The following is a 72,089-nucleotide window of genomic DNA, read 5'->3' as shown; positions in this document are numbered from 1 at the left end:
GTTCTGGGTTGAAGTACAATTCCCAATTTAGCAATTTCATAATTTAGTGGTTTCTGCTATATCAGAGCTATTTGAAATCTATCCCTAAAAGGGTATATAATATTGAAGGTGCACATAGGGTCATTCAGAATAACTTCACACACACGCTTCTGTGCATTTCCAAGTCTAATTCTGTCACTAAATCCATACCGGTGACCCAGCGCCTAAATACTAGGCCTCAAATTTAAATCCCTCTAAATCTCTCGTTACCGCTGTCCTGTTGTAGCTGGGAAAGTTATTTAGTGCCCGTCAAAGCACATTTTTTGTTCTGGGTTGAAGTACAATTCCCAATTTAGCAATTTCATAATTTAGTGGTTCCTGCTATATCAGAGCTATTTGAAATCTATCCCAAAAAGGGTATATAATATTCAAGGTGCACATTGGGTCATTCAGAATAACTTCACACACACGCTTCTGTGCATTTCCAAGTCTAATTCTGTCACTAAATCCATACCGGTCACCCAGCGCCTAAATACTAGGCCTCAAATTTATATCCCGCTGAATTTGAATACAATACATTGGGCCAAATAATATATTTGTTGTTGTGGTGAACCATAACAATGAGAAAAACATCTAGTAAGGGACGCGGACGTGGACATGGTCGTGGTGGTGTTAGTGGACCCTCTGGTGCTGGGAGAGGACGTGGCCGTTCTGCCACATCCACACGTCCTAGTGTACCAACTACCTCAGGTCCCAGTAGCCGCCAGAATTTACAGCGATATATGGTGGGGCCCAATGCCGTTCTAAGGATGGTAAGGCCTGAGCAGGTACAGGCATTAGTCAATTGGGTGGCCGACAGTGGATCCAGCACGTTCACATTATCTCCCACCCAGTCTTCTGCAGAAAGCGCACAGATGGCGCCTGAAAACCAACCCCATCAGTCTGTCACATCACCCCCATGCATACCAGGGAAACTGTCTCAGCCTCAAGTTATGCAGCAGTCTCTTATGCTGTTTGAAGACTCCGCTGGCAGGGTTTCCCAAGGGCATCCACCTAGCCCTTCCCCAGCGGTGAAAGACATAGAATGCACTGACGCACAACCACTTATGTTTCCTGATGATGAGGACATGGGAATACCACCTCAGCATGTCTCTGATGATGACGAAACACAGGTGCCAACTGCTGCGTCTTTCTGCAGTGTGCAGACTGAACAGGAGGTCAGGGATCAAGACTGGGTGGAAGACGATGCAGGGGACGATGAGGTCCTAGACCCCACATGGAATGAAGGTCGTGCCACTGACTTTCACAGTTCGGAGGAAGAGGCAGTGGTGAGACCGAGCCAACAGCGTAGCAAAAGAGGGAGCAGTGGGCAAAAGCAGAACACCCGCCGCCAAGAGACTCCGCCTGCTACTGACCGCCGCCATCTGGGACTCTGGGACCGAGCACCCCAAAGGCAGCTTCAAGGAGTTCCCTGGCATGGCACTTCTTCAAACAATGTGCTGACGACAAGACCCGAGTGGTTTGCACGCTGTGCCATCAGAGCCTGAAGCGAGGCATTAACGTTCTGAACCTGAGCACAACCTGCATGACCAGGCACCTGCATGCAAAGCATGAACTGCAGTGGAGTAAACACCTTAAAACCAAGGAAGTCACTCAGGCTCCCCCTGCTACCTCTTCTGCTGCTGCCGCCTCGGCCTATTCTGCTGCTGCCGCCTCGGCCTCTTCCTCCGCCTCTGGAGGAACGTTGGCACCTGCCGCCCAGCAAACAGGGGATGTACCACCAACACCACCACCACCACCTCCGTCACCAAGCGTCTCAACCATGTCACACGCCAGCGTTCAGCTCTCCATCTCACAAACATTTGATAGAAAGCGTAAATTCCCACCTAGCCACCCTCGATCCCTGGCCCTGAATGCCAGCATTTCTAAACTACTGGCCTATGAAATGCTGTCATTTAGGCTGGTGGACACAGACAGCTTCAAACAGCTCATGTCGCTTGCTGTCCCACAGTATGTTGTTCCCAGCCGGCACTACTTCTCCAAGAGAGCCGTGCCTTCCCTGCACAACCAAGTATCCGATAAAATCAAGTGTGCACTGCGCAACGCCATCTGTAGCAAGGTCCACCTAACCACAGATACGTGGACCAGTAAGCACGGCCAGGGACGCTATATCTCCCTAACTGCACACTGGGTAAATGTAGTGGCAGCTGGGCCCCAGGCGGAGAGCTGTTTGGCGCACGTCCTGCCGCCGCCAAGGATCGCAGGGCAACATTCTTTGCCTCCTGTTGCCACCTCCTCCTTCTCGGCTTCCTCCTCCTCTTCTTCCACCTGCTCATCCAGTCAGCCACACACCTTCACCACCAACTTCAGCACAGCCCGGGGTAAACGTCAGCAGGCCATTCTGAAACTCATATGTTTGGGGGACAGGCCCCACACCGCACAGGAGTTGTGGCGGGGTATTGAACAACAGACCGACGAGTGGTTGCTGCCGGTGAGCCTCAAGCCCGGCCTGGTGGTGTGTGATAATGGGCGAAATCTCGTTGCAGCTCTGGGACTAGCCAATTTGACGCACATCCCTTGCTTGGCGCATGTGCTGAATTTGGTGGTGCAGAAGTTCATTCACAACTACCCCGACATGTCAGAGCTGCTGCATAAAGTGCGGGCCGTCTGTTCGCGCTTCCGGCGTTCACATCCTGCCGCTGCTCGCCTGTCTGCGCTACAGCGTAACTTCGGCCTTCCCGCTCACCGCCTCATATGCGACGTGCCCACCAGGTGGAACTCCACCTTGCACATGCTGGACAGACTGTGCGAGCAGCAGCAGGCCATAGTGGAGTTTCAGCTGCAGCACGCACGGGTCAGTCGCACTACAGAACAGCACCACTTCACCACCAATGACTGGGCCTCCATGCGAGACCTGTGTGCCCTGTTGCGCTGTTTCGAGTACTCCACCAACATGGCCAGTGGCGATGACACCGTTATCAGCATTACAATACCACTTCTATGTCTCCTTGAGAAAACACTTAGGGCGATGATGGAACAGGAGGTGGCCCAGGAGGAGGAGGAGGAGGATGAGGAAGAGGGGTCATTTTTAGCACTTTCAGGCCAGTCTCTTCGAAGTGACTCAGAGGGAGGTTTTTTGCAACAGCAGAGGCCAGGTACAAATGTGGCCAGCCAGGGCCCACTACTGGAGGACGAGGAGGACGAGGATGAGGAGGAGGTGGAGGAGGATGAGGATGAAGCATGGTCACAGCGGGGTGGCACCCAACGCAGCTCGGGTCCATCACTGGTGCGTGGCTGGGGGGAAAGGCAGGACGATGACGATACGCCTCCCACAGAGGACAGCTTGTCCTTACCCCTGGGCAGCCTGGCACACATGAGCGACTACATGCTGCAGTGCCTGCGCAACGACAGCAGAGTTGCCCACATTTTAACCTGTGCGGACTACTGGGTTGCCACCCTGCTGGATCCACGCTACAAAGACAATGTGCCCACCTTACTTCCTGCACTGGAGCGTGATAGGAAGATGCGCGAGTACAAGCGCACGTTGGTAGACGCGCTACTGAGAGCATTCCCAAATGTCACAGGGGAACAAGTGGAAGCCCAAGGCCAAGGCAGAGGAGGAGCAAGAGGTCGCCAAGGCAGCTGTGTCACGGCCAGCTCCTCTGAGGGCAGGGTTAGCATGGCAGAGATGTGGAAAACTTTTGTCAACACGCCACAGCTAACTGCACCACCACCTGATACGCAACGTGTTAGCAGGAGGCAACATTTCACTAACATGGTGGAACAGTACGTGTGCACACCCCTCCACGTACTGACTGATGGTTCGGCCCCATTCAACTTCTGGGTCTCTAAATTGTCCACGTGGCCAGAGCTAGCCTTTTATGCCTTGGAGGTGCTGGCCTGCCCGGCAGCCAGCGTTTTGTCTGAACGTGTATTCAGCACGGCAGGGGGCGTCATTACAGACAAACGCAGCCGCCTGTCTACAGCCAATGTGGACAAGCTGACGTTCATAAAAATGAACCAGGCATGGATCCCACAGGACCTGTCCGTCCCTTGTCCAGATTAGACATTAACTACCTCCCCATAACCATATATTATTGGACTCCAGGGCACTTCCTCATTCAATCCTATTTTTATTTTCATTTTACCATTATATTGCGATGCTACCCAAAGTTGAATGAACCTCTCCTCTGCCTGTGTGCTAGGCCTAAATATATGCCAATGGACTGTTGCAGTGGTGGCTGACATGAAGCCTGATTCTCTGCTATGACATGCAGACTAATTCTCTGCTGACATGAAGCCAGATTGTCTGTTACGGGACCTCTCTCCTCTGCCTGGGTGCTGGGCCTAAATTTATGACAATGGACTGTTGCAGTGGTGGCTGACGTGAAGCCTGATTCTCTGCTATGACATGCAGACTGATTCTCTGCTGACATGAAGCCAGATTCTCTGTTACGGGACCTCTCTCCTCTGCCTGTGTGTGTGCTGGGCCTAAATATATGCCAATGGACTGTTGCAGTGGTGGCTGACGTGAAGCCTCATTCTCTGCTATGACATGCAGACTAATTCTCTGCTGACATGAAGACAGATTCTCTGTTACGGGACCTCTCTCCTCTGCCTGGGTGCTGGGGCCTAAATATCTGAGAATGGACTGTTCCAGTGGTGGGTGACGGGAAGCCAGATTCTCTGCTATGGAACCTCTCTCCAATTGATTTTGGTTAATTTTTATTTATTTAATTTTTATTTTAATTCATTTCCCTATCCACATTTGTTTGCAGGGGATTTACCTACATGTTGCTGCCTTTTGCAGCCCTCTAGCTCTTTCCTGGGCTGTTTTACAGCCTTTTTAGTGCCGAAAAGTTCGGGTCCCCATTGACTTCAATGGGGTTCGGGACGAAGTTCGGATCGGGTTCGGATCCCGAACCCGAACATTTCCGGGATGTTCGGCCGAACTTCTCGAACCCGAACATCCAGGTGTTCGCTCAACTCTAGTGATGACGTGTCCACAAGAGCAGTTGGATCAGCCAAACAGGTGTGGCAGCAGGCAGGTAGATGCCTGTGCATAGCGAACAGATGTCATTCTGTGTTGAGATGCTGATGAGGGTGGATGGGTTTATGCAGTGTCTGACAGAAAATCATGTTGCACAGTATACAGAGGCACAAACAAGCATCTATTCTACTGTAACAGGGACAGTGTAGGGAAAGAGTAGAAGGAAATAATTGTGTAGAATACTAGGGACTTTGATCAGGGAAAGCTTTGAGTGAGTGAGGGGCTGGGGCACAGTGCTGAATAATTCAACTGCTGCAAAACCTCATTCTAGCAGTTTTGTGTTACCACCTACCACCATCAGCCACCTACAATACAACATTTTCTTTATTTGAACAGAGACAGGGCTGTTTTGTTTTTTTCAAAACCTTTCTACTTAGGGTTATTGCCAGCACAGCACCCCAATGGCATTACTCTGGAATATGGAAGAGTTAAAAAATGAAAGACTCAAGCCTCAACCTCCCAGAACCAGAATGTGGGTAGTAGCAGCAGCTGCTGCAGCCATCCAGGCAGTAGTAGTAATAGCAGTTATTCCTGGCTTCTGAAAGGCACAATATTATTATTGAGGACAAAGGAGGAGATTGTGGAATGGATGCCTTACTCCTCCTCTCAGTCACAGCATGATGAAGTGGAGGTCAACTCTGAGTCTCACAATGTACCTTGGAGCCCGGGTGCACAACATTCATCTTGCTCTTCCTCCTTGCAGTCCCAGAGAAGCTTTTCAGCTGCATCCTCTCTGTCATCGCTGCCCCCTCCTAGTGGGGCGCCTTCTTTTTATCTAAGAGGCAGCAAAACAGCAGCACAATGTTGATGACTTGTGTGAAAGCAGTCAGCATTTGGACTGCCATGAGGAGGAGGTTCAGGGGAGATGGGAACCCCATGCATAGCTGTGTTAATGGTAGTGTTGATGCCACTTGTAATAGAGAGTAGGTAATTGGGAGGAGGGCCAAGGAGCTTACAATGACATATCACAGTCTGAGAAAATTGGTTGGGGGGGGGGGGGGGGATTGAGGACTCTGATGATGATGATTGTGTGTTGAACAGGACCTGGCAGCCACATTTGAGGAGGAGTGGGTGGCAGCAGCAGCAGCAGCAATAAAGAGCAGAGTCTATGTTCAGCCAGAACCTTCCAAAGATCTGCCAGGGTCAAATATTCTTTTAGGAACTGGGGATGCTGCTAATAGTGTGGGTGCAGCAGCCCCAAAACGTGAAAGTATCTCCCATTTGGCAGTTTTTCCTTCATGCTGTCAAAAGACAACAGAATTGCCCTGTTCAAGATCTGCAAGGGTAAAATAAGTCATGGTCAGTAAAACACAAACATAGGCACCACAGCACCATATAAAGCAGCATCACCTGATCCGGTAGGAAAACAGGTGTCTATCAGCTAGCGCAACAAGAAGTTTCTCCTCCCGGTCTCCCTTGTGGCAGCCAGGCCACAACCACAGGTAGGATGGTGTCTTTGTCATCATTACTTACTGCTTCTCGCACTCAGACTCCTACTCCTTCTCGCAGCCATCAATAATGGATTGCATGACCAGGAAACAATTCTACATGCTCAGCAATCAGCTGGTTGACAAACTTAATTCCCACCTGGCCAAGATGCTGGCAGTGCAGTCACTGCTGTACCACTTAGTATAGTCTGCTGCCTTTAGGGAGCTGATGGTGTGTGCTCAGCCTCCCTGGAAGATACCTAGCCAACATTATTTCATCCTAAAAGCCATGCCTTGTACTCTCATATGGCGGAGAACATGGGCCATTTCTCGCAATTATCACTGTGCGACAAATTGCATACTATGGTGGACACCTGGAGTAGCTGTGAAGGGCAGGGACAGTACATGTCTTTCATGGCCCACTGGGTCAATGTTTTTTGTCGCACACCGAAGCAGCACCCCAGCCACAAGGTCAAATTTTTAGACTGCTCTACACTTGTGTTGGCATAGCCCCATGTCAGGCATTTATCAGCCTCCTCCACCCCCTCCTTCAGGAACCTCCTCCATTTTCCAATAGCAGCAGGGCACAGAATCACTCCCACTCCCCCTCCTTCATATCACGAGTCAAGCTTTGCCATGTGGTGTTAGAGCTGATCAGCCTGGGTGAGAGTAGGCATTCAGCCAATCACTTGCTAAAGTACATAAAGTAGCAAACATCCTGTTGGCTCTCTCTCCACCAACTCCAACTGGGCAAGGTGATCAGGGACAATGGCAGCAACATCATGGCCACTCTGAACCTGGGGGAAATAACACATTCTACCTGCATGGAGCACGTGATAAACCTAGTAGTGCAATGCTTATTAAAAAGTACACTGGCTTGTGAAAGGAACTGGCAATGTCCAGTAGACTGACCTCAAAACATCTTCCTGGACAGATACTGAATGGTCTGCCATTGCACCATTTAATCTGCGTTCCAACTCGCTGGAAATTCAATTTGCACATGTTAGAGCATGGCTGCATCACAGCCATGCAGACTAATTTGATGCAGTGTGCAGCACATGGTCTGAGCACCTACATGCCTTCCCCCCCTCCCCCCCCCCCCTTTAAGCTTTGCAACAATGCTAGCAGCACTCATATATTTATTTTGAAAAGACAACCTCTGGACATGACGCTGAGTACATACAATCAACTTCTTTGGTCGACCATGGCTTGGCTCGTTTTTAGTGGAAACTTGGTCTTGGCCACCATACTGCAACTCATTTTAAGGGTCTTGGCAATCTTCTTATAGCCCAGGACATCTTTATGTAGAGCAACAATTCTTTTTTTCAGATCGTCAGAGGGTGCCATGTTGAACATTCAGTGACGAGTATGAGAGAGTGTGAGTGCGATAGCACCAAATTTAACAAACCTGCTCCCCATTCACACCTGAGACCTTGTAACACTAATGAGTCACATGACACTAGGAAGGGAAATGGCTAATTGGGCTCAATGTTGACATTTTCACTTAGGGGTGTACTCACTTTTATGTGTATAAAGATAATTACGGTACCAGCGCTGGGATGGAAAGAGGTGGAACGCCCAAAAAAAAAATATATATATAAAATAGCTAATACCTGTCCCGGTGGATGGCTGCTTGAAGCTGCTGTGGTGCAGAGAGATTCTTCAAACCATCGATGATGCAGGCAGTGCTTTTTGCTCGATTTAGAAAAAGCGCGGCCCGCTCCGGCTGGTAGCTGGCGTCAAACAAAGGAGCGTGTTGGTGAGGGATTCCGGAGCGTGGAGTGTGATGTCACACCTGTCTTGCGGAAACTTCAAAGGATCAAAAAACCAAATCCTACGCGTTTTAAAGCCTACTGGCTTCTTCGTCAGGGATGGTTTCTGTGATCTGTCTCGTGAAGTAAATAGGTATCCGGTTCCCATGGTTACTGCTATAATCTCTGTTCGTGATGTACCCTGCCTGCATTCCTAGATGAGTTGATGGTATAATGCGATAGTTCATACGTTTAACAGAGAGGTTTACAGTCTTATTGGCCGTCAGGTGTATGATTTTAGAAAGCAAATAATTCCAATTCTTGATTTAAGCCCCTTTGGGGCTAAGCTGTTTAATCTAAAAATCCATTTGCTTTCGCACCGTGACATCTGTTGGATGAAATCTCCGCCTCTTGCAATTTAACTTTTTCGATACCCCCAAATATAGAGCCAGAGAAGATGCCCTCATGGTATTGGGCATAGTGGCGGGACAGAGGGTGACCATCATATTTTTTATTTATATTATTTAGATGTTCCCTAATTCTGGTTTTTAGTTCCCGTTTTGTTCTACCTACGTATATTTTATTACAGGGGCATCTAATAAAATATATTACTTCTCTAGTACTGCATGAAATATAATGGTTGATTTTATACGTATGGTGAGTATCTCCTATCTCTACAATAGGGTATTTGATTAGACCATATTTGATGTTTTTACAATTCTTACATAGTTTACATGGAAAAAAACTTTTTGTCCTATATGAGTAGATATATTATTTTTTATATTTCGGATTGATTTACAAGAGGGTGCTACCATGGTGGCTAGGTTGGATGCCTTCCTAAATTCAAATGTGGAATATGTTGGAATTTTATCGCCTATCATTTTATCTTGACGCATTTCCCAATGTTTCTTGACAATCCATTTCAGGATGGGTGCCCCTTCATTATATGTGGTAATAATTGGGATTTTAATGAACATAGTGGTTGGGATTTTTTCATCATTGATTTGTTTATTCTGCAATACATCCTGCAGAAGTATATTGCGGTCAACTTCTCTGACCTGTCTCACAATAGGTTCTAGGTCTTTTATCTTGTATCCTTTTTCCATGAATTTATTGCTTTTTCGAAGTCGAGCAAGAAGCACTGCAACCTGCCCTGCATCATCGATGGGTTGAAGAATCTCTCTGCACCACAGCAGCTTCGAGCAGCCATCCACCGGGACAGGTATTAGCTATTTTATATTTTTTTTTTTTTGGCGTTCCACCTCTTTCCATCCCAGCGCTGGTACCGTAATTATCTTTATACACATATGCATGTTTATTTGGATCGAGGCAGCCGTTATCCTTCAGGTATCTAGCAGCGGCTCTGTGCACTAATTGTTCACAGAGACAGGAAAGTGACTTTTTGATAGCACAAGTATAACCACTTTATTTATTGTGTACTCACTTTTGTTGCCAGTGGTTTAGACACTAATGGCTATGTGCTGAGTTATTTTGAGGGCACACCAAATTTACATTTACATTTATACAAGCTGTACATTGAATACATTATATCAAATTGTCATATCTTAAGTGTTAGATATAATAAAATATTTACAAAAATGTGAGGGGTGTACTCACTTTTGTGAGATACGTAAGTCAGTGCTACTGACATTATTTGCTATTGCTGTCATTGCGTTCAAGAGCCTGAAAGGGGGGATGCAACAATTAATTTAAAAAATTAACAAAAAGAGATAACATATCCTGGGAGACTAGAGGGAGTTATATACCAATTATCAGGGCAATTTGAGCAATTTTGTTTCCGTTAGAATCAATTTGAGTCCGAACCAAATATTTTGAAAAATGTAGTAAGTCTAAAACAAATTGAATCTCAAAAGGAGAGGCGGCTCTTCCATTAGGCCACTTAGGCCGCCGCCTAAGGCCTCACGCCGGTGGGGGCCTCGCTCTGGCTCCCACCCGACACCGACGCAAGTACAATTATTGGCTTCCGCGGCCGGCAGGTGGCCTAAGCAGACTAATAAGAGCTGCTGCGGGGCCCGCGGCCGCTCTGAGACCCTCCCTGCCTCTTTAAGAGAACAGTGGCTGCTGGGACTCGGCGCACAGGCACGCCTTCTGAACGTTGCCAGCAGCACCCCCCCCCCCCCCCCCCTGAGTGCTGCGCAGCCACACAGGGGAGAAAAAGAAGGAGCCAGGGCCCTCACCTCAGTCTGTGTCTGGCTGTCGCCCACAGACAGACAGTGGTGCCTGAAGCCCAAGGTGTGTGTGTGTCTCACTGCTGCTTCCCTGCCCAGTGCCCACTCCTGGTCGGGCCACAGCAGCAGCCAGCAGTCAAAAACGGCACGGCAGGCAGGCAGCCTGTTGCCTGCTGGCTGCTGTGCCCCCCACCCATTGGCTTCCAGCTGATGTGCCCCACCCCCTGCCCGTTGCCTACTGGTTGGCTACTGTGAACCTTAGGGCCTGCAGCTGCCGGCGACAGGCTGTTAGCAATGAGTCATGACTCAGTCATGATGATAATAACTTACTGGTGCCAGTCTCTGTGCCATCATGGAGGGGGTCGGGGGAGAAATGTACCATGGTGGGTTGTGGGGGGGGGGGGGGGAATGTGCTGCTGCCAGGCCCATGGAGGGGAAGAAATGTGCCATGGAGGGGGGTAAGATGTGCTGCTGCGCTGCCAGGCCCATGGAGGGGGAGAATGTGCCATTAGGGGGGAAAGATGTGCTGCTGCCAGGCCCATGGAGGGCGGAGAAATGTGCCATTGGGGGGGGTGCTGCCATGGAGGGTGGGGGAGAAATGTGACACGAAAGGGGGGATGTAAAAAGGAGGGGGTGATGTGACATGGAGGGGGAGAAATGTGACTTGATTAGAGGGGGAGTAATGTGACATTAAGGCCGGGGGGCATCATTGGGGGCACTTCTTGCTGGCACATTATTGGTGGGCACTATAGGGGCATCTACTGAGGCCACAAAGAAGGGGTATGTTATATGGAGGGCTCTGTACAGTGGCATTTTATACTGGGACACATTATGGTGGGTATTATGGGGAAGGGGGGAGAGGAGTACTAAGGGGTCTTCTCTGGGGGGCACTAAGAAGGGGTATTTTATGCTTGCAAATTATAGAGGACACTGAGGGCATCTACTGGGGCACTATATAGGGGCATTTTATACTGCTACATTAAGGGGGCACTAGGAGGAAGGCGGGAGAGGCGCACTATGGGGCATTTACTGGGGGCATTATATAGGGGTATTTTATACTGGCACATTATGAGGGACACTATGGGAACATTAGCTCAACTGGGGGCATTACAAGGGGGTATTTTCTGCACTGTCTATTATAAGGAGAATTATTGCTACTGGGAGGGGGGCATTATGGGGGGCTTTATTACTCCCCCATGGTATGACCCTCTAGTAGCAGCACCAGCCTCTCTCTGCTCTGCTATTCCTCTGCCCTTCTCCAAATCCTTATTACGAAATCTTTCTCATTAGGATAAAGCACAACATCAGCTCCACCGAGCCCCCCAGCCAAAGTGTTGAAGTGGTGTCGGAGATCCCCAAGGGCCAAGCCAAGCAATTGTAAGTTTTCATGTGAAATATGTTTGTTATACACATATAGCATACACTGTGCCACACAATATACAGTATACCTCTACACTGTGTAGTCTGTTCTATAAGCACCATTGTTTTCTGTCCGCCACCAGAAAACAATCTGGAAGTGTCACTCCATGTGGCATCATGTATGTGGGCAGACAGTGTTGTAGCATGCATGTGGGCAGTAATTTTTTGAAATTATGACAAGGGCCCTTTTTTTTTTTACTTAAGCCCCTGCCCTTCATATTGTCTGTGCACGTCCCTGCCCTGTACTATGTGCTGTAAGCACGCAGCTGCTTAAAGGGGTTGTCCAGGTTCAGAGCTGAACCCGGACCTATCCCCATTTTTCACCCAGGCAGCCCCGCTGACTTGAGCATCGGAGCAGTTCATGCTCTGATGCTCTCCTTTGCCCTGCACTAAATCACGCAGGGCAAAGGCATTTTCATTTTTAGGAGTTCCAGTGACGTACCAGGTTCTCCATGGGGCTGCCAGGAAGCCCGGTGACGTTACCGGCACTAATGGGCGGGCTTTAGCACTGCCCTAGCGACTAAAACGGCTAGGGCAGCGCTAAAGCCCGCCCATCAGAGCCAGTGATGTCACCAAACACAGTGTGTTATGATAAACAAAAGAGCCCGTGCCTTGCGCGATCTAGTGCAGGGCAAGGGAGCGCATCGGAGCATGAAATGCTCCAATGCTCTTGTCAGGGGGCTGCCTGGGTGAAAATAAGGGTATGTCTTGTTTCAGCTCTGAACCCGGACAACCCCTTTAACCCTGACTGTGACATCACTGTGTATACCCTGTACTGTGATGTCACTCACTGTGCATGTTAACCCTGTACTGTTAGTCACAGTACAGGGTTAATATGCACAGTGATGTCACATACAGTACAGCCAGGGTTAATCTTTATTATCGCTTGCATATCTTGTGTTCGTGGGGGCCTCATGTTCGAGTTTCGCCTAAGGCCTCCCAAAGTCTAGAGCCGCCTCTGCTCAAAGTGTTCACTCATCGCTAATACATATCTTATGTATGATGTTAAGGTGAATAACTCCATCAACAGGACGGTATGTTTTTTTGAAGGCAATATTTTACTTCTAATGTTTTTTGTAAATGAATTATTTTATGAAACCTTAGAACTTCGTTTGTTCATTTCTCGTGGCTTAAACTGTTTCCTGTTGCAATACTATGAGCATTACAGAAAATTAACTCCTCTATGCAAAATGGAACTAAATGCAGAAACCTTCAGTTACGTCTTCCTTTCTTAGGACCCCGCCTCTAGAGCAAGTGTGGCTGAGAACTTTTCAGTTGCAAAAAACTGATTTAATTTCCTGTGCTTCTTATTTATTTTGCTCTTACTTGGTGACAAGATGACAAGGCTGTCTGAGCCACAACGGAGTTGCACAGAGGGTAAGCAATGGCCGATGTAGAATTTTATCTCCACTTTGCATTTCTATCTAGTTTGTTTAATCTCTGACTTCCTCATTTGATATGCCATCAACCACAAGAATTGTATTTTTTAAAGTAACAATGCATTTTGCAAACTTGATCACTCTGTTAATTATTAATAGTGCAGTCATTTTGTGTAGTGTTGTAGCAGTCTGTAGGATAGCGGTATATTAGTAAAGTCACATTGTCATTATGTACATAACTATGAATATACTGTTCTTCTTTAGGACTGTGCTACTATATTGCTGCTTTGTTAGCATTTTCAGCCTTGACTAAACCTATTGTAGCACTTCTCTACATGAGGATGTATAGTCTATATATATATACATGCTTTATTATACTTGCTGTTGTTTATTTCGAGATATATATTCTGCGTGTCACATTTTCTTGAGTGAGGAAATGGGTGAAGAAAAATCATCTTGTAGATCCCTAAAATGGTCACCTAGCGGTGGCAATACCAAGCCTACTTTTATCAAGGGTTTCCAGAATTTCAGGGTTAGTAACCGCGCATCATGAAAATATTGTAAAACAGTTCTCATAGGCACAGTTGCTGCCCTTTGTACCATAACACAAACCAACTAGTCCAAGCCTGACTTTAGAAATTTTTGGATCATATGCGCAACTTGGTACATATGAGAAGCCACAAATTAGAAATGTTTGCTTTTTCACTCTTTCTGTAGATTTCTCTGTAGTTTATGCCCAGTATTAATTTTTCATTTGACAATGAGGAGAAATGATGCCACACTCAATACACCTGATGTCGTTTTTCTTCGGTTTGCTATTCTTACCTCAACTTTTTTTTACGGTTAAGGGGATGTTAAATATAACGTGTGTCACTTGTAAAACCTGTGTGGGAAATTACTACATGCAGTTCTTCCCTTACGCTTTTTTGTTTACCACATTAAAAAACCCACCCTAATTCTATGTGATCATCACAAACTATCCTCATTTATACTTCAAATGCCTGAACTAATTCCGCTATTGAGATCTGTAATAGGATCACAATAGCGGAAGAAAACGCTTCAGTTTTGTCCCCATTCATTGTCAAACGGGACAAAACTGAACTGAACGAAACCGAATGCACCAAAATGCATTCCGTTCCATTTGGTAGCGCTCCCATCTAGGACAGAACAAGGCTACTTTCACATTAGAGTTTTTTGCGGATCCGTCATGGATATGCAAAAACGCTTCTATTACAATAATACAACCGCATGCATCTGTCATGAACGGATCCGGTTGTATTATGTCTTCTATAGCCATGACGGATCCGTCTTGAACACTATTGAAAGTCAATGGGGGACGTTTTCTAGTGTGCCAGATTGTGTCAGAGAAAACGGATCTGTCCCCATTGACCTACATTGTGTGTCAGGACGGATCCGACTTGCTCTGCACCACATCGCGAACAGAAAAACACTACTTGCAGCATTCTTCTGTCCACGATGGGGATGCAACCAAACTGAACGGAATGCATTTTGGTGCATTACGTTTCATTCAGTTCAGTTTTGTCCCTATTGACAATGAATAGGGACAAAACTGAAACATTTTCTTCCACTATTGAGATCCTGTGAGAGATCTCAATAGCGGAATTGAAAACGCTAATGTGAAAGTGGCCTAACCTTGCAAGCAGTGTTTTTCTGTCCGCGATGTGGTGCGGAGCAAGACATATCCGTCCTGACACACAATGTAAGTCAATGGGGAGAGATCAGTTTTCTCTAACACAATAGAAAATGGATCTGTCCCCCATTGACTTTCAATGGAGTTCAAGACGGATCCGTCATGGCTATAGAATACATAATACAACCTGATCCGTTTATGATGGATGCATGCGGTTGTATTATGGTAACGGAAGCATTTTTGCAGATCCATGACGAAAGTAACCTAACATATATATGCATGAATTCCAGCAAATTATTCGTATTTGTCAACAGTTTCAGCATACCTCCCAGTCACCCCGGATCTGGTGGAACAGTTCTGGATTTTGGCCACTGTCCAGGGAGAGCTGGGACATATACCTCTTTCAACTGTATCTATGTCCTGAGGACACAGATACAGTTGAATACAATGATGAAGCAGAGAGCTGTCAGTCACCTGCTTCTTCATTCATTGTTCTTTGTGCTCCTCAGTAGCAGGGGCCACGAAGTAACACCTGTAAAGGGGCACAAATGAGGCAGCTTTATATTGTGTGGGGGCACAAAGGAGTAATAACTACTGTGTGGGACAACAAAGGGGACTAGACTGGTATGTATAGATAGTTATTGGGTGAATTTAGGGACATTGTTTTGGGCTTAGCAAAAGTTAGAAAGTATGGTTTTGACCATGCAAAACTGCTGACAGTGCTAGGTATAGTTTGGGGAGAACTGAACAAACATAATTTTTGTTGAGCTTTTATTATCAGGAGAAGACTGAAAATCTATTTTCTTCTGCCAGACACAGCTCCTGCAAGAGACCTGGAGGGGATGTTTCACTGTGAGGTGCTCTCTGCATTTAGCTGCTTCACAGCCCCATCCCTCTGATTTGAATGACATCTGTAGCATCCAACCAGAAGCCCACTTCAGCAAATGAGAGGGTCTGTGAAGCAACCCAATGCAGAGAGCTCTTCACAGTGAAGCTCCAGCACCTGGGCACCTGCAGAAGAAAAAAAATATGAAGTAGAATCTTCATATTTACACTACTCCTCATGATAAAAGCTCTGCTAAACATATGTTTCTACTGCTCTCCCCAGCCCCTACCTAGTGCTATCAGCAGTGTTAACATTGCCAAAACTGCTAATCAACTACCGTTAAAAAGTATGGGGGTAATTTACAAAAATATATACAGCACTTTTTGGAATATATCTGTTGTGCCTCAATCTCCGACTTTTCCCCGCCAGGTCTAAAAAAGGCAGCAGGGAAGGGGGCGTTCCACCAGGCCTGTCTCGTTTATCATTTTCTACAGCTGTTTTAGGCGTAGAAGATGGTCTACATTTATGCCAGCAAGGGAGCTAGCGTAGATTTATACAGGTGGTGGATACGTTATGTAGAGGCCGGTGCACAGATATGACCAAATGTGTGCAGGTCCTAAAGTCAGAGGGAAGAGCTGTCTTTACTGGGATCTGTATTTGTTTATGATGTCAGGCCCGGTGTCTATGCTAGTTTAGGAGGCTGATCTGGGGTCTGAATTTATTTTGGGAGTCTTGTCTGGGGACTGTAATAGTTTAGAGAGTGTGGAGTATATATTTACTTATGGTTCTGCATCAGGGTATATGTAAAAGTAGGGTCACATAATACTGGGTGGTATCTCCCCTTGCTGCAGTATAGTTTGCCACTCTGGTATGGTAACGGTCATACAGATGCTGAATATCCTCTTGTGGTATGTCATTCCAAGCTCTTTTAACTCATAGTTCAGCCAAGGTGGTTGTTGGCTGAACTATCCTTGGGAGATCTATTAACTTTTCTAGTCCTAGAAATTCTTGATGGGGTAGAGATCTGGCAATCGAGCTGGTCAGGTGAGCTGTTGGATACTCTGAAGAGCATGTTGTGGAAAGCGGGCAGTTTGTGGGCAGCATACCTTGTTGGATACCATATTAACTTTTGTTCAATAAGGCAGTAGGACTGTTTCCACGATGACCTGCTTCAGAACAAGTCTAGTGCTGGAGTCCTTTCAATATAGAGCACAAGTTAAGGATTCTTCATGAGTTCTTCTCTCTCCACGCAGTCCTCTCATCTCCCTAAAAGAGAGCTGTCAGTCATTTGTGACTTTTTTAAACCAGAATTCTGGACTACACAATGCAATAAATTCCCCTTTATAATTTTAAGCTATTGAAAATGGACATGCCTTGATATTTCTTTCTGCATTATTATAATTTATTTTTTTCTGTGAACCAATGTTAGACTTTCACATCTCAGTTAGGTAAATCCAGTAGTTTTTCCTGGCAAAGTAGAAGAGCACTGAAGCTACCGTATCTGGCATAGCTGGACACTGCCACGCACTTTGGGGTCCCCTTTAACTTTAATGGGATCCAACAGGGATCTGGTGGGTTTCCGGCATAAATGCTGTGTTTCTGCTGGAAAAATACCTAATGGAGATGTGAATTAAGCCTTAAAAGGGTTGCTCATTATCCGTTATTATCAGCAGCCTCCATTCACTTACATTGGGGATGGACAGAGGAACTAGCTCATGCACAATTGGTTTCCAGTGTAAGTGAATGGAGGCCACTAATTGGCAGGGCCCTCCATTACGGACCATCTTTGGAGTGCAGCATAAATTAGGCACATTAACCATCGGACATCAGTTCCAATGGTTCAACAATGCCTGTTGCTGGTTGCATGCATTTGCTGTTCCCATCACATGTGCAGCTTGTAATAGATAATGACCAACCCCTTTAAAGGGGTTTTCTGGGTGTCTAATATTGATGACCTATCCTCAGGATAGGCTATCAATATCTGATTAGTCGGGGTTGGACTCTCTGAAACCTCCACTGATCAGCTGTTCTTTCTAGACCTGTGATGTCACTTTCATCGGTTACATGGCCTAGGCACAGCCTGAATTAGCCTGAGCTGCAATACCAAGCATAGCCAATATAATAATGGGTGACGCTGTGCTTCTTATGCTGTGAGGAGGCTGAACTAAGCGGCCTCTTCAAACAGCTGTTCGTCAGGTGTTGGACTCACACAGATCACATATTCATGACCTAGACTGAGGATAGGTCATCATTATTAAACACCTAAAAAACCTCTTTAAGGCCTCCTTTACACATTTGTTAATAGCTTGGAATAGAAAGATTATAACTAGGGATGAGCGAACCTGAAATTTAGTTCGGGTGGTGTAGTAATTCTGTTATAATGGAATATAATGAAATTCGGAGACGGAATGCAAAAATTAAGAGGCATTCAGTTTTTAATCCGTCATAACAGAAGTCTATGGCCAAGCATAATGGATCCGTCTGGTTTCCGTTATACAGGACTTTGTTTTCAGTCCTGCATTCCATCTACAAATTCTGTTATATTCCATAATCCTGTAAAGTTCGGGTTTGCTCATCCCTAATTATAACACAAAGCCAACATGTATCAAAATGTAATTTCTTTATTATATCACAAAAGGAAAAAACAAAAATAATACAAACCGGATTCCAAAAAAGTTAGGACACTATACAAATCGTGAATAAATACTGAATGCAATGATGTGGAGGTGCCAACTTCTAATATTTTATTCAGAATAGAACATAAATCACGGAACAAAAGTTTAAACTGAGAAAATGTACCATTTTAAGGGAAAAATATGTTGAATCAGGATTTCATGGTGTCAACAAATCCCAAAAAAGTTGGGACAAAGCCATTTTCACCACTGTGTGGCATCTCCCCTTCTTCTTACAACACTCAACAGACGTCTGGAGACCGAGGAGACCAGTTTCTCAAGTTTAGAAATTGGAATGCTCTCCCATTCTTGTCTAATACAGGCCTCTAACTGTTCAATCGTCTTGGGCCTTCTTTGTTGCACCTTCCTCTTTATGATGCGCCAAATGTTCTCTATAGGTGAAAGATCTGGACTGCAGACTGGCCATTTCAGTACCCGGATCCTTCTCCTACGCAGCCATGATGTTGTGATTGATGCAGAATGTGGTCTGGCATTATCTTGTTGAAAAATGCAGGGTCTTCCCTGGATGACGTCTGGATGGGAGCATATTTTGTTCGAGAACCTGAATATATTTTTCTGCATTGACGGTGCCTTTCTAGACATGCAAGCTGCCCATGCCACACGCACTCATGCAACCCCATACCATCAGAGATGCAGGCTTCTGAACTGAGCATTGATAACAACTTGGGTTGTCCTTGTCCTCTTTGGTTCGGATGACATGGCGTCCCAGATTTCCAAAAAGAACTTTGAATCGTGACTCGTCTGACCACAGAACAGTCTTTCATTTTGCCACACTCCGTTTTAATTGATCCCTGGCCCAGTGAAAACGCCTGAGCTTGTGGATCTTGCTTAGAAATGGCTTCTTCTTTGCACTGTAGAGTTTCAGCTGGCAACGGCGGATGGCACGGTGGATTGTGTTCACTGACAATCGTTTCTGGAAGTATTCCTGAGCCCATTCTGTGATTTCCTTTACAGTAGCATTCCTGTTTGTGGTGCAGTGTCGTTTAAGGGCCCAGAGACCACGGGCATCCAGTATGGTTTTACGGCCTTGACCCTTACGCACAGAGATTGTTCCAGATTCTCTGAATCTTCGGATGATGTTATGCACAGTTGATGATGATAGATGCAAAGTCGTTGCAATCTTTCGTTGGGTAACACCTTTCTGATATTGCTCCACTATCTTTCTGTGCAACATTGTGGGAATTGGTGATCCTTTACCCATCTTGGCTTCTGAGAGACACTGCCACTCTGAGAAGCTCTTTTTATACCCAATCATGTTGCCAATTGACCTAATTAGTGTTAATTGGTCTTCCAGCTCTTCGTTATGCTCAAATTTGCTTTTTCCAGCTACTTGTTGGTACTTGTCCCAACTTTTTGGGGATTTGTTGACACCGTGAAATTTTGAATCAACGTATTTTTCCTTTAAAATGATACATTTACTCGGATTAAACGTTTGATCTGTCATCTACGTTCTATTACAAATAAAATATTGACATTTGCCATCTCCACATCATTGCATTCAGTTTTTATTCACGATTTGTATAGTGTCCCAACTTTTTGGGAATCCGGTTTGTATATGGATGAAAGCAGATCCAGCCCTATGATCAGTATGGAAGGAAATTCACCCCTCATCAGTATTAGCATGCATTTGCTTATGTGTAGCAAGTGAATAACAATAATATGCAAGCGACAATAGTGGAACAAAGCAGAAGGTATAACGACCAAGAATGGTGCGCAGCAGTCCCAATCTATGTTTCCCTATTGCTTCGTCTCAGGTAGGCCCCCCTCTCCCCCAAGAAAGCAATAGGAAAATGTATCTTGAGGCTATTGGGTGCCATCATTGGTTGGTATACCTTTTTCTTGTTGCATTTTTATAACCATTGGCATTGTCTTATGACCTTTCCGTTCAGCGTTATTAGTTTATTTGAAACACGAGGCAGTATTGCTGTGTATAAGAAGCCCATTCACTATACTGTAGGTTGACTGTAGATTTTTGCTGTATGTTTTTTTGAAAAGACGCAAATGCCTTATACATACTGTAACTGTGTTCACACGTGGCATTTGGTTTGGTAGATTAGAAAGTTATGATTTCCAATTCTTACATTTTAGTAGTGTACCACTACTACAGAGATTTTTCACTAATTAAATTATTCACGTATGTAGTTTTTACAGTTTGTACCGCTTGTATGAGATATTCTTCTAAAGGGGTGGAGGTGGGTACATTAGCATCCATTAGAATAGCAGCTCTGCAATCATAAGATTAGGACTGCAAATTCCCTATGTTTTATGCAAATGAGATGCTCATTTTTGGCTAAGGGTACTTTCACACTTGCGGCAGAGGATTCCGGCAGGCAGTACCGTCGCTGGAACTGCCTGCCGGATCCGTCAAAACGTATGCCAACTGATGGCATTTGTAAGACTGATCAGGATCCTGATCAATCTTACAAATGCATTGAAATGCCGGATCCGTCTTTCCAGTGTCATCCGGATAAACGGATCCGGTATTTATTTTTTTCACATTTTTTTCAGTCTGCGCATGTGCAGGCAGGAAGGACATATCCGGCATTTCCTATAGAAAAAAATGCCGGATCCGGCATTCAGGCAAGTGTTCAGTTTTTTGGCCGGAGATAAAACAGTAGCATGCTGTGGTATTATCTCCGTCCTGAACAGTCAAAAAGACTGAACGGAAGACATCCTGATGCATCCTGAACGGATTGCTCTCCATTCAGAATGCATGGGAAAAAAACTGATCAGTTCTTTTCCGGTATAGAGCCCCTAGGATGGAACTCTATGCCGGAAAAGAAAAACGCTAGTGTGAAAGTACCCAAAGAAGATCTCATTTTACCAATCTTGCGACCTTTTCAGACCCATTATGGCTTTGTTTTGTGGCACCTACCATTCCCATTTTGCATTAGTTGTGCTTCCTTTTTAAAACCTGCCTTGCTGAAGCTTGGCTTTTGCAGACCTTAGTAAAAAAACAAACTATGGACATCTTTTACATGGAAAACATAGGGGGACATTTATTAAGACCGGCGATTGATACACTAGTCTTAATCCATGTGCTCTGGCGCTTGCTGCCGCCGGCCGTGTGACGTGGTTTAATCTATGCCAGCTCTCTTGCTGCCGTAGTTTAAGGCCATTTTCCACACCATAAACTGGCGTGGAAATTGATGAATGATATGAACTGGCTGGCCTGCCCTCTTCTCCGCCCACAGATTTTGCCGCAAAACATCTTTGTGACAAAATAATACGCCAAAAAGTGGTGTATAACAAATAATAAATGACCACCATAATGTTTATATGTTACTGGTTATCTAGAATTATCCACGCCCCTGATATGTAGTTTACAAGTTGCTTCTATTTTGAGACTTTTCTCATGGGAGTGTGTCCCTCTTACTAATACATGCTGGATGTGGATCATAAAAGGAAAGAAAGTATAAAGAACAGATACAACTTCAACTGTTTTTTTAATTCACTCATTCACTCCCAGTTTTGGCTTCAAAAACTCGTGGAAATCAATAGGGGTGTTCTACATTCATTTTAGGTGCGAAATCTGCATCTAAATCAACGCCGAAAATCCTCTATATGAACACAACCTTACACATTGGATTAAAATTCAACATGGTCACATGCTGCTTTGAACACCTCCCCGATGAGGCCAGTCATTGACTGCAGTAGTGCACTTGACCCCACCAGTTCAGGAAGTTTACATGCTGGCAGTGTCAGATTGGGGTGCCATGGGCCCAGCAGTAAAATTCTATCTGGGGGCCCTATGCACAGTTATATGTATATATTACCGTCCAGACTACCCAGTTTTTTATATGAACATTGGCAATATACTGTATAGCATCTTAGCCAACCTATCTATATGTCAGTCTACTGTGCCAGATGTGCAGGATGTGGGGGATTAGGAGCCCACCTTGCTCAGGGGCCCACCGGGGATCGGAAGAGCAAGTAAGACAGCCGGGACCTATGGAGATGGAACTGAGTGAAAGGGAGCAGGTACTGTAAGCATAGTTCCCTAAACAGTTCCTGATGGGTGGAGGTGGGATTTAAAAAAAATATATTGTGGATAACCCCAGAGTCACAGTTGCTCATAACCGATTTACTGATCAGAAATGATATATGTTTTATGCCATCCTTCATGTTTTGTAACCAAGGCACAAGACATCCTGTTTGCAAAATGACTGTCACACGTGCAGCTGCCTCAAGTTCCTATTTACTCTTGATGTCTGGGTATGTCATATGCTCTTGCCTTTCAATCTTCAGATTTCAGTTACTCAAGTGTGAACAGTAATCAGACTCTAATTTTATTGTGCAGGTGTTTATAACAAAAATACATTCCGCTGATCAGCAAACAATCCACTACAAGAGGAGAAGCAAAAAAAACAATGCTAAAGTAAAGGTAAATGCTTAAATATAAAATGTGAGTTATTAAACAATAACTTTTTATCTTTTACTTATACTGTATGTGCACATATACAATGAGTTTAGTGTTTCTTAATTAAGGGGGTTGTCCTATCTCGCCAGGTGGCTTGGCTTATGCGTAGGACCGACCTACTTTGTGCCTTTTTTATTTTTTAATCAACAAGAGCTCTAACATTGTTTGGACAAAGCTATAACAGGGCCTGTTTTTGTGTGGCACATTGTATTTTCGCACAATTGTAAGGTAGATATAATTTATTGAGTGATGTTTATTATTTTGTACAGAGGGAATAATATATAATAGTATATGGCATTCCAAGCATTATTGCCTGTCAAGGGATGCCACTTGCAGATGCTATGGCAGGCTAGGGCATCTCCATCTGCCATTGGGCTGACAGATGGAGTCCCCCTCCCACTGTCAGACTTCTTGGATGCCATAGTAAGTATTAAGTAGAGATATATGCATCTCAGCATTAAATATCCCATACTAACATTGAATTATCTAGTGGCATCTTGCTAGTCCTGTGATTACAGCAGCCTCTCCAGTGATATTTGTGTTGTTTGTGAGTGATATGTCCTCAGGAGTATACTAACACTAGGATGGAGGAATAGCAAGGCTAATATGAAATTGGTTTGTAGACAGAGTGACAATGACTGAGCTGCAGCTCCACTGTAGCTGTAATATGGCAAAAAAATGACAACCATTGTTGGTGAATTAGAAAGAAGGACAAGTCTGCATTATGGTCTATAGAACAGCCAAGCTTTAAGGGCACTGGCTTCACAAAGGCTCTGTATATGAGAATATAAGAGCATTATGAAGTTTTTATTTTTGGAAAGATGTCCACTCTTAAAGATAATGACCATCCTATTCTGTTTGATTAGTAAAATTGTGCTGCCTTTTTTCAGATCACAGGATTGCTCACTCTCATCTACTGTACATTTCTGAATGGAAAATCTGTCAAGTTTTGCAGTAATGCGATAAGAGAGATATGTATCCTGGCATACTTATATAAAGAAAAAAATAATAATATTCCTTTATGCAGGACCATGAACATTGTTGTTTTGTGGTCCGAAAATTGAGGATCTGCAAAACACGGATACCGTCCGTGAATGTTCCGCATTTTGTAGAACGGAATGGCCTCCCCATAATAGAACAGTCCTATCCTTGTCTGTAATGCGGACATACAAATATTGAATGTACACTGAGTCATTTCTGTTTTTTCTTGCGGCACCAGTGAAGTAAATGGTAGCACATACAAGCCGGAAAAAAATACAGAATGGACACAAACAAAAAATTAATGTGCAAGAGCCCTAAAATTGCCAGCAGAACTGAGCCATATGGAGTCTAGACAGGTAAATAAGTGGAGTCGACAAAAGATAAGATGGAATGGTTCCCAGCATAGCCGATGACTCTTCATCTTCACAATTGGGAGGTGGTGGTACTGGGGGATCACAGTAGTTAGGTGCCCCCCCTGATCAGACACATAATGTATTCAACAGAAATGCCATCAATGTCAATTAACATGAGTTAGTTGATAATATATGCAGCAAGCCCCTGAAGATCCGGTGCACAGGATGAGACTGTTAGTGGATCTGATGAGGTAAAATGTCATGGTGTACTCCCTCAGGCTGTTGCCCCCTGGGGATCAGTGCAGTGGAAAGGTGATTTAACGAACTAGGCCAGAAATAAAAGTATAAGGTCTCTCTTTACTTAGTGTGGAATATAACTTGTGGCATATCCAGCATTATTAATTACAAAGTGACGTCTCTGGCACCAGATGAGGAGGTATGGAGGATGGTTGTGTGGCAATTAAATGGCACTTGCAGGATCTTGTAGATTTACGTGTCCACTGTGTGATACAGGCTTGAAGTTAGTATTGCCTGGTGGTTATTATAGGTTATTATATGATGACTATGGCAATCTTCCTGGAGTAAGGTTCTCACAGGAGAATAGTATCAGGCTTTTGGAGTAGGAGCTCAAGCTTCTGCTTTCTTCTTCCAAACTCTCTATTCTTGAACTCACCCTCCTGGCAGGAAAAAGGACCAGCCCACTCCTTCCAATAGGGGAGGAACAGGGTGGTTAGCCCTGTTCCTGCCAACCATACCTCTTCTGCTGTAATACAGGGCCTAACCAGGGGCGTAGCTATAGGGGAAGCAGGGGAAGCAGCTGCTTTGGGGCCCTGACCCGGCAGGGGCCCATCCAGGAGGAGGAGGACTAAAAGATTTTGTCAGATCCCCCTCAACAGTATTACACAAATAAATTATATAGAGTGATAGTATAAACAGTGTAGAAAACGGATGGAACAGCTGCCAGGCCTGGTCTGAGAGAGCGATCTTTACTAGCCACAGGAATGGGGCAGCATGAAAGGAAAGGGTCGCTAAAAAATTACTGGGGCATTGGGGCCCCATTCAAAAATTTGCTGTGGGGCCCAGTCATTTCTAGCTACGCTACTGGGCCTAACCATAACATAACAACAATACACAACAAAATTACATATAGGTCTGGGGTACTGCATATAATGGATAAACAGCAAACAAAATACTCCAGTTCCAGAATTGTGTGGTACAAGACCAAGGCAAAAGCAGAAACAACAGAAGTCCCAGCCATTAAAGGAGAACAAAATTCTTTAGTCTTTATTGGATATTTACAAAATCTTCATGGTACAGATGGCCCGCCCTTAAAACCACATTTACACGTTTCAGATGTTTGGCACGTCCTAATTCATAATGCATATAATAGATACTTCTAAATATGTTTCACTTTAAAAATGTAAAGTTAAGTCTTTCCAGTTCTTTACTAGAGCAAGGGGTATACATTTTCCACATTTGCAGTGATCATATTTTTCTCAAGCAGAAGCAAGTTCATTTCTACCACAAAACCAGAAGTAGCTGACTGGATGTTGGCAGATGCTGTTATGCACTGAAACTAGCGTAGAGCATTGTTTGGATGATTTTGTGAAAAGTCCCTATATGCTGCTGATTTTATAAATTCATTTTTAACACATTTTATGCAGTGTTTCCCATACGGGGAAAAAGGGGGGGAAAAGGGGAAAAATACAGGAAAAAATAACCAATGCAAATCTTCAAGTGTGGTCTCTCGCAATATAATATATATATGGTGAGTCCATATGGACTTGCCAAGGAGAGCTAAAATGGTGACCCATGGAAACTATTTTTTACTGGTAAGGCAATAACTGTTAAATGGATGCTTCTTATAGTCCCAAAAATATGGTATATGATAATAACCATTTGGATACAACAGCATAAGCCAGTACTATTTCAGACCAGATAAAAAAGCTGTGTATCAGAAAAACAAATTTCTGACCTCTTTAGGTCCGATTTTAGATTGAACAGAATTAAATTATAGGTACATTTCTTTCCTGCCATATTCATCTAATAACCCCTTGACCATCCCTAAGCAATATATTTCAAATACATGATAAAAGTTGTTTAGCAGTAAATTACCCTAGACCTCCAGGGATATTAGATATTAACCCATAACCACCCTAGATCTGTAATCATAAGGGATATCAGTACCCCAAATTAATAGGGGTATGCCCATCTTGGACATTGTAAGCATATCTCTAGGATATGTCCCCAATGTCTGATAGGTGTGGGTCCCACCTTTGGCTTGGCTATTTCCATAAGCCCAATAGTAGTGAATGAAGCGGTGGCAGCACATGCGCGGTGCGCTTCCCTTTAATTTCAATGGGACTTCTGGAAATAGCTGAGCATGCTGTTCGGCTATTTTAGTTGATCTCATAGAAGTGAATGGAGGGCGGCCACACATGAGCGGTGCGAGCTCCGTTTTAAGTATAGGTGCGGGTCCCAGAGGTGGGACCTGCACCTATCAGACATAGGGGGCATATCCTAGCGATATGCCTCCAATGCCCAAGACAGGATAGGAATATCCTGAGATGAGTGGCATGGAATGACAAGCTCTGAATTTATTTTTTGCTTTACTCTCTAGGGTGTTGCGAGTAAAGCAAAAGTTTTTGTTCTCAAACCTGGTCATTTTGCACCATTAATCTTGGGATATCTCAAGCCAAGTGGAAATGTAAGTAAGGAGATGTGATGAAAAAAGAGGATAAAGGAGACATATGTTCTCAATATTAACACTAGTAATCGTACAGAAAAACTACCTCCTTAACCATCATACTGTATATTAAATGTCCAATGCGCTGTATGTGTAGAGTTGTCAAAATGGGTATAATAAGGGCATTTGTTTTTGTCTTTGTTACATAGTGGGAAAACCAGATAACAATTCCAATGTTTGCCCCTGAATGATCTAATACTTTTGCAGAGGTTACAAAATACAATTTTGTAAGTGAGTTGGTAACTGCACCTACTGCAAAAAAGGTCTGGACCTCCAAGCCATTAACCGCTTACCTGCCATCCATTGATTATATATGTTTGGACGGTCTGCACTTATTTCTGCATGGATATTTCTAAATGTCCTTGCAGAAACCACTGGTTTTGACCCTTTCTACCTTCTCCATCACTGTATACACATCACTCAATGAGCGTTGTATATCCAGATCAGGAAGCGGCAATATTCCTGCTTCGGTCCTAGTGACCGGTTAACTGTATGAGCTGCTGGGCCTTTCTGCAGTGAGGCTAACCTCTCTAGGGGCTGTAATACCCTGTAACTGGTAGAAATGTGTCAGACAGAGTTAAAGGGGAAAAAAAAGTGTAAAACAAAAAAAATAAAAAAAATAAAGACAAAATACAAAAATGTAAAAAAAATAAAAATAAAGCTCCACCATGGAGCACAAAGCAGCTTATTGCCCTGCTCCCAACAACTATAACTCATACAAAGACCGTTATGGAAAGGGACATAATTTAAAAATATTTTAGTTGCATGTTATACAAAAAAAGGGAAAAACAGACAATTTATAAATTATAAATCACATACTATAAAAATAAAATAAAAAACACTAAAAGTAAAAATGACATAAAAATTAAGCCCTATATCTCACTGTAAAAGACACAAACATTCTTTACATAGCTAAACGGAAAAAAAAGTTATGGCTTTCAAAGATGCATGTAATGAAAAAAAAAGTTAAATGTGCCTGGTCATTGTTTTTTTCCTAATCACCAGCCTGTGTAAGAGTGCCTTTAAATTTCAGGTAATTAAAACCTGCTCTAAATAGTTGGGGCACATTTATTAAGACTGGTGTTGTAGACGCCGGTCTTAATAAGCCCTTGCCCTGGAGACGGATCGACAAAGTAATGTAGAGGCACCGGCTTCTACATAACTTCGTCATATCCACCTCCGATTCTAAATGTAAGTCCATTTTAGACCACCTGCTGGCCCATCCCCTTCCCCACCCACTCCATGCCCCCTTTTATAGACCTGGCGTGAGCGGGGAAGAAGTTGCAGATTCTGCCGCAACATGACGTGTAACAGAATCTGCGCCAGATAAATGCCATAAAGTTGCATATATCTGTTCATAAATAACCCCCAATATGGTTATAATTTTATCTTTGTGAAAACCTTACAGTAGTTAATCTGTGGCAACCTTCTGATGTAATGCCAGGGTTCCTGTATTGGATTCCTTCGGTTAAAGAAACTTCAAGGCAGGGGGGTAATATCTGTTAACCAAGTAAACATTTTAGTAACTACACAGTACTGAAAATTATGTTTAGGCTTTGTATACACAGACATCATGGACTATGATTGTAATATAGGCCATGACACTGTGCTGTCTCCATTGCATTGTGGATCAGAATGGTGACCCATGGAACTCTCCAGCATTTAATAGAGTTTATCTGGGTTTTGTCATTTTGTTGACACATTTTCAACTTCAAGCTGCACTATTTTTACAGATAAAAGGGATAGAAAGCCCAAAAGAACACCCAACAGAAGATTTTAGCAATGCTGTGAACAGGAACAGACAGTTATCCATGATACATTTTAATAATTAGATTTAGAATTGCATTGGATTAATTACAATTTAAAATGCTTCATTAAATGCAACTGTGCAGTGCATAATGCCGATTTTTGCCACATGGCATGGGATTGTGACTATCAAATCTGTCAGGGTGGAACTGCTAGATACTTTAGATGATGTATTGATGCAACCTGTTGCTTGCACTCCAGAGGTACATGTTTTAGGTCTCTTTGACAAGTCGATATGGACTCACCATATACATATTTCATTGACAGAGCTATTAAATGGATAAGAGATAGTTCTCCTTCACTTACTTAACAGAAAAAGATGTGAAAAAGAAAAAGTGCATGGGGTCATTCCATTTGAGAACATTGCATCTAGAAACAGGGGATGTCCCAAGAAATTCCAGAAAATTTGTGATGCCTATAGTGTGTCAATGTTGACATTAGAGACTCTAACCTAGCTGCTTGGTTAGGAGTACCCTGATTTGAAGAATGTCTTTGACTAAAACACATATGTGCAAAAGTGAACTCATATAAAGCAAATTAATTACCAAAAAGGTTACAAATGCTGGGGAAGAGTTATTTTTGGAGCTACAATTTGTCCCCAAAGGAGGCATTCTTGAGTTCTGAACCCAATCTTACCTAAAGAGGCCATTGTCCCTAACAATTCCATAATGTTGGTCCCTAGGCAGGGTTTACTGTGGGTTATTCCCACCTACCTTGGCCATTAAAGGCCAAGATGGGACAACCCTTTTAAAACTTGTGTGATACTGAAAATGGTTATTTGTTGCAATAGTTTTTTATAGTGACATTCTTGTGACCAGAGCCTCATGAAAGGCTATCCTGAAGCTTTGAGATTGGATTACATGGTTTCTGAGAGATTATGAATTTTCTGTTCCTACTCACAAAAACTTTAATCTATCTCTGTACCCTGTATCTGGCTTGCACAACCCCTTAAAACATAAAAGGTCCCAAAATTAGGTGATGCTAATGGATTCAAACCAGGTCCCCCAGAGGGAGAACTGTGCACTTTGACTTATTCAATAAAGGAGCAAACTGCTCCTACTACTGCCATATGCTCTAATAGGAATACCTGCAATATATTGACACAAGTACATTAAAGGGGTTTTCCCATCTTAGACAATGAGGGAATATCGTTAGTATATGCCACCATTGTCTTATAGGTGCAGGTCCCACCTTCAGTGACTGCATCTCCACCAAGAACAGAGCCTGAAAGTGTTGGAGGGCACACTGCGCATGTGCAGCCACCCTCCATGCATTTATATGAGCTCACTGAAAATAGCTGAGCGCTAGCTTGGCTATTTCTGTCAGGCCCTTAGAAGTAACTGGGCGTGGTGGCCACGCATGCATGGTGCACTCCTATTCACTTCTATGGGGAGAGCTCTTGGTGGTGGCCGGACCTGGGGAAATCCACGGTCCTCCAGCCACCACTTTCCCCGATGGGGCCTGCACCTATCAGACAATGGGGACATATCCTAGTGCTATGCCCCATTGCCTCAGTTGGGAATACTCTTTAACTACTGAAATACTATATTTGCAGATCTCACTGATTTAATTGGTATACTTCATGATTCAAATATGTAAGGAGCAGCACATCTTTCCTACAAGCTCTGCTGTTGGAGGAAACAAGAATCGGGCATGTAAATTTGAACTTTCCCTGAGACATAACTGCTGTCCCAAAGTGGACTATCCTCCCCTTTAATACTTTAGAATAAGACAAGCAGTGCATAATCTTGGATTAAAAAAAATGTTTTACATTTTTTTATGAAGCCCATAACTTTATAATATTATTTCTAAAGAGATTCATAACGGCTTCAGACTGACCGAGATAAAAACAAACAAACTGCATGCAAGATATCACTGATGTTAAATCACTACAAACAGGCACGTGAATATTATCCATATCTTTAAACACTGACACCCTTATGTAACTTATCTTGATCGACCAGAACATTAAAACCATTAATATTGTTTAAGTCCCCTATCATGCTAACAATACAGCTGTGACCTGTAGAGGTATGGACTCCACAAGACCTCTGAAAGTGTCCTGTGGTATCTGGTACTAACACATTAGCAGCAAATCCCTTTATTTAGATAAATTGTGAGGTGGAACCTCCATGGATTTTCTAATACATCCCACAGATGCTTCATTGGACTGAGATCTAGGCAATTGTTCAAACCATGTTCCTCAAACCATTCCTGAACAATTTTGCAGTGTGGCAAAGAACATTATCCTGCTGAAGGAGGGAATATTGTTGTAATGAAGTGATGTAGTTGGTCTACAAAAATGTTTAGTTAGTAGTGATGAGCAGCAGGGGCAATATTCAAATTTTTGATATTTCGCTAATATTTGGGCAAATATTCGCCATATATTCGCGAATTCGAGAATTCGTTATCTCCAGTCATTATTTTCTTGATTGCGGAAATCGGCAATTGAAAAATTTGTGGTAAAAATTTGCATTACATAAATTCGCAATCAACACTTCTCCTAAAGTCAAATATATTGCAGCCTTCTTATTGGCTCACAAGCTAGAAGCAGGGAGGGATCATGTGTACTGATAAAAAAAAAAAATCTTGAATATTCAAAATTACGAATATATATCACTATATTCTAAATATTCGCAAATTCTCGAAGTGCCGATATTCACCATAACAATTTGCAATTCGAATATTTGTGAAGAACTTGTCTACCTACCCAAGTAACTTCCATATGAGTGCTAGGATCCAACTGCCTGTACCAGGAGAGAGAGAATTCAGGAGGGTGAGAGAATCTTGTCCTGGTTGCCTGCAAAAGTGTGTGATATACAGGTTCCCATACAGTATGTAAATGTGTACACCAGGAGTGAGGGTATACTGATATAGTGCCACTTATTTGGCACAATTATGAGACATTAGGGCTGGCACACTTATGGCACCAGCACATATGTTACTCATTCTGTCATGGACATAGTTTAAAGGGACACTGACAGCCCCAATAAGCATAATTATATATATATATATATATATATACATGCACAGGTCTTCTAATGTGTATTAAAAACATATAAGTATAACCCCTGTCCACCTTATAAATACAGCAAACTCATGTTTTATAACCTGATGCAATCGCTCTTTTTTCTGCCCAAGGGGCGGCGTTTCAGCTTCACTTGTGCCCAACCGCCATTTTGAAGGGCCGCCCAGCTCATCAATATTCACTTCGCTGGGCGGCTTCTGCTGTCCCCGACACTCCGAGATCCCGCAACGTCGCGGACAGCAGAAGCCGCCCAGTGAAGTGAATATTGATGAGCTGGGCGGCGCTTCAAAACAGCGGTTGGTGCACGGCTGGCTGGGCGCAAGAGAAGCTGAAACGCCTCCCCTTGGGCAGAAAAAAGAGCGATTACATCAGGTTATAAAACATGAGTTTGCTGTATTTATAAGGTGAACAGGGGTTATACTTATATGTTTTTAATACACATTAGAAGACCTGTGCATGTATATATATATATATATATATATATAGATAGATAATTATGCTTATTGGGCTTGTCAGTGTCCCTTTAAGTTATGTTTTCTGAATAGTTTTTCCTATAACCTGGATTGTTACAACAAGAGATTAGTGGTCACTGAGCCTATAACGTTAAAGGAGCTTCAGAGGGCAAAACAGATGGAAACCATCTAACTCCATTTCCTTATTAAAGTGAGAAATGACTCATTTCTAAACTAATTGGATTCAGTACAAATTTCACAAAAATTCTTGCACAAAACAAATCCAAACTTTATTGATTTATTTCGGATAATTCAAATAAAAATGGCACCCAGTTCCATTTTACTGTGAATATTAATGGGGAAAACCATGAAGGAGCAAGGAGGTAGAGGATCACATGACACTTGGAGAAGCGGGGGGAGGGCTTGTACTGATTGGCTAATCCAGGCTGTCAGCCTCTGAGCCAATCAGGGGCAGAACTGAAAAAGGTCCTTTGCAGAGAACGTCATAGAATAGTATTCTGTGTTCAGCTTCTGACCTAGAAGGGTGTAATTTGGCAGTGTCTGACAAAAAAAAACAATAACAGACACAAGCCACAAATCAGTGCATAAAGATTATTGCATTGGGTAGATTTTAGGGAATTGATCATGGACAGCTTTGAGGGAGTGAGCGGCTGTCAGCCAGTTGTGTGCTGGCAGCTAGTTCTGCATTACAAACCCCCCTAAGAAACCAATTTCTTCTGTATCAGACAGCTTCAAAAAAAAAAAAAGAACTGCCAGTGTTCCTAGGCTTTATCGCCATCAGCATCCCCAAACTATTCTGCTGTAAACACTGAACCACTGAACATTTTTTTAAATGACATTTTATTTTATGCTTATTACTGCAGGATAATGATTCGTTTTTCCAAAACTAATACTGAAATTATGCCATTTTTATACCTGTGGCATGTTATTAAAACTACTAAATCACAGAAATGCAGTACAGCTCACCCGTTTCAGTGAAGACGCCCAGAAAATGACAAAATTCAGAGAACACGGCCTTGTAAAAAAGAATAGAAGATTCTGCCGCTCTTCTAAAATGAGTCCATCTTTATTGAGGCATAAAAATCCAATACAATCGGAACAAGACAAATGTGAACATAAAACACACAATTTATGACACATTTTGACCTGAACAACAGGTCTTAGTCGTAGTATTGGTGCTTTGTCCTATAGTGTGCAAGCACGGCGGCCACCACTGCTGGACTGCAGGGTGGTCTTAACCCTTGGACAGGGCCGGCCTTAGGTGTTCAGGCGCCCTGTGCGAGATAACCTTGTGGCGCCCCCCCCCCCCCCAAAAAAAAAAAAACACTGCTTGTTGCTGGCATCATGGCATAGGCTGGCTGACTATCCAACCAAGTAGTTACCAGCCCTCACACCCCAAAGGCCGGTGTAATGTTATACTTCCCTAGTTCGTGAGATTTCCCTACCCTCGTCACTTCCGGTCGCACCGGACATGACGTGAGGAGGTGTGCCGCGCAGGCGCACAACGACAGGTTAGGGAAATTTCACAGCAGAGTGCGCATGCGCCAGGAGCCTCGCCGGCGGTTAGGGTAGGGAAAAACTATGGGCCAATGCGCAGGCGCAGTGATCGGATGGATGTTCTCAGCTGAACACCGGCCGACACTGCGCATGCATCGGGAGCCTCACCAGCGGTTAGGGAAGGGAAAAATTACGTACGGGCCAGTGCTTTTTCCCTACCCTAACCGCTGGTGAGGCTCCCAGCGCATGCGCAGTGTCGGCCGGTGTCCAGCTGAGAAAATTCGTTTCCAATGTAGTATTAATAACTAAACAATTAAATAATAAACATATTGCATTGTCTACTTACCGCCAGGACAATTAGATGATCTGGACTCTGGCTGCAGTCTGGCTCTGGGGACTCCATTGTCACTCTCTTCTACCTCCCCCCTCCCTCTCTTGTCACTCTTTCCCCCCCCCCTTCCCTTGTCACTCTCATTATCCCCGCCCTCCCTTGTCACGCTCATTATTTCCCCCCCCCATCACTCTCATTATTTCCCCCCCCCATCACTCTCATTATTTCCCCCCCATCACTCTCATTATTCCCCCCATCACTCTCATTATTTCCCCCCCATCACTCTCATTATTTCCCCCCCATCACTCTCATTATTCCCCCCCCATCACTCTCATTATTCCCCCCCCATCACTCTCATTATTCCCCCCCCATCACTCTCATTATTTCCCCCCCCCCATCACTCTCATTATTTCCCCCCCCCATCACTCTCATTATTTCCCCCCCCATCACTCTCATTATTCCCCCCCCATCACTCTCATTATTCCCCCCCCCATCACTCTCATTATTCCCCCCCCATCATCACTCTCATTATTCCCCCCCCATCATCACTCTCATTATTCCCCCCCATCATCACTCTCATTATTCCCCCCCCATCACTCTCATTATTCCCCCCCCATCACTCTCATTATTCCCCCCCCCATCACTCTCATTATTCCCCCCCCCCATCACTCTCATTATTTCCCCCCCCCATGTCACTCTCTTTCTTTCCTCCCCCCTCCCCACTCTTTCTTTCCTCCCCCCTTGTCACTCTCTTTCTTTCCCCCCTCCCCCCTTGTCACTCTCTTTCTACTCCCACCTCCACCTCTAGTGTAGCGTGGCCGAGCTCTGTTAGGTCCGCGGTACAGGAGCATTTGTTTCCTGTACCCGGCCGGACTGACAGGAAGTGCACACTAAGTGAGCACTTCCTGTCAGTCCGGCCGGGTACAGGAAACAAAAGCTCCTGTACCGCGGACCTAACAGAGCTCGGCCACGCTACATTAACAGGCGCAGGATTCTTTAGACTAGAGCGGCAAGCGCTCAGCCTCAGCCACTCAGGCGGCGCAGAATGAGGGGCGCCGCCAGCCGCCCCCAACTTATATAAGCAACTTTTTTTTTTTTAAACCGCAACGGGCGCCGGGCGCCCCCTGCTGAATATAGGAGGAGGGGGGGGGGAGAAAACATAAGTGCCGCCTCGCCTGCCCATATTACATTGCGGGCTGTCGGCCGCCCGGCGCCCCTGTTGCTATGGCGCCCTGTGCGGCCGCACAGCCCGCACACCCCAAAGGCCGGCCCTGGGCCCTTGGATACGAACAGTGTATAATGTGATTGAAAAATCAATCAAGCCAGCAAAGCAGGGAATATGGACACAATACATTAGAAAGTGCCTTGTATTAACATTGTCTACATAATAAATGCCACTTGCTGAAGTGAGACAACCCCCTTAAGAGCCTTTTCATTCCATTTGCAGGTGCACATACAGTGGATGCTTGCATTGCTGCATTTCTGTATTTCAACCTATGACTCACATGACAATCACAAGGGTGTTAAAAAGGAACATTTTTTTAATATTTTTAGAGGACAAACATGTGTCTATTAATCATCAGAGTTTTATGTAGACTGTTTTCTCTTGTCTACTATTTTTACCTTGGATAATTTACTATATTAGCATTGTCAATGAATTTAATTGTGTAAACGCCAATAATGCCACTCGCCAGTCAGTCACCCACCCCCAAATCCAAACAACCGAGACCAGTAACAGCTCTAACTTGACTCAAGGTCGCATATTCAGTATATCATCCTGGACCAGATAGACACCAGATCTTAAAGCTCTTTGCCAATCAGACAAAACTGTAGATTCCACTTGTGATAATCAGACCTCAGTTGAGACAAAACTTATGACACGCATACCTCAGATGAGACGGATTATGTGCAAAAAAGATCTCCGATAAGTGAAATTTGTGCTTTAAAAAAATAGCTGATGAAGTGATGTGGTGCAGAAGCTGACCAACAAAGCACAGTTAGAGGGGTTTTCTGAGATTAGAATATTGATGAGCTCTCCTTAGGACAGGCCATCTGTAGAGATGAGCGAAGCTTTGAGAAATTTGATGCAGCAGCTTTGTCGAATTTTGACAAGAAATTCGATTAGTTACGAATTACTTCATCACAAAAAGCTTTCCATTGTATGGAACAGGCGCCTCCGCCCGTCAACTCCTCAGATGCTGCATTCAACGCTCATAGCGACATCTGTGACTCACTGAAACCTGCCAAAGGACCTGTGGTGATCATGTTGATGTCACCACGTGATCACACAGGGCACATGTGTTGACATCATCGGTGATCATGTGATGAGGTCATCACGCTTGCCGCAGGTCCTTTGGTGAGTTTTCTTCATTAAGGCGGGAGCGGAAGGCCTCTCCACAATCAAGTGGATGAGGTAAGTATAATTTTTTTTTTAACTTTCAGCCACCATTTTAGGAAAAAACTGATTTGTTAATCAAATTTTTCCTGAAATTTGGATTGAAGTCCACTTCGGATACTTCGATTCGCTCAACACTAGTCATCAGTATCAGATCGGTGGAGGATCAACTTCCAGCACCTTTCAGAACAGCTGTTTGAAGTGTCTGCAGCGCTTCAGTGAGTGCTGCAGCCTCTTCCTAGGCTGGTGACGTTTTGGTAATGGTCATGGACTATGCCTCAGTCACATGGGGGGGGTTTGGCATTTGATACTGGCACATTGGGGGTTTGGCACTATAATACTGGCACATGGGGGGTGGGAAGGAGAGAGGCACTTGATACTGGCACTTTTGGGGGGGAGATGGCACTATGATACTGGCACATGGGGGGAGGCACTTGATACTGGCACTTTATTTTGGGGGGAAGATGGCACTATGATACTGGGACATGGGGGGTTTGGCACTATGATACTGGCACATGGGGGGTGGGAAGAAGAGAGGCACTTTATACTGGCACTTTTTTGGGGGGAGATGGCACTATGATACTGGCACATGGGGGGAGGAGAGAGGCACTTAATACTGGCACATTGGGGGCAGATGGCACTATGATACTGGCACATGGGGGGGAGAGAGGCACTTGATACTGGTACTTTTTTGGGGGGGAGGTGGCACTATGATACTCGGACATGGGGAGGGAGAAAGGCACTTGATTCTGGCAGATGGGGGGTTTGGCACTATGATACTGGCACATGGGGGGTGGGGAGGAGAGAGGCACTTGATACTGGCACATTGGGGGATGGCACTATGATACTGGGACATGTGGTGGGAAGGAGAGAGGCACTTGATACTGGCACATTGGGGGGGAGATGGCACTATGATACTGGGACATGTGGGGGGGAGGAGAGAGGCACTTGATACTGGCACATGATGGGGGGCATCTATGGGGACACTTACTGGCACATTATTGGGGGGGCATTATGGGGGACACTAGGCCGGCAGCCTATCAGAGGCCGGACACTGAGGGCATCTACTGGGGTACTATATATGGGGCATTTTATACTGGTACATTATGGGGGGCACTAGCACGAAGAGGGGAGAGGAGCACTATGGGGGAATTTACTGGGGGCACTATATAGGGGTATTTTATACTGGGACATTATGGGGGCACTATAGGAACATTAGCTCAACTGGGGGCATTACAAAGGGGTATGTTTTGCACATTATAAGGAGAATTATTACTACTGGGGGGGGGGGGCATTATGGTGGGCTTTATTACTCCCCCATGGTATGACCCCCTAGTAGCAGCACCAGCCTCTCCCTGCTCTGCTATTCCTCTGCCCCTCCAAATCCTTATTATGAAATCTTTCTCATTAGGATAAAACACAACAGCAACTCCGCCGAGCCCCCGGCCAAGTGTTGAAGTGGTGTCCGAGATCCCCATGGGCCAAGCCAAGTAATTGTAAGTTTTCATATGAAATTTGTTTGTTATACACATACAGCCTACACTGTGCCACACAATATACAGTATACCGCTACACTGTGTAGTCTGTTCAATAAGTACCATTGTTTGTGGCGGCAGACAGAAAATAATCTGGAAGTGCCCCTCCCGAGACCAGGTTCTGACTGCTGGGGGGGTCTGCTGAGCTAACGGATGCCCCCTATGGCAGTAGCACCACCATAGCCCCCATATATGGCAAAAAAATTATTGCTTCGGGGGGGGGGGGGGTGGTGGGTGTGACACCATTTTCTACCGCACCGGGTGACACCAGCCCTAGCAACGCCACTGTTTCTACTCTTTATAATAGATGATAATATGCACAGTTGGCTGAGTTTATGCGTATATATCAGCATCAATTGTGGATATTTGTGATATATGTAGAGAACCTCTCTGTATGTGAAACAGGTCCTATATATGTATATATATGTTACAAGCTTCGAGATATGCACTTGCACTTTTTCTAGCTACTTGTGAACCTTAGCTGAGGTATAGCTGAGTGTTGACCTCATTGCCCCTTCTTTGTATGTAATCATGTTATGTCCCCTCAGGTGTAGTCCACCTTTTTATCTGATGTGATATATCACCCAATTAATTATGGATTTTTTATGTATTGTTTAATAAAGTATATGTAAATTTTTTCTACTATACCCATCTAGTCTCAGTTTATCCTTTGTTCGTGTATGCCCCTTCACAGTAGTTATGCCCAGTTGTGCCCCCTCATAGAATTATGCCCAGCTGTGCCCCCTCACAGAATTATGCCCAGCATTGTGTCCCTTTCACAGGCTATGCCCAGCATTGCTCCCACTTTACAGGCTATGCCCAGCTGGGCTCTCTTACAGAATTATGCCCAGCTGTGTCCCCTTACAGTAATATGCCCAGCTGTGTCCCCTCACTGTAATATCCCCAGCTGTGCCCCCTCATAGTAATATGCCCAGTTTTGCTCCTCACTGTAATATGCCCAGTAAAGTACCCTCTTCGCAGGCAGTAAAAAAAAAAAATTACAAACTCCACATACTCACTTCTTCCCCCAGCAGCTCCAACACCAACAGCAAGGCACATGGAACTCCCAGCGGCCCTACCCTCTGCCCCGCCCCCTGCCCAGATCTGCAGTGTGGAGCGCAGACAGGGGGATTAATCATGAAGCAGGGAGCTTCATCATTACAAGCAGCTGTCTCTGCTTCCTATGGAATCAGGGACTGTCCAGCCGGATCCGGGACAGTTGGGAGATATGCTTTAACCACCCAACCTTTTTGTTGCAGCTCAGCTCCTGCACTGGGAAAAGTACTTAAAGGGATTCTGTCACCTCCCCTCAGCCAAAAAATGATTTAAAAGCAGCCATGCAGCACAGCTTACCTGGATTAAGCTGTGCTCTTTTATCTTGAAATCCGTCCAGCAGTTACTGCAAAAAACGACTTTGATCGATATGTAAATGTGTCCTGAAGGTGCCCAGAGGGGCGTTTTTTTCTTCTTAGTGAGCCCAGTACCGCCCCTCTTTCAGTGCCCAGCCCGCCTTCCTTGTACTTTCTAACCGCCGCCCCCAGCCTGCCACAGCCTCTCCTCCCTCTCCTCCCCCTCCCTCACGCCGAACGAAGTCTCGCACAGGCGCAGTACCCACTGAGGGCTGCGCCTGTGCGATCATCAGGAGACTGAGGGCGGCAGCTTCATCTTCGTCACTGGGCAGAGCGAGCATCGGACGTCACTGGGCTCGGCGCAAGCTGTGCTGCATGGCTGCTTTTAAATCGTTTTTTGGCTGAGGGGAGGTGACAGAATCCCTTTAACTGTTCTGCCCCAGCTGTGCTCAGGCAGAAAGTGGAGGGCGGAGGGCTGCATTAGATGCTGCTATCTAGAAGCATGCAACTGGACTTGTTTGCAAGCTGACATCCAGCTGACATGACAGCATTAGTCCTTGCAACAGAGGAGAAATCACTATTAGAAATTTAGTTGAGAATTATCATGGGTAAAACCTGCGTTTTTCAACTGTATTCACTGTATTCCGATTTTTGTCAGTGATATTTTCCCCTGTACTGAAGATAATGCTGTCATTCTGATATCGTCTGAAAGCTTGGAATGTCTGTTTTCAAACAATACAAAGCTGTCAGTTTTCTAGGAGGAGGGTGAGCATTTGCAGAGCCGATAGTCTGCAGGAGGAAAGAAAAAATAATAAAAAATATATAGAAATGTGACAGACCCACATAATAAAGTTATGTTATTTTTACCCAAAAGTGAACACCGTAAATAAATTCCACTAAATAATGTAAAAATTGCTGTTTTTAATATTTCCCCCTAAAAATTAAATAATAAAAGTTATTTTAACACTATATATACACCAAAAGGGTTCCTAAAAAAACTATGACTAATCCCGCAAAATAAAATAAAAATTACAAGAAAATGAAAAAGTTATGCTAGGACACAAAGGGGGAAAATATTATTGGTCCTTAAGGCTAAAATTATTGATGTCACTAAGGGGTTAAAAATGCAATAGTGTCCTCTGAGTTGTGTGCCAACCAGATTTATTGCATACACACATTAAAAATCTACAATAAAAAAGTGCCACTTTTGGGAGGGTTCCAATTTTAACGTAACTGTTAGGAGGTTAAATACTCATAAAAGATGGAATTTTTGGGTGAAACACTGGGTATTAGTTTTTTTCCTTACAGTACATTAAAGGGGTTATCCGAGTTATTTTTTTGTTCATTCTATGTTCCTAACTAAGCAAATGTAACAGCTTTCCAATTCACTCACTTTATTTCCAGTGACTGGTTTCTCAGATTTCAGAGGGTCACATGACCTGTGATGTCAGCTTCTCTCCCTGCTCTGATAAAGGTCGTTTACAAGCCTGTAAAAGAGACGTCACTGTGCTGGCCACGCCCCCCCCCTTCACTGCCGTCTACTCCCTGCTAGGATTCTTAACCCCTTCAGCTGCACAGCTCTGCAGGCAGTGATCGAGGAGACAATGCTGGGCACTGGAGCTGATATACTAGAGAGAGCATTACACAAGAAGGTAGGGGGAAGATCTTGTGTGTATTAGCAGTGTCATTATACAGCTGGGACCTGTAGTTCTACACATACAACATGCTGCAGAGTCTCCCAGCAGGCAGACATGTCACTCAGGGCAGCTCTTGTATTCACTCCCTTAGCAGTGTCATTATACAGCTGGGACTTGTAGTCCTACACATACAACATGCTGCAGAGTCTCCCAGCAGGCAGACATGTCACTCAGGGCAGCTCTTGTGTCCACTCCATTAGCAGAGCAGGGGGAGGGGCAGAGATTGTTTTTATTGCATGTAAACAAAGGGCCAGAAAAGAACCAGGGAAATAAGGAAAAAACAAATATATATATATTTTTTATTTTAATTTTTTTGCATAAAACTTGCTTAACTCAGTTATATATCAGATTTTCTGTGCTATATTATTTTTTTTCATAACTCGGACAACCCCTTTAAGTCATAGTGCACAAAAAAGTGAGACCATTGAGCTTTCTTTAGAGCTTTTATATCAGTAATAGTGAGTTTTAGCTGGTGGCCTTTACAAAGTCTGTAGCTCTATAGGGTTTAGTTCTAGAGGTGGCAGTCACATGGTAACATGTATAGTAGTGCACCAAATTGGTTAGAAGCCTATTGGTCATGCTTATACTATCAGATCAGGTCGGCTGCCCCAAAGTGGTTTTCTCACTTCAGCAAATAGCACTTATCATATAGACAAAGTTCATACAAGGCACTTACTAATGTATTGTAATTTTCCAAATTGCCTCCTTTGCTGGCTTGATCCGTTTTACCATCACATTATACACTGCTTGTTTCCATGGTTACAACTGGCGTTGAGTGAATTGAAGTTCACAAAGTGGACTTGAATCCAAATTTCCGAAAAAATATGATTAGTCATGAAGCCAAATTTCTTTGTGCTTTGTGGTAACAAATCAATTTTCCTAAACTAGTAGTAAAAAAAAATCACACCACACACTCATCGATTTACTCACGAAGTGGCCATCGCGGCCATCTTAAGTGGAGAAAACACGCCAAATGTCGTCTGCCCTGACATATTATGTCACCATGTCAGGGCCAGTGAGATTTGGCACGTTTTCTTCAATCAAGATGGCCGCAACGTCCTCTCTGCAATCAAATATATGATATGAAAGGCCTGAATGTGACTCTCAGATGCCAAGTTAAACTCTGCCTCTTGGGGGGTTTCAATGACGGGGGGTGGCACCATTGCCGTTCCCGATTAATGCGCCCACTACGTACAATGGAATGCGATTCGTGACAAAGTACTTCGTCACAAATAGCATTTCTCATTGAAGTTCTGCAAAGCAGCCAAATCGAATTTTTGAAAACTTCGCTCATCGCTATTTACGACCTACCTGTAATCCAGCTGCGGTACTCGTGCTTGCACACTATAGGGAAAACATGTGATTTCACTTTGAGGAATATTGAGCTGCAGCACTCTTAGTCACTTTCTAGAATATTCTTTGTAGAGTCATATTTTCAGTATATTAATTTAATATTCAATAATTCTATTAAAGGAAACAAACACTGGGCTTGTTCTTTATTAGCAACCTTGTTAGGTTTAGATCACAAGACTTCGGCTGCTCTCGTAAGAGGAAGAATCTGTTCAGTTTAAAATGAAATTATATGACGTTCAACTCTCTGTTTTCCTTTTATCTTGCTGTCATGTAATAAAGCTGCTTCGTACAGTAAATACAACCATGACAATAAGTAGATTACTTCTTGAAGAACATGTTTATTACAGAGATGACACCATTAATTAGTTCAAAATTAAAAGTTCTGCTGGTTGTCTATTTGAGATACTAAGGCCTCTTTCACACTTGCGTTGTCTGGATCTGGCGTGTACTCCACTTGCCGGAATTACACGCCGGATCCGGAAAAACGCAAGTATACTGAAAGCATTTGAAGATGGATCCATCTTCATAATGCTTTCAGTGTTACTATGGCAGCCAGGACGCTATAAAAAAGTCCTGGTTGCCATAGTAGGAGCGGGGAGCGGGGGAGCGGTATACTTACACTCAGAATGATGTCAGAGCGCCCCATGCGCATGGATGACGTGCCATGTGATCACGTGATCCATGCGCTTGGGGCGCCCTGACGTTACTCTGGAGCGCCCCGGGAGCCGCACGGACGTTAAGTATGCTGCTCCCCCGCTCCCCACTACACTTTACCATGGCTGCCAGGACTTTAGCGTCCCGGCAGCCATGGTAACCATTCATAAAATGCGCCGAGACGACGTTTAGCTTAAGGCCGGATCCAGATTAATGCCTTTCAATGGGCATTAATTCCGGATCCGGCCTTGCGGCAAGTCTTCAGGATTTTTGGCTGGCGGTATTTTCTCCTGCCAAAAAAAGTTCCGTTCCGGAACTGAAGACATCCTGATGCATCCTGAACGGATTTCACTCCATTCAGAATGCATTAGGATAAAACTGTTCAGGATTCTTCCGGCATAGAGCCCCGACGACGGAACTCTATGCCGGAAGAAAAGAACGCAAGTGTGAAAGAGCCCTAAGGGATGCACCCCATCAATTTACGCAATGCAGCAGTGCTATGTAACTTGCAGCCAACGTGTCTCAGCTGACTATACAAGTTAGTACCAAAAAATAGTGATTTAACTATAATGCTTTATTTATAACGCTCCCAATCACTTTATGCACATCCTTCAATATCTACAGCATGTATTTTTATCATATTCCATCATTCTGCATGTTTACTACTGTGCTGTCAGATTATTATAGGAGTCTATAAAGTTCCTGAATATTTAGAGACAGGGGAACCACAGATGAGGAACAAGCCAAACTGTCAAGTACTAATAATGCTATAAATCATAGTGATATATCCAGGTAATACATGACAGTGGTAGCTGCACCCCTGTAGTCTCTGCACTGATGTAATATCATTTTGACACATTTTTAAGGATTAAATGGTCACTGTAGTTTACAGAAACTTTGCATAAATCAGTAGTATACACAAAAATAAGAGACTTTGTAATATACATTATTAGAGAAAAATGCCTCTTTGTTCACAAATCAACATATCTTTTCTCCTGCCCCTGATTATTCACTCTCAGTTTACTGATGAAAATCATTTTTGAGAGAGGCAGAGATTAGAAGGACTTTGAACTGTACTGAAAGATCAGGTTACAGCTGCAGTACAACATGAGTCTGGGGGGGAAAGGAGCAGCTGCAGAGAGAGAGAGAGAGATGCTGCTAGTTCAGGAGGCAGTCTATTCATATTCAGTACCCTGGGCTTTCTGCACTGAACTCTTCCTGGCCCCTTCCCCCCTCTGAATGACAGAGGTAGTAGTCTCCTAATTGCAGTTGTAATTCTGCAGAGATAAAAACATTGTTATTTCAGTCATAACCTGTATGACTATCTCTTTAGATATTTATGCACTGCTCCTTCCATTCACTTATATTGTGCTTATTGTGCTGTGAACAGTTCTGCTGCTGCTTTAGTGTGTGTGTGAGAGAGAGGAAAAGGTGTGTGTGTGTGTGTTGGGGGGGGGGGGGGCATATTCTCCTCTTCACTCTTTGTGCAGTGCATGGTAGACATTGTAGCAGTTGGTCTTAGCTAGTGTTGATCGAGCACCAAAGTGCTCAGGTCGAACATCTCAGGAGCAAAATGGAAGTCAATGGGAGAACCCGAACATTAAACCAGGCACCCCCTGCTCTGAAGAGGCGATAAGATATTCTTCAGATACATAAATGCATAAATGAAAAAAGGAAACTAAAACAAGGAATTACCAAATTAAAAACAAAAGAAGGAAGGTATATGGAAGAAGATAAAGAACTAGCTGACTGCCTCAATGAATACTTCTGTTCAGTTTTTACAAAGGAAAAGGACCTCAGTTAGGAAGGAAGACTAATGCATCTTTTGATGCATGTGTCTTTACAGAGGAAGAGGTTCTAAGTCAGCTGTCTAAAATTAATACAAATAAGTCACAGGGGCCTGATGGGATACACCCAAAGCTATTAAAAGAGCTTAGCGGTGAACTAGCAAAACCATTAACAGATTTATTTAACCAATCACTGGTAACAGGAGTCGTTCCAGAAGATTGGAAATTAGCAAATGTTGTAATTCACAAGAAAAGTAGTAGGGAGGAATCGGGCAACTATAGGCCAGTAAGCCTGACATCAATAGAGGGGAAATTAAAAGGGTATTATCATCTTAATGATCACTGTTAAATCTGTTAATGATTTAACAGTGATCATTTTTATAAATATATTTCATTAACAAATCCCCACCCCTTAGAAAAAAAATAAACCTATACTTACCTGACTGTTGTCTTCCGTCTCCCCTGGTTACGGCCACCGCTCTTCTCAGGAATCGTGGTGGCCGCGCGTGCGCAGATGACTTATTTTCTTTGGCCGGCCGCGCGCTGTACTGAACACGCACGCCGAGTCCGCGCATGCACTCTGGTAGGCAGACAATGTCATAGAGCAGTAGGAAATGCTAGCAGAATGCTTGGGTGTATAGGGAGAGGCATTACCAGTAGAAAGAGGGAGGTGCTCATGCTGCTCTACAGAGCACTAGTGAGACCTCATTTCGAGTATTGTGCTCATTACTGGAGACCATATCTCCAGAAGGATATTGATACTTTGGAGAGAGTTCAGAGAAGAGCTACTAAACTAGTACATGGATTGCAGGATAAAACCAGGAAAAGATTAAAGGACCTTAACATGTATAGCTTGGAAGAAAGACAAGACAGAGGGGATATGATAGAAACTTTTAAATACATAAAGGGAATCAACAAGGTAAAAGAGGAGAGAATATTTGAAACAAGAAAAACTGCTACAAGAGGACATAGTTTTAAATTAGAGGGGCAAAGGTTTAAAAGCAATATCAGGAAGTATTACTTTACTGAGAGAATAGTAGATGCACGGAATAGCCTTCATGCAGGAGTGGTAGCTGCAAATACAGTGAAGGAGTTTAAGCATGCATGGGATAGGCATAAGGCCATCCTTCATATAAGATAGGGCCAAGGGATATTCATAGTATTCAGTATATTGGGCAGACTAGATGGGCCAAATGGTTCTTATCTGCCGACACATTCTATGTTTCTATGTTTCTATGTCTGGTTCATAGGAAAAGGTCAGAAATTTATGAAAACACCACCGAAATGGTACTTGTATATAAAGTGCAAGTGCTGCCAAAAATTTCAAGGAAGAGGCACTCCGATACAATCTGTATATAACATAATGGAGGGCCTCATTCACATTGTGGTACAGTTGTTCAGTTTGTGGAACTCCTACACTCATAAAGCCTATGCAGTAAGTGAAAGGGCTTCCAAATATTAGAAGGAACTGGAACTCCAATACACCCTTTATTACACATAAAGGAGGGCATCATACAACCTTAAAAAATTATGATTGATGGCCTGCTGGTGAACCTCAAAAACATTAGGAGTGAGGGCCTGCTGCTGAGCTGACCATCTAAAACATTAGGGGCAAGTGCCTGCTGCTGATCTGACCATTGAAAAATTTATAGGCGAGGGCCTGCTGGTGAGTTGACCCTGTAAAACATTACGGTTGAGGGCCTGCTGGTGAGCTGACCCTCTAAAACAATACATACAAGGGCCTGCAGGTGAGCTGACCCTCTAAAACATTATATGCGAGGGCCTGCAGGTGAGCTGACCCTCTAAAATATTGTAGTTGAGGGCCTGCTGGTGATCTGACCCTCTAAAACATTATATGCAAGGGCCTGCCGGTGAGCTGACCCTCTAAAAGATTTTAGGTGAAAGCCTGCTGGTAAACTGACCCTCTAAAATATTAAATGTGAGGACCTGCAGGTGAGCTGACACTCTAAAACATTATATGCGAGGGCTTGCTGGTGAGCTGACCCTCTAAAAGATTGTAGGTGAGGACCTGCTGGTGAGATGAGCCTCTAAAACATTATATGCGAGGGCATGCAGGTGAACTGATCCTCTAAAATATTGTAGGTGAGGACCTGCTGGTGACCTGACCCTCTAAAACATTATATGTAAGGGCCTGCAGGTGAGCTGACCCTCTAAAAGATTGTAGGTAAAGGCCTGCTGGTGAACTGACCCTCTAAAACATTACATGTGAGGGCCTGCAGGTGAGCTGGCAATTGTAAGCGCTGCTGCAGTGTTGACAAACCGGCGGAAGCTGTCGATGACTTTCGGAAATGAGCATACTTTCTGCACACCTTCGCAAGTAGCTCAGCCAAATTGGGGTAGGTTTCGAGAAACTGCTGAACCACTAAGTTGAAGAAGTGGGCTAGGCATGGGATGTGTGTCAGCTTCCCGAGGTCCAAAGCTGCCACCAAGTTACAGCCATTATCAGACACAACCATGCTTGGTTCTAGGTTGAGTGGCTGGTCTCTTATCCCCTGCCACAGCTCTGTGGTGGTGTACTGTTTGTCACCTAAGCAGATCAGCTTCAGCACGGCATGTTGATGATTCCCCACTGCAGTGCTACACTGCTTCCAGCTACTGACTGATGGCTGACTGGTGCTGCAAGAGGATAATTCTGAGGTGGAAGTGGAGGAGGCGGAGGAGTAGAAATGGGGGTTGGACCACTAACGTGGCGCAAACCCTGAAGAAATAAGGGCCCGCAATCCTTGGTGTCAGTAGCACCTGTGCCATCCCAGGGTACGACTCGCTCCACAATGTTCACCCAGTCTGCCGTCAGGGAAATGTAGCCTCCCTGTCCGAAAGCACTTGTCCATGTGTCAGTGGTTAATTGGACCTTCCCAGTAACTACATTGGTCAGGACATGGATGATGTTACGAGACACATGCTGGTGTAAGGCGGCACGGCACACCGTGGAAAATAGTGGTGGCTAGGGACTGCATAATAAGGGACGGCTGCCGTCATCAGGCTGCGGAAAGCCTCAGTGTCCACAAGGCTAAATGACAACATTTCCAGGGCCAGTAATTTGGAAAGTTGCTCATTTAGTGCTATGGCCTGTGGGTGGATGGCTGGGTATTTGTGCTTGTGTTCAAATGCCTGGGGTAAGGACATTTGTACGCTGCGCTGGGACACAAAGTGAATGTGGTCGCTGATGGTGCTTGCAAAGGTCAGCTGCAGGGCGGGAGGCATCCGGGCCTGCGCCTTCGACAGAGGATTAGCCAGCACATAACACAGGGGAAGATAAGGCAGTGGTGTGACCCGCAGACACAGATTGTGGACCCAGGCATTCGGCCCACCTATTATGGTGCCTTTATGCCATGCGGCGGATCACGCTGGTGGTGGTAAGGTTGCTAGTGTTCATGCCCCTGCTCATTTTTTTATGGCACAGGTTGCAAATTACAATTCTTTTGTCATCCACACTTTCCTCAAAAAAGCGCCAGACTGCAGAACACCTACCCCTTGGCAAGGGAGATTTCTGCAAGAGTGTGCTCCAAGGAACAGTTGTGGGCCTGTTTGCTGTGGCCCACCTTCTCCCTTTTGCCACCCCACTGCCTCTTCCAGCCTTTTGCTGTGGATCCCTCCCCCTCTGCTGTCCTCGCTCGGCATGCCACCTTCCCAGGTTGGGTCAGTGACTTCATCGTCCATTACCTCCTCTTCCACTTCCTCACTCTGCTCATCCTCCTGACTTGTTCACATAACAACAACCTCAGTTACTGACAACTGTGTCTCATCATCAACATATACCTCTTGAAACACTAATTGCCGTTCCCTACCATCATCTTCTTGTGACTGTGGATGCTCAAGAGAGACTCTTGTCTACTGACACTGGAGTTGGCGGAAGACAGGGTGATGCTTAACCGACTAGAAGCATTATCTGCTGCAATCCAATTGACCACCTGGTCGCACTGGTCTGCCTTCTGGAGCATTGTGCTGCGCCGCCCTGCAAACTGGAACATGAAGCTAGGTATCATGGATGATTGTTTTTCTTGTGCTCTGGCAGCAGGCACAGTTTCAACGTGCCCAGGGCCACAGCTTCTGAGTGCACCATCAGTATCATGGTCACTTCCCTGTCCCTTACTGCTTGCCTTCTTCATATTAAATGTTATATAAGCTTGAAAATATGTCACACGTACAGTAGCATAGGATTTGTAAGGGTATGCGCAAAAAATTAAAAAGGTATTTGGGATGTCTAAACGTCACACAGGAGATATACCGCAAATAATGTCGCTGATGTCAGCAGCGGCTAATATAAATTTACAGGGAATGTCACAGGTATTTGGGATGTGGAAACATTACACAGGAGATGTACCCCAGGTAATGTCACTGTCTGCAGCGGACACCGTCTATGGAAAAAGTACACTGGATGTCACTAATATTTTTTGGATGTGCACACGTTACACAGGAGCAATACCTCAGATAATGTCGTTGATGTCAGCAGCGGCTAATATAAAATTACAGGGAATGTCTTAGGTATTTTGGATGTGGAAACGTTACACAGGAGAAATTCCACAGATAATGTCGCTAATTTCAACAGCAGCTAATATAAAATTACAGGGAATGTCACAGGTATTTGGAATGTGGAAACGTTACACAGGAGATGTACCCCAAGTAATGTCACTGTCCACAGCAGACACCGTCTACGGAAAAAGTACATTGGATGTCACAGATATTTTTTGGATGTGAAAACGTTGCACAGGAGATGTAGCGCAGCTAATGTCACTGTCCGCAGCGGACACCGTCTAAGAAACAAGTACACTGGATGTCGCAGATATTTTTGGGATGTGCACACGTTACAAAGGAGATGTAGCGCAGCTAATGACACTGTCCGCAGTGGACACCGTCTACGAAAAAAGTACATTGGATGTCACTGATATTTTTGGGATGCGCACACGTTACACAGGAGATGTAACACAGATAGTGTCGCTGTCTGCAGCGGCCTAACTACTGAATGCTATTTAGCGCAGGATGCGCTAAAAATAGAGATTGCTGTCACACACAAAAGTCCTTAAAAGGACTTTTGGGTCTGTAAAGTTTTAGCAATTTAGAGCAGGTTGCGCTAAAAATATATATTGCTGCTGCCACACACAACAATAGTCCTTAAAAGAACTTTTGGGTCTCTGACAAGTTTTTCAACTTCCCCCAAAAAATAATTCTCTCCCTACACTATTTATCCCTTACTCAGCACAGCTTTCCCTGACTAACACTGAGCCAAACACGTGGCATCGGGTTCTATATATGACACATTCCGGCCTGCCAATCACTGTAATGCCAGTAACCAACATGGCTACGGCATTACAGTGAGGGCAGCACTCACCTGCATTTATATTGGCTGCGTAGCAGGCAAAAAATATGCGGGGAGGAGAATTGCGCTCTAGCCTATGTGCTGAGCATCGAGATGCTCGAGACAAACTGGTTTTCGGCCGAGCATGCTCGATCAACACTAGTCTTAGCCCCTTCTGGAGTTCAAACTGACAATGACAAATGGAGCCAGCAAAGGGAAAATGGCTATAAATGCAAGATATAAAATAGTCAGATATGGTGATGTTCCTCTTGCACACTGGTGGCAGTTTATTTCTACAAGTCTGCTTTAAATGCAATCAGAAATACTATGGGTTCTCAAATGTATATCTTTCTAAATGTATTTTACAAAAGCAACTTTGCAGGAGAAAGGTATAGTCTTAGTTATAGTGGTGGCTACTTTATGGCCACAGTTCTGCCATCTGTCTATAGATTCAACAGATTATGCTGTCACGCAATGTTAGTAATATGATAATATGCACTTTTACCAAAATAACCGAATGCTGTGGAAAATCACAGGCCTTAGCTACATAATGCGAATGGAGTATTTTAAAGTCTGTTCGCCACAATGTAACATCTGTCTCCTGCCTAAAATGCTTTAAATGGCAAATCACAAATAGATAAGTGAGAGCAAATATACCTTTAAAAGAGCAAACAAACCAATATGGGGCCAAGTGATGATGACTTATGGGTTTTTCAACCACAGCTACATATGACATCATTTACTGATGTGGACATTGTTTACTTTAATCATGGGATAAGGCCTTTAACCACTTAAAGGGCATTTGTCAGCAGATTTGTACTTATGAAACTGGCTGACCTGTTGTATGTGCGCTTGGCAGCTGTGACATCTGTGTTGGTCCCATGTTCTTATGTGCCTACATTGCTGAGAAAAAATTAGTTTTAATATATGCAAATGAGCCTCTAGGTGCAATAGGGGCCCTGCTGTAACTTGTAGATAGCTTCCCCCAATCTCTGCACAGCTTGCTGTCCAGGCCCCAGAAGCACAGCACTCCTGAGGAAAGCCACCTCATATGCTTTAGCCGCAATTAACAATGGCATCTGAGGGGTTAAATATGTTTTTGTTTGTGATATTTCTATTTTTCTATGCTTTTGTTAATATTTTTGAACAATTGTATCACCTTCCATATTATTAGCTAGGCTATCATTTTATATTGTATTGATATATGTGTTGGCAACTCAATAAATATTTGTCATATACTTTTTAAATCTTTGATATTATTACTCACAGAGCCAGTCCCACTCGTTGATTTGTATCCTTTTTTTACAGCTGACTTAGCACTGGTAATAATAGTCTTTTTCATTAACAGTCAGCCGACCAGATATTTCATTTCTAAAATGTTAAAAGACCCTACCACCGACATATATACGGTAGTCATATGGCAGTAGAGAAGTGGCTATGTACTTCTTGGCATTCTTTTTGTAAACAAAGTGAATCATGAAGTGCCACACAACCCCCCCTTGTCTGAACACTTGCACTTAAATTGCATAACAACTGTTTGTTCAGAGGTTGTGAAAGCCTTGCTAGATTTTGAAACATAAAAATGAAGGCAGATTTACACGGCCCGAACTGCAAACGTTCAGTCCCAACATTCTGCCCGTCTAAATGTGCTGCCGATTGTGAAACGATCGTTCATCGGGTGATTCTGCTGTTCGTGCAGACACATCAATTATAGTTTCTGGGCAACAGATCGTTCTGTCTAAACAGCGATCTGCTGCTCAGAAACCATCATTCTGTATGAGACAACCAATTACAATAGTAGTACCTTGTTCTCATACTGTGAAGGAAATCGCTGCATATAAATGCAGAGCTTCACCTCCACTGAACGAGCGTCTGACTGTTCCTTCCCGATAATCGGCTGTTACATCGGGACATGTAAACCCACCTTTAGAATTGAGGAGAATTTATCTGATTGGAGGGACTCCACTGCCAAACATGTCTAAACATTAAGGGGGTTGTCCCATGAAAAATATTATACACTTTTCAAACCAGCACCTGGATCTGAATACTTTTGTAATTGCATGTAATTAACAATGTAGAATGACAACTGAGTTATTCAATAAAATGTATCTGTATAGCACCACCTGCAGTTAGTTTTTTTCTTACTTATTTGACCTGCTCACTGAGAAGGCCGCACATGCTCAGTTTCATCCTTCAACTGCCTCCTGAGCTGTGATAGGGAGATCATGGACACGCCCCCTTAGCTGCAGCAGAAAAGACACTCCCCTTGAGCAGTCAGCTTGATATAAATCTATCAGAGCAATTAATGGGGATATCTCTGGATCCATGTGAGGTACAGTGCTGGTTCTAGCTTTGTTACAAAGAGATTGTCATCTACTATATGATGTCAAATTTTTTACATTAGTCATGGTATAAACCTTTAACTGTTTATGCTGATTACACAAAGTAGAGTTGTTGTTTTTTTTTTTTTAAAGGTGAAAACTATTTATGGTAAATGGATATTTTTTTATTTTATTTTTTTTACCAAAGTTCTCTATCACATTTTTGTAAAAGAAAATATATTTCTGGTATATTTATATAAGAGTGGAGCTTTGCTGTAAAGGTGTTATCTGAGATTGCGATCCCATTGTCAGGAAGCCAGATAGGGTGCAACAAAAAAAATTGAATCGTCTGTCATGAGCACACTGGGTCCACTGATGAGCTCTTGTCTCTGAAGCGTGATGTGCTGTCTACCACTGCCAGTCAATCAATGTGGTCAGGTCATTCCTTCACAGGACACCACTGAGACCATTGATTGGCCTGCATCAGTGACGTGCATGTAGATAAAGCATCGCAATTCCACTTCAATGTGTAGTGGAAGCAGTAGAGCTGTGTGCTTTTGCTTGGTCATTTTTGCACTCTGTTCAGCTACTTGACCATGGGTTCTCGGTCTCAAAGTAGTCAAGTGCATATCATTTTTAACAATTTTTTTAATGTGTAGGGACAGTAATTAATAACTTTTGTTATGTGTTTTATTAGGGAAATATGCCTCATTTTATTATAACTCTGCCTCTAAAGTGTCTGCTTAGCAACCTTCAAACTGAATATTCCTTAGGGAAATCCAACTCCAGCATTCTATTGAACACTGAAGATGGCTAACTGTAAGCCTGCCTCTGCTTCCCCCACACCAGCCACTGCCTCCCTATCTGTATATATAGAACTTTACTAAGGTGTTTACTATAATTTTCTACTAAGAGTCCCTTACCTGTACTAAGTGTCACTGTCTATTTTATCTCTTGCCACACAGATTGCTGCAGTCTCACTCATCTCTGTCTTCCCAGCGTGTCCCTGAATACTTAGTAAGCACTCGGAAGACAGAGGGAAGCAAAGCTGCAGCAGTCAGTGTTAACAGTAAATGTACCGTTAGCACTGATTGCTCCTCTATCTTCCCAGTGCTTACTAACTAAGCAGGAACACACTGGGAAGATAGAGGGCAGCCCATCTGTCAATGATCAGCACTGGCAGCAGAAGAAGGTGGTAGTGAACCCATTTGTAAAAATGGTTCTATATATGTAGGGAGGCAGGGGCTGGGGAAGGGAGAAGAGAGATCCTGTCTCTGTATCCTACAGTTAGCCATATTCAGTATTCAACTGAATTCTAAAGACGGATTGTTATTAGGCTAAAGGGATACTTTAGGGGTATTTTCAATTAAATTACTTATTACTTAAAAGAATTATATTTCCCTAATAAAGTACATTACAGAAAGTATTAACATCGCCATCCCTACACATAAAAATAAAAAAGTTGAAATGACATTTACACTTCTCCAATTCATTTTCATGCATACAAATCATACAGTGCAACTGCACCCCACAAAGGGGAAAAGGCAAGCAACAAAAAACATGCTTCAGCAAAGAAAACTGGGCATGGTTTGTATTGATGTTGATTCATCTCTTAAAGGGGTTGTCCGAGTTACAATAAAAATGTTAAATGGCAGGGAAGGTGCTAAATAATAAAATAAGTTATACTTACTAGTTTCAAACCCCTCTGCTCCAGTAGCACCACTCTGGTTCTCTTGGCCAGGCTCTGTTTAGATGGCTGCAGTGGTGATGTGCCTGTATACCGCATGTGACACACTGCAGCCAATCACTAGCCATGGCAGTCTTGTGCTCTATGCCTCTAAGGCTGGGGGTAGGCTGCAGGGATCACATGTGGTATATAGGCACTTTATCGTTACAACTAAGGCTACTTTCACACTAGCGTTCGGGCGGATCCGTTCTGAACGGATCCGCCCATAATAATGCAGACGGAGGCTCCGTTCAGAACGGATCCGTCTGCATTATATTAGCTAAAAAAAGCTAAGTGTGAAAATAGCCTGGGACGGATCCGTCCAGACTTTCAATGTAAAGTCAATGGGGGACGGATCCGCTTGAAGATTGAGCCACATTGTGGCATCTTCAAACGGATCCGTCCCCATTGACTTACATTGTAAGTCTGGACGGATCCGCACGCCTCCGCACGGCCAGGCGGACACCCGAACGCTGCAAGCAGCGTTCAGCTGTCCGCCTGTCCGTGCGGAGGCGAGCGGAGCGGAGGCTGAACGCCGCCAGACTGATGCAGTCTGAGCGGATCCGCCTCCATTCAGACTGCATCAGGGCTGGACGGCTGCGTTCGGGTCCGCTCGTGAGCTCCTTCAAACGGAGCTCACGAACGGAAACCCGAACGCTAGTGTGAAAGCAGCCTAAGAAGGCAGCAGCAGGACAGATCAGAATTGGAACTGGATTGGAACTGATAAGTATAACTTGTGTGGGGATTCGCTTTGGTAGGCAGGGTGCGGACGCAGTACAGAGGCAAAAACAAGGTTTAAATCAAAGTTCAGTGTTTATTCACACATAGCAAGAAAAAAAGCCAAAAGAAAGTGTTCAGTTTTGGTGCCTGTTCACACCACACAAAGTTCACAGTGCAAAAAAGACGTCACCTGGTCAGCAGATGATTTTCACCCAGAGTCCGCAGCAGTCTTTAGTGGCCTGTTTCCCCAGCCTATGGCTCACACAAACAGATGACTCAGTGTCTCCAAACCACAGACTCCTCAGCTCCTCTGTCATGGAGGATAATCCACCACCTGAACATGCTGGCTAGGTTTTTTATATTCCAGCCAAAACCCGGCCTGGAACCGTGGGGAACAGCCACCCACCCTGCTCTTTGGCTGCTCCCAATAAGAACCGGCCCGGATTGGCTTTACAGCCATTCTAACAGTTGAAGTGTCAGATTGCACTACAGACCTGACACTTCAGGAAAAAACCCGGTTCTTACCTCACCGAGGCCAGGAACCTCGGTGACACGTATCTTCCGTCAAAGACGGCTCCTTGTTCCTTCTTACATACCTCCCCCCTTTGTTCAACCCTGAGGGGGTGAACACTTGCCAGACAGTGTACGCGGGATAGGGCATCCGCGTTTCCCTGTAACCTGCCTGCCCTGTGTTCCACGGAAAACTTAAAATTTTGCAAAGATAAGAACCACCTGGTGACCTGAGCATTCCTCTCTTTGGCCTGGCTCATCCATTTCAAAGGGGAGTGGTCGGTCACCAGACGGAACCTTCTCCCCAAAAGGTAGTAGCGGAGAGACTTGAGTGCCCACTTGATGGCCAGGCACTCTCTCTCCACTATACTGTACCTAGTCTCGGCTGGGGTGAGCTTCCGGCTGAGGAAGACAACGGGATGCTCCTCCCCGTCAATATCTTGAGATAGTACAGCACCGAGACCTACCTCAGAGGCATCGGTCTGCACTCTAAACTCCCTTTTGAAGTCGGGCGTCACCAAAACCGGGGACCCACACAGGGCCGACTTCAAAGCGGAGAAAGCCTTTTCCGCCTGCTCATTCCAGTGGACCGTCACTGACTTGCATCCCTTCAAAAGGCCTGTCAATGGTGTGGCGACTGTAGCAAAATTGGACACAAACCTCATATAGTACCCCACCATACCCAGGAACGATTTTACTTGCCGAGTAGAGACAGGTCGGGGCCAATTCCTAATTGCCTCAATTTTGTTCACCTGAGGTTTGATCACTCCGCGCCCAATGACATACCCCAGGTACTTGGTCTCTTCTAACCCTATCGAGCACTTTTTTGGGTTAGCGGTTAAGCCAGCCTTCCTAAGGGAGTCCACTACAGCCTGGACTTTAGGTAAGTGACTTTCCCAGTCGTTGCTATGGACAACGATATCGTCCAGGCACGCTGAAGCGTATCGACGATGTGGACGGAGTACAATATCCATTAACCTTTGAAACGTGAAGGGAGCGCCATGTAGACCAAAGGGTAATACCTTGTACTGATACAGCCCCTCTGGCGTGACAAAAGCCGTTTTTTCTTTGGCAGCCTCTGTCAAGGGTACCTGCCAGTACCCTTTGGTGAGGTCCAACACAGAAAAATACCGGGCTTGGCCCAACTTTTCAATAAGCTCATCCACTCGGGGCATGGGATACGCGTCAAACTTGGACACCTCATTAAGTTTGCGGAAGTCCGCAAAACCGCAATGTCCCATCTGGCTTGGGTATTAATACTATCGGACTGGCCCACTCACTTTTTGACTCCTCGATGACACCCAGCTGGAGCATTAGCTGCACTTCCTCCGTGATGGCTTGTCGCCTAGCCTCGGGTACCCGGTAAGGTTTTAACCGGACTTTCGCCTGAGGCTCAGTGACAATGTCATGTCGGATTACGGACGTGCGTCCAGGGAGGTCTGAGAACACATCCGTATTCCGACTAATGAACTCCCTGGCTTCCTGAGCCTGTTTAGAGGAGAGGCTGTCAGCAATTTTCACTGTGACAGCCGCTTCCCCTGCTTCAGACTGAGGGGCCAAAACCCTAGGAACCCTGGTCGTGGGCTGTCTTCCGTACAGGTTTCCCTTTCCTTCCACGGCTTGAGCAGATTCACATGGTACACCTGCTCCGGCTTTCGCCTCCCTGGCCGGTGTACTTTGTAATCTACTGGTCCAATTTTTTCTAGTACCTCGTAGGGCCCCTGCCACCTAACTAGGAACTTACTATCTACCGTTGGTACCAGAACCAACACCCGATCACCCGGGTTAAAGTTTCGGACCCGAGCCTGCCGATTATAGACCCTACTCTGGGCTCGCTGCGCTGCCTCCATATGCTCCCTAACCAGAGGTAACACTGTTTCCATCCGTCCCTGCATCTGGGTGACATACTCAACTACACTTTTGTGCGGTGTGGTTTGTTGTTCCCACGCCTCTTTGGCGACGTCTAATAAACCACGAGGGTGTCTGCCGTATAGTAGTTCGAAGGGCGAGAACCCAGTAGAGGCCTGGGGCACTTCTCGCACTGCGAACATGAGATAGGGCAGAAGAAGGTCCCAGTCCCTCCCATCCTTAGACACCACTCTTTTCAGCATATTTTTTAACATCTGGTTAAACCTCTCTACCAGGCCATCCGTTTGCGGATGATACACGGATGTCCGTAACTGTTTTATTTGGAGCAACTTACAGAGATCCCTCATGACCTTGGACATAAATGGGGTCCCTTGGTCAGTTAGAACCTCCTTAGGCAGACCAACTCTAGAAAACATTTCAATTAACTCCTTAGCTATGAGTTTGGCTGACGTATGACACAGTGGCACCGCCTCCGGGTACCGCGTGGCGTAGTCGAGGATGACCAGGATGTGCTGGTGCCCTCTAGCTGACTTCGGTACTGGGCCTAGAAGATCCATAGCGATCCGCTCGAAGGGAACCTCAATAATCGGGAGAGGGACCAGAGGACTACGGAAATGTGGCTGGGGGCTGGTTATCTGGCAGGTTGGGCAAGACTTGCAAAACTCTTCTACCTCTCTGAACACACTGGGCCAGTAAAACCGCTGTAAAATCCAGTCCTGCGTTTTCTGCTGGCCCAGGTGTCCCCCAAGAACATGTTGGTGGGCTAATTTCAACACGAGCTTGCGATATGCCTGGGGCACCACCAGCTGTTCAATATGTTCACCCCGTAGTTTATTTACCCGGTACAGCATCTCCTGTTGAACCACAAAACGGGGGAACATAGATTCGGCCCCCGGTTGTTGCGGCTCACCCTCAACTACTACCACATTTTCCCAGGCTCGAGATAGAGTCGGATCCTGGTGTTGTGCTGTACCGAAATTATCCCTAGAGACATTGAGGTCTGCCAGCTCAGGACCCGGCGGCAAATCCTCTACGTCTCCCACCATCACACTTAACGGGGTTGTCTCCCCCTCTTCCACCGAAGTGGCGGTCACCCCTACTGCTGGTCCTTCTGACTCCGGTTCCCAAGGTTCTGGCCTCCCCCCTGAGTCAGGCCACTCTGCTAGGGGTACATCTGTCTCCCGGGTAACTTTCGTATCCGGCCAGAGTGCCGGGAACCCGGGGAAGTCTCTCCCAATGATCAATTCATATGGTAGCTTTGTGGCGACGGCCACCTCATGCATCCACCTGCCGGCCACCATTGACAGAGAGACCAGGGCGGTGGGATACTCCTTTAAGTCCCCATGTATGCAAACAACACCGACTCTTCGGCCAGTATACTCAGCCGACCGCACCAGGGCAGCTCTTACCAGGGACACCAGGCTCCCTGAATCCAGCAGAGCCACCGCCAGAGTGCCCCCCACTTCCACCTGGCACAGGTGGCTATTGTCCATAGTCTCTGAAGTTCCTGTGGCACACAACATCCTGGCATATAATGAGTGGCGGAAGCCATAGTTGGTGTCCATGGGTTCCCCCCGATGGGGACAGTCAGCCCTTATGTGTCCAGGCTCCTGACAACGCCAGCAGACCACCGGGTTGGGGTCGGCAGGGGGTACATCCCGGGCGGGTCTAGCTGGCACTGGCCGCCGGGTCCGGGGTGGAGTTTTCCGGGGTTTGACTGGCCCCTTCCCAAAAGAACCCCCCTGTAGATTTTTAGTGGCCTCATAGCGCTCCACCAGGTCGACCATCTCCAGGGCATTATTCGGAGACACCTGGCCGATCCAGTGCTGGAGAGGGTACGGCAAAGCCCTCCAAAACACATCCGCCAACAGCCGATCCAACATAGCAGTGGGAGTCAACATGTCCGGCTGCAGCCATTTTTGCAAACGGTGCAGCAGATCATAATATTGTGGTCTAGCGGGTTCAGCCGGGTTAAATTCCCACTGATGCACCCTCTGGGCCCGGACCAATACATTCACCCCGAGTCTCGCCAGGATCTCACCTTTTACTGTCGGGTAGTCGGCCGCCTGATCATCGGGGAGATCAAACAATACTTGCTGGGGACCGGACGCCAGGAACGGAGCAACGACCTCAGCCCACTGGTCTCGGGGTAACTTTTCCCTCACGGCCACTTTTTCGAAGACCGCCAGATAGGTCTCGACGTCATCCGAGGGGGTCATCTTCGGAATCGCCGCACGGACAGCTTTCCGGGCATTGTGGACATTCTGGGACGCTCCTGACGCCTGCAACGCCATCACATGTTGCAATAGCAGCTGGTTCGTTTCTTGTTGCTGCTTGTTAGCCTCCCGCTGCTGCAAGTTAGCCTCCACGAGGGCCTTCACGACCGCCTCCATTTTGTCAGGGGATACGGGTCGTAACCTTGCCGGCTTAATGTAGGACATGCACTTGTGCCCGGATAAACAAAAACTTTTCGGCCTTCAGGCCTGCCTCACTGCGTTTGCCCGCATCCGACACCAAATGTGGGGATTCGCTTTGGTAGGCAGGGTAAGCGGACGCAGTACAGAGGCAAAAACAAGGTTTAAATCAAAGTTCAGTGTTTATTCACACATAGCAAGAAAACAAGCCAAAAGAAAGTGTTCAGTTTTGGTGCCTGTTCACACCACACAAAGTTCACAGTGCAAAAAAGACGTCACCTGGTCAGCAGATGATTTTCACCCAGAGTCCGCAGCAGTCTTTAGTGGCCTGTTTCCCCAGCCTATGGCTCACACAAACAGATAACTCAGTGTCTCCAAACCACAGACTCCTCAGCTCCTCTGTCATGGAGGATAATCCACCACCTGAACATGCTGGCTGGGTTTTTTATATTCCAGCCAAAACCCGGCCTGGAACCGTGGGGAACAGCCACCCACCCTGCTCTTTGGCTGCTCCCAATAAGAACCGGTCCGGATTGGCTTTACAGCCATTCTAACAGTTGAAGTGTCAGATTGCACTACAGACCTGACACTTCAGGAAATAACCTGGTTCTTACCTCACCGAGGCCAGGAACCTCGGTGACACGTATCTTCCGTCAAGACGGCTCCTTGTTCCTTCTTACACTTGTTTTAATAATAATTATAATATTTATTTATATAGTGCCACCATATTCCACAGCACTTTTCAAATTCATAGGGTTCAAGTACAAAACAAAAGTAACTGGCTAATATGCAACTTAAACACTAGGAGTCAGGGCCCTGCTCGCAGGAGCTTACAATCTATGAGGAATTAGGGGTGACACATAAGGTAGTTGATTTTGATAAGTAGGATTCGAGCCATTATTGAACTGACAAGAGTGGTACTGGCCGATCTGCTTCGGGTTTGGGACTGCTAGAGGATCGTGCTTAGGCCAGAGGAGTTGGTGGGGGAGAGGTTTAGTCGGGGAAAAGTCATTTTAGGTAGCTTGATAAGCCTGCCTGAAAAGATGTGTTTTTAAGGCACGTTTGAAGGTGGAGAAGTTGTGAATTGACCTAATATTCTGGGCATATTCCAGAGAGTAGGTGCAGCTCGAGAAAAGTCTTAAATATGGGAGTGAGAGGTACGAATTATGGAGGTTATTAATCTTAGGTCGCTAACAGAACGGAGAGCACGAGTAGGGTGGTAGATGGAGATGAGGAAAGAGATATATGGAGGTGCAGCACTGTGGAGAGCTTTGTGGGTGAGGGTGAGAAGCTTGAACTGTATTCTGTGGTGGATGGGCAACCAGTGAAGTGACTGGCACAGACTAGTAGCATCATTGTAGCAGTTGGATGGATAGATGAACCTGGCTGCAGCATTTAGGACAGACTGAAGGGGGGAGAGTTTAGTGAGAGGGAGACCGATTAGTAATGCGTTGCAGTAGTCAAGACTAGTGATGAGCAGGAGGTGCCATATTTGATTGAATATTCGTCTTATATTTGTCAAAATCGAATATTCGTCTTTATTTATTTTATTATTCTATTTATTTATTTTATTCTATTATTCTATTTATCTATTTATATTTTAAAGTTGCCTATGGACAGGTCTAAGTTGGATTCGCAATGCGAGAATATTACTTTGCCTATTTTTTGCAATAAATAGAATAATGACTCAGTATTCTATTTATGGCAAAAAATTGGCAAATAATATTCTCGCATTGCAAATCCAACTTAGAGCTGTCTACATACAACTTTCCTATTGGCTTCTTGCTTGATTTAACGAATATAGAGAATATAGCGCTATATTCATATTCATTATTAACAACAGACGCGCCAACGGGCACTGACTGGAGCGGGCAAGGAGCACGAAGTCCCCTGGACATGTAAGAAGAACTGCTTTTGGGAAGTGGGAACAACTTTAAAAAAAGAAAAATGAATATTCGAATTAGCGAATATATAGAACTATATTCAAAATATTTGCGAATTAGCGAAGTGCTAATATTTGAGATTAAAATTCGCTAATCGAATATTCGGTCTCAACACTAGTCAAGACTAGAATGAATCAAGACAACAAGAGTTTTTGACGTTTACACCATAAGAAAAGGGCGGATTCTGATGCTATTCTTGAGGTGCAGATGACAAGAGTGTGTAAGTGATTGAAAATGAGGAACAAAGGAAAGATCAGAGTCAAATGTGGCCCCAAGACAGCAGGCATGTTGCACAGGAGTTATTATAGTGCTGCAGAACAAAAACGAAATATCAAATTTAGGTGGGTTAGTAGATGGGGGAAAGACAAGAAGTTCAGTTTTAGATACCGAGAAGACATGGTTTTAGAGACAGCTGCTAGACAATTACTGGTATTTTGGACTAAAGCAGGGGTGATATCAGAGGATGAAGTGTATAGTTGGGTGTCGTCAGCATAGAGATGGTATCGAAAGCCAAATCTGCTGATAGTCTGTCTGATGGGGGCTGTATAGATGGAGAAGAGTAGAGGACCTAGTACTGAGCCCTGAGGAACATCAACATCAAGAGGAAGAGGAGGAGAAGAAGAGCCAGTGAATGAAACACTAAAAGAGTGGCCAGAGAGATACGAAGAGAACCAAGAGAGAGCAGTGTCCTTAAGGCCAATTGAGTGGAGCATGGCGAGGAGGAGTTTATGGTCTACAGTATCAAACGCTGCAGAGATATCCAGCAGAATCAATAGAGAATAATCAACATTTATTTTTGCTGTTAGGAGATCGTTAGACACTTTAGCAGATTGTAAGGGGTCAAGAAGAGAGTTTGCAAAGAGATAGCTTATTAATGGAGAGTAGACAAGACATTCAAGGAGTTTAGAGATGAAGGGGAGGTTAGAAACAGGTCGGTAGTTAGCAGCACAGGTCGGGTCAAGAGATGATTTCTTTAGTAGTGGGATTATAACAGAGTGTTTAAAAGAGGAGGGAAAGATACCAGAAGAGAGAGAGAGGTTAAAAATTGTAGTTAGGTGAGTACTAACAGCCGGGGAGAGGAACTGGAGGAGGTGTGATGGAATAGGATCACTGCTACATGTCATGGGTCTAGAAGAAGAGAGAAACCTAAAGACTTCTTCCTCTTTTATAGGGTCAAAAGAGGAAAGAAAGCATGTGGATGAATAGGAGGGAGGATTGAAATTATTTGGGGACTGGGAGATTATTTCCTGCTGGATACTGCCAAACTTGTCTCTGAAGTAAGTGGCCATGCCACCAGCGCAGAGGTCAGTGACAGGTTCTGGAACTTTAGGGCTTAAAAGGGAATGAAAAGTGTCAAAGGCTCACTTTGGGTTATTTAACAAATTTTTATTTTAACTTGGACAACCCTGTTAAAATCTATTAAGCATTTGAGCTTTTTTCTCTGACACAGTGCCTATTTTGGCTCTCTGTTACTTCCAGTAGATGGCGTTCAATGTATATGGATTTTTTTTAACTCATTTGGATGGAAACAGCTCTGCTTTCCTTAGAGTTGGGGCAGGTAAACACACTTTGTGTATGTGCAGGAGGCAGCAGTTTGCTGCCTCCTTTCACCACATGCTCAGTAGCAGTGACATGGTTGACCTCTACGGTAGTTACTGATATATAAGACATATGAGAAAACACTCTGTAAGGCAAGTTTCTGAAAAGTCGATTTTGGGATGTTATGCAGCCAGTGATGGTTAAAAATCATCGTTTAATTTAATTTTGCGTAAACTAAAATTAATAAATGCAAAATACATTCTAGTGGCTTATTCAGTGAGTGTGATATGGGCTAGTGGGACCAAATCACCACAGCTACAGTATCTTCCTGTGGCTATAGCATTACGCAATGTTACAGCATGAAACCGCATATAAAGGTCAATGCAGAAACTAGTCTATGAAAAGAAAGCATGTGTGTATCACAACTTGTTTTATGATTAGAAGAGGAAGGGAAATTGCTTACACAGTACATATATGATCTCAGAATTGTATTTATCATGATGCTTTTAAATATCGGAAGAGGTCAGAAAATATCTACCAGAAACTTTCCATTATAACTGTAGCACGAATATAATAAAGCCTCAGTTGTCATTATCAGGGCAATCTAACATGATATTCAGTACCTCAGTACTTTAGATTTACCTCAAATAATACCCTACATTTCTTACTGTTAGTGAAGATTTAGTTTTAGATTTAAAATATTAGAGTGTTGCTATTTAAAGTGTACCTACAGTATTACAAAATGTAAGATCTGTACTTTATGCTTGGAGCCAATCAGATGCCACACCCTGCTGCCCCCCGACGTTTCATTGAGAATCTGTAGCTGTTTCCCCCCATTTCCATATCTTTTGGACAGATTTGTTACTGACTAAACAGGATGTTTTGCAGTTACAAAAATTCTGTAATCTTTTTGAAAGTAAAATTTTGAAGTCTACAATAATTGAGGGCTACCACATTTGGGATATTGGATTACTGTACATTCAGAGTCCATTCACCACCACCCAAACCAAGGAGGGCAGAAGAGAGTTAGCAGGTGTCTAAATCAGTCCTTCAATCACTTTTCCAACTTACTGTTCTTCTGCACAATGCAATGAATCAGAAGATCTTCCGAATATCCAGCATAACTCATCAAATGTTAACTTTACTCGTCCAGTAAGTTTCATTGGTTAGACTGATAATTAGCTTGATCAAGAAAAGGAAACAGTACAGACTGCCAGGATAGTTTAAAAGCGGAACATTTTATTCCTCATACTCACAAAAAAAACGTTAAAATTGCATATTCAAACACGTGGATTCTGAACGACCTATATAACACAGAACTGGACATGAGCTTACCATGTCCCGGAAGAAGCCGAAGGAAGGATAATCCCTGGGTCTGGTATTCTGGTCAGCGTTTTTACACATGTATTTGGATGTGCAATTTTAAAGGGAAATTGGAAAAGGAATCGAAGGCCTGATTTGCACACCTACTGAACTCTCTTCTGCCCACCTTGGTTTGGGTGGTGCTAAGTGGACTTTGGAAAAGTTTTTACACCTGTTTACTTAATTTGTCAAAGGAGTTCTTCAGGAATTATTTAAAATGGCCATCAGCAACCTGTCCTAGAATGTGAGTAGGACTGGTTGCCTCCACTTGCAGAGGTGCCTAGGGGAGTAAAGGGGCCAGCCCTCACCAAACACTACATTGCTCTACAGCAGATGGTAATGATGCAGTCCTGCCTATGATATGCCATCATGGTTAAGCAGCCTGACAAGAGCACTCACCAATGTGTACTATATGTAAGTATCAGAGTGTAATGTATGTAATGAGACCCCCCCCCCCCCTTTCCCTTCCCCAGGCAGCTATGAGAGTGGAGGCAAGGATTGCTGCCTCTGTATTCTGCTATACAAGAAGGATATTGCCTGCATATAAGTCACAGCACTCATAAATATTCCATCTCAGAATACATAATTTAACAGCTTTCTCCACAAGCTAACAATTGGTAGGCCTGTCGTGTGACCTTATACTCACTTCTGTGTTTGAATTTGATTGGTGAAAGCTAGCACTGAGGCTCCAGCCTTTACTCATTCAGAGGTAGACAGCTGATTGGAGAGGGTCCAGGGTGTCAGACCCCCACTGATCAGATACTGACGACCTATCCAGGATAGGTCATCAATACTAAAGTCTTGGAAAAACCCTTTAATGAAACCTGTTAAATTCATCTGAATAATGGAAACCAGCCTGTTACTTATTCAACGAAAAAGCCCTAAATTTCAGTTAACATAAGAGATCATATTCGCTGAAGCAACATATTTTCATTTTATGAGTAGTAGTTGGGATCTTGTCACTTGTTATTAGTTTTGTATATGTGTGCAGTCACCATTAGAAGATGTTTGTCAAGTTCCACATAGATCAGGGATCAGCAACCTTCGGCACTCCAGCTGTTGTGAAACTACAATTCCCAGCATGCTTCATTCATTTCTATGAGAGTTCTTAGAAGAGCAGAACAAGTATGCATGCTGGGAGTTGTAGTTTCACAACAGCTGGAGTGCCGGAGGTTGCCTACCCCTGACATAGATCCATCAGCTTAGGCTAAGGGCTACACGGTAACGTCTCTTAGAAAATTAGCGAGACACAAAGATATGTGTGACGTGCAAAGTCTAGCCTGTCCGGATTTTTTGTGACTGCATTGCAACATCAAAGACATACATTACATGAAATGTAGCATGACTTTTTTGTTGCGCGACACAAATTGCCATGTAGCCCTAGTCTAAATTATGAAACTTGTTTGTCAGTTACAAAATTGGCCAATCTACTGCATTTACTACTACAGGAAATGTCTCAGTACTGGTTGGATCACCACAATTTTCTTTATGCTGCTGGCTATGAACATTAGTAATTCTAATTGTAATTCTTTTTAGTTAGTTGTAGAACATGATAGACAGTGAATAACATTTTACAAGTTAAAATACAAGAAAATAAGGCCTGTTTCACATTTACATCAGTAGTTCCAGCGGGCTGTTCCAGCAGAGAACAGCCTGCTGAAGCTCTATGTAATCGGCATTGCCAGACGTTAGGGTACTTTCAAACTAGCGTTTTTCTTTTCCCGCAGAGAGTTCCATCCTAGGGGCTCTATACCGGAAAAGAACTGATCAGTTTTATCCCCATGCATTCTGACTGGAGAGCAATCCGTTCAGGATGCATCAGGATGTCTTCAATTCAGTCTTTTTGACTGATCAGGACAAAGATAAAATCGCAGCATGCTATAGTTTTATCTCTGGCCCAAAAAGCTGAACACTTGCCTGAATGCTGTCATTTTTTTCCATAGGAATGTATTAGTGCTGGATCTGGCATTCAAAATACCAGAATGCCGGATCCGTCCTTCCTACGCAGACCGAAAAAATATGTGAAAAAAATAAATGCCGGATCTGTTTTTCCGGATGACACTGGAAAGATGGATCCGGTATTGCAATGCATTTTTCTGACTGATCAGGCATTTTTCCGACTGATCAGGAGCCTGTCTTACAAATGCCATCAGTTGGCATACATTTTGCAGGATCCGGCAGGCAGTTCCGGCGACAGTGTGAAAGTAGCCTTACCGAAATTCCTACAGGTCCCATTGTCTATAATGGGGTCCAGCAGAGATCTGGCTGTTACCCGGAAAATATACCGGGATTTGGACAGACATAATGCATGCAACAATATTTGTCTGGCCGAATCCCGGCATATTTGCTAAAGTCAATGGGCATTCCAGTAACATCTGACAACGCCGGATCCAGACAGCTCTGGCAGGCTGTTCTCTGGCGGAACCTCAAGCCACCTCAAGCAACCAGTATATAATGTTGTGTTAATAAGATTGGTGTATTCTGTAGATTTCTGAAAAAAAGTAGGAGTCTTCAGTTCTTGATCATGTTCTGTGCCCTTTTGTAGATATTCATCACTTAGGTTCCTCTGTAGGCAGAACATGCATATAATCTAAAGAACAGAAATTCATCCTTCAAATTGAGGACAAATAATGGCTTTTGAATAGCTAGTCACATCTTTAGAACGCTGCCTTATATTGAGTGGTCTAAAGCCAAAGCACAAGACACAAAATTCCACTTTACTGTATTTAGAGTGGTCTAAAGCCAAAGCTCAAAATGCAACATTACCATATATTGAGTGGACTAAAGCCACAAGCTATGTTTATTGCAAAAAGGCACCTTATAACCCAAGCTGAAGACAAGTATCTTAATAATTGATGATATACTTATTGGATGGTGTTCCATGCTTTCATGTAGATGCTGTAATGATACTTAAGCACTCTGGCTAGACCGTGATAGATTGCAAGCATTTTTTTTTCTCACTTGATTTCATATAATTACCTAATGTTCCATATTTTCCTTTTTATTATCTTCCAGGTGTATTTTTCCAAACCAGGTTAAAAGGATCATAAACCAAAACCACAATGGATTTGTACACGTTACCAAATGAATCCCACCCAGACAATGTGACATTAGATATGCTTCAAAACAAACTCATCTTGGTAGCTTTACCAGTTGTATATTCAGTGGTGACTTTAGTAAGCATTCCTGGAAATGCAATTTCACTTTGGATTTTGATATTTCACTCTAAACCCATCACATCTTCAATAATCCTCATGATTAACTTGAGCATTACAGACCTTGCACTTGCTGTATTTCTTCCCTTTCAAATACACTACCATATGAAAGGGAACAACTGGATATTCGGGAAAGAGCTTTGCAATGTGGTGACTATTATGTTTTATGTTAATATGTATGGTACAATATTAACAATCATGTTGATCAGCTTGGAGCGATACTTAGGCATTATCCACCCAATGAAATCAAGTACATGGAGGAGAAAAAGGTACGCGATTGGAGCAATTCTTCTAATTTATCTGCTGTTGTTCATTGTATTGATCCCTATGGAGTCGACAGACCTAACATATGAAGTGAAGCATCTAAACATCACAACATGTTTTGATGTACTGAAATGGAGCATGTTGCCAAATATTATATCCTGGGCAATTTTCATCATTTCACTTTTCTTTCTTTTGTTTTTAATTCCGTCTATAATTACTGTGGTTTGTTATGTCCGTATAATTAGAAAACTGATTCAGACATCCAACAGGAACGGCACAGGTCACGAAAGAAGATCTATCAACCTTGCTATATTTGTCCTTATAGTGTTTGTCACCTGCTTTGCACCAAACAATGTAATCCTTCTGGTGCACACAATTGTTCGGCTCTTCTATCAAAACAGTTATTACTATGCTTACAAACTGACACTTACCTTGAGTTGTTTAAGCAGTTGTGTGGACCCTTTTCTTTATTACTTTGCTTGTAAAGAATTTCGGAAGAAGGCTTTAGAGTTGTTGAATTGTAGATCACGAAGCATTGAAAAGTCTGGAACTAGGCGAGGCAGCTTGTTCTCCGCTCTGACTTTTTCCAGTGGACAGTGTGAGGCCTTAGAAAATGGGAACATCCACAGATTTGACAATAACCACCAGGTTAGCGATATGTAGACGTTATTGTATTCTTACTGTATGAGGGTTGAAGGAATGCAACATTATTTTTATACACATCTAAACGACCTCATATACATTGCAGTATTATCAGCTAAACTCACCATTTTCAGCAGTGTTGGCCAACAATCTAATGTGAATGTATCTCTCTAATCTTTTCTGACAGATGATGTTGGGGAGAGAAGGATTGGGTACTTTGAATGTCAGCACCAGATTTTTTGTTCTCCACGGGATAAGCCACCACCATAGTTTTTATTTTCTTCTTCTTTCTCTTCCTAGATTATTCTTTTCTTTCTCTATTGAAATCACAAGCAAAAGCTTAACTGTGCATGGTCGTTTATCTCTGAATGGACGCTATGCGCTTCCTGTCCTGGTCCGCTGGTCATGTGACTGCCGGGGCCAGGAGAGTGCAGGAGCTGTCGGGTCTTCCACAGACCTCAATCAGCCCTGCACTGATGCTGTACAGTGCTGTATACTGCTGTACAGCCTCTCTGGGGGGTGTATTTCCCCTGTAACTGGGGCTACTATGTCAGCCCCAGTGGCAGGAGAAATCAATAGTGAAAAGAAAAAAAAAAGTGAAATTAAATGTCCCCTAGAGGTATTGTATGACCTTATAGGGGACACAAAGTGGAAAATAAAAAATAAAGTGTTTTATAATAAAATAAAATAAAATAGACATGTTTGGTATTGATTGCACGTCCGGCTCTATAAATATATCACTTGATCCACCCCGTCCGATACATACCATAAAAAATAAAATAAAAACTATGTAAAAAAAGCCATTTTTGTCACCTTACATCACAAAAAGTGCAACACCAAGTGATCAAAACGGCGCATGTCCCACAAAATGGTACCAATAAAACAATCACCTCATACCACAAAAAATTAGCCCCTACATAAGAAAATTGCTTAAAAAATAAAATAAAAACTATAGCTCTCAGAACATGGAGACATAAAAACAAATTTTTTGTTTAAAAAATGCTATATTGTGTTAAAGTGGAATAAAAAAAAAAAAAGTATATATACAGTATTAGGTATCGCCACGTCTGTAACTACCAGCTCTATAAAAATATCACATGACCTAACCCCTCAGGTGAACACCGTCACCTAACATCACATAAAGTGCAACACCAAGTGATCAAAAAGGCATATGCTCCCTAAAATAGTACCAATCAAACTGTCACCTCATATCGTACAAAATGTGACCATAACTAAGACAATCGGTCAAAAAATAAAAAAAAAAGCTATGGCTCTCAGACTGTGGAGACACTTAAACATAATTTCTTTTCTTTCAAAATGCTATTATTGTGTAAAACTTAAATAAATAAGAAAAAAGTATACATAATAGCAATTTCCATGTCTGTAACGATCTTTTCTATAAAAATTTCACATGACCAACCCCTCAGATGAACACTGTAAAAATAAATAAATAAAAACTACTAAAACAACCAATTTTTTTGTCACCCTGCCTCATAAAGTGTAATAATGAATGATCAAAAAATCATATGTACCCAAAAATTGTACCAATAAAAACATCAACTCTTCCTGCATAAAATGAGCCCCTGCACATAATGAATGGCAGAAAAATATAAAAAATATGGCATTCAGAAAATGGAGACACAAAAACATAATTTTCTTTCAAAAATGCTTTATTATGTCAAACTGAAACAAACAAACAAAGAAAGTAGACATATTTGATATCATTGCATCTGTAACAACCTGCTCTATAAGAATAGCCATGATCTAACCTGTCAGATGAATGTTGTAAAAATTAAAAAATAAAAACAGTGCAATTTTTGGGTTACCTTGCCTCACAAAAAACTTAATATAGAGCAATTAAAATCAGATGTACCCCAAAATAGTACCAATAAAACTGGCACCTTATCCCCTAGTTTCCAAAATGGGGTCACTTTTTGGGAATTTCTACTGTAAGGGTGCATCAGGGGGGCTTCAAATGGGACATAGCATCAAAAAACTAGTTCAGCAAAATCTGCCTTCCAAAAACCATATGGCGCTCCTTTTCTTCTGCGCTCTGCAGAATCAGGGTAATAAATATTATGTTTTGTTTGGCTGTTAACCCTCAATGTGTTTAAGAAAACAAATGTATTAAAATGGAAAATCTCCATTTTCCTTTAATTCTTGTGGAGCACCTAAAGGGTTAACATAGTTTGTAAAATCAGTTTTGAGTAGCTTGAGGGGTGTAGTTTCTACAATGGGGTCATTTATGGGGGGTTTCCATGATGTGCGCTCCACAAAGTGACTTCAGAACTGAACTGGTCCTTGAAAAAGTTGACTTTGGAAATTTTCTTTAAAAATTAAAAATTGCTTCTAAAATTCTAAACCTTCTAGCGTTCTAAGAAAATAAAATTACATTACCAAAATGATAACAACAAATATATATCATATGGGGAATGTTAATTAATGAATATTTTATGAGGCATCACTATGTGTCTTAAAAGCAGAGAGATTAAAATTTAGAAAACAGTAAATTTTTAAAAATTTTCATTCACTTTTAGATTTTTTTTATAAATAAAAGGTAAAACATATTGACTCAAATTTACCATTAACATGAAGTACAATGTGTCACAAGAAAATAATCTCTGAATGGCTTGGATAAATAAAAGTGTTCCAAAGTTATTACCACCTAAAGTGACATGTCAGATTTGCAAAATTAGGTCTGGTCAGGAAAGAGGTAAATGGCCCAGTTTGGAAGTGGTTAAACATGCTCAAATTGTTGTAAAATAATTTAAAAAAAGTTATATTCACCTATGCACCTCCATTCCTGGAACAACACTTTTGAGTTCCCCGCCAGTCTTTGTACTTCCCGGTCCATCCTGACACAAACGTGTGATGGCTGCAGCCATGAGCTATTATCTCTTTTATTACTTTACACCATTCTGAGCACTTCTTTTTTTTATTAGTGACCAGACGGCCTATTTAAGTGTCAGTCAATTAAAAGTAATTTTACTGCCATTAAAACATTTAAGATTTTATTGTATTAAACAATCCTCTTTGGAAATTAATATGTGTATATTGCCACATTATTTGTTATGGCTCAAATGAAATTACAGTTATGTTCTGTTTTGTGCTGTTTTTGATCTTTACATTTGCATTGGGTTTAGGCAATTTCATTCATTTCACATGTAATGTACATAAACCACTGTATTGTAAATAAAATGTATACAGAGAACTCTTTCTATGTCTTCCCTTATATTTGCTTGCTTACATGGTAGCAGTAGTCAATACTCATGGCTATTTGACAGAGGTATACTTATTGGGCAGACATTTGACAAAGTGCTTAGAGCATATACGGCCTAAAGATAACAGAAACGACAACAAAGATGACATAAACTGTCATTCTTTCTTCATACACATTTGATATAATCAGAGCTGGCTTCACACTGGATGTTGTCCTGAGGGATATATTCTGTTGGCTAAACCTCATAGCCTACTCTGG

General features: G+C 43.8%; 1 protein-coding gene across 4 annotated transcripts; it reads left to right on the top strand.

Annotated features, from left to right (window-relative positions):
• The first annotated feature begins 13,037 nt into the window (after positions 1-13,037).
• Positions 13,038-69,090, top strand: P2RY8 (P2Y receptor family member 8). Of its 4 annotated transcripts, none has more exons than XM_044287198.1 (4): positions 13,038-13,192; positions 22,504-22,579; positions 22,665-22,769; positions 67,506-69,090. In XM_044287198.1, exon 4 carries the CDS (start codon positions 67,553-67,555, stop codon positions 68,630-68,632), a length of 1,080 nt encoding a protein of 359 aa, XP_044143133.1. In that variant the 5' UTR covers positions 13,038-13,192; positions 22,504-22,579; positions 22,665-22,769; positions 67,506-67,552; the 3' UTR covers positions 68,633-69,090. The 4 variants fall into 4 exon arrangements, with proteins under 4 accessions (XP_044143133.1, XP_044143130.1, XP_044143131.1 ...); XM_044287195.1 differs by having other exon boundaries at positions 13,039-13,192; positions 22,665-22,748; XM_044287196.1 differs by lacking the exon at positions 22,504-22,579 and having other exon boundaries at positions 13,039-13,192.
• Positions 69,091-72,089: the final 2,999 nt, after the last annotated feature.

Source organism: Bufo gargarizans, chromosome 3, assembly GCF_014858855.1.
Source record: "Bufo gargarizans isolate SCDJY-AF-19 chromosome 3, ASM1485885v1, whole genome shotgun sequence".
In the NCBI taxonomy this organism is placed as follows: domain Eukaryota; kingdom Metazoa; phylum Chordata; class Amphibia; order Anura; family Bufonidae; genus Bufo; species Bufo gargarizans.
This window is presented reverse-complemented; position numbering and strand designations above follow the sequence as displayed.

Excerpts from the sequence above, each read along its gene's own strand:
- P2RY8 (XM_044287198.1), top strand. The coding sequence starts at position 67,553 with ATGGATTTGTACACGTTACCAAATGAATCCCACCCAGACAATGTGACA.